This window comes from Metopolophium dirhodum, chromosome 9, assembly GCF_019925205.1.
Source record: "Metopolophium dirhodum isolate CAU chromosome 9, ASM1992520v1, whole genome shotgun sequence".
NCBI classification, from domain to species: Eukaryota; Metazoa; Arthropoda; class Insecta; order Hemiptera; family Aphididae; genus Metopolophium; species Metopolophium dirhodum.
Genome location: NC_083568.1, coordinates 19,632,219 through 19,704,307, shown reverse-complemented (window position 1 = coordinate 19,704,307; position 72,089 = coordinate 19,632,219). Strand labels below are relative to the sequence as shown.

The following is a 72,089-nucleotide window of genomic DNA, read 5'->3' as shown; positions in this document are numbered from 1 at the left end:
ATTTAAAACCATCCATTATACAGTGACCCACTTGTAACCTACTGTACAGCAGAGTGACATCCACTTAGGCACATTTTTTATTTTGAAAGTTTGAAACAATATGAATTGGTGGGTATTTGAGATATTATACCAAATATATTCGAATAATTGATAATTACTAATTAGTATTGGCTGTATATACCCTTACATGTACGTCGGCAAAGCCGCAAATAGGGGGGAGGCTTAGCCCCTCAAACATTTCATGCATTTTGTTTTAAGCTTATTAAATATTATCAAAGTAAGCCCCCCCCCCCAAATCCCAAACGCTACGTCGGAAATAAGACTTTATGTGATGTCCGAAACGTGCGAAAGTGCCTCACCATAATATTATGGTGAGTTCCGAACGCATCCATACATTCTACACTCGCACTTATGATTGTGTATCACCGTATAAGTTTTGTCTAAGTTTATTGTTTTCATAACATCCCCTCCTGGGAATTCCCGACTATGCGTCTGGATTATATTATATACCTGCATTTGTCACACTAACACACTGCTGTGTAATGTGCAGAATTCATGGAAAACATCCACACGCCTATAGGCACAAGGCGACCAAGCCAACCCCGGGCTAAGGGGGTATTAAAAAATAATACGAAATAAACCTATGTTAAAATATTCCTAAAATATTATATTAAAGTATGTACCTAGTTTATTCAACAAATTCTCCCGACTTCAAACCCTACCTAGCTATTTCTTCCTAGTTCCGATATTATTGAGTGATTGGTCGCAAACTCTACCTTATACAATTACCTATTATAATGTGATGACTATTTTAACTATGTAATATTATAATCGATAAAATTCTAGTGATAATAGGTATAAAAAAAATATTTTCTTTATGCTTAACATTCTTTGACTAGTCCCAACTGGACTCTGAGGATGATCCTAAGCCCAAGATCCTCCTAGTAGGTTGCTATAATAGTAGGTTCCTATGTATTACAAATATACAGCCAATGGCCAATGGGTGCGATAGGTAGGTATAGTAAGTACCTGGTTACTAATGTGGTCATATATCTAATTTCACCTAGGCATATACCTATACTTCCTATTATAATATGGAAGGTAAACAAACAAGCCCGGATTAAGACATTTTGAGGCCCATGGGCCTTATTAAGGAAGTTTTAAATGAGGCCTCTGTACGACAAAAAATAATAATGTACCTAACACCTATATATTATTTAATATTAGTACCTGTTATAATAAATAATAAATAATGAATAATGTATTACTTTATTTATAAATTATAATTTACAAGCTTTTTTCCTCGCTAAATGATCATTGATTTTTTTTTAGGTGATTTATTTAGTGTTATAGCCTATAACGAAAAAAGTAAGGGATAAAACTGTGGTAATTTAAATAATGAACAACTGTAGACTTGAATTTTTAACCAAATATTATAATAGCATTTTTTAGATATATGACCATGGGTATTATTACACTTTTATTTTTTAAGCTATTTGTACCACGAACCTATTCCACCATTCGGTAGGTACTTCAGACAAGTAATTTAGTGGTGGTGCCCGGGAGCCGTAGAAGAGTGCATTCGCACCTATATTTTGTAAAGCGCCCTTCAACGAACTCCCGAAAATAAAATGAAAGCGCAAATACTATAAGTCTTAAATTTGACTTTAAATCAGTATTTCGTATTTTGAAATGTTATCATTTTTATTTCCAAATACATTTTTGCTGTAGTCTGACAAATGACCAATTAGGTTAGGTTACCTACTTAACAGTAATAGGTTAATTAATACCTATATTACCAATAGTATAGAGAACAAATAAATAATAATAATAAAAATATTTTTTTTGACATGGGACAAACTACTAACCACGGGAGAACTGAAAGTTCTAATTGTGTAGTTAATATGAATAATCACAAAAATTTATTATTTTCCATTAATATGCCAAAAAGAAAAAGAAAGTCTATAAATTGCTTTCTTATATTCATTTATATTTTAAATCTCATACCTATAAGGCAATAATAATATGAACAGGTGCTTATTACGTGTTTAATATAAGGAAGTACCTACCTAATAATATTACTGTGGCTATAACCTATATCTAGGGATGGTTATGATTTGAATATGGCCTGTAAACATCATAGAACAAATCTGAAATTACGTGACTATGGTTCCTACGCCAGTATATTGCCATTTATCAACTTTAAAGTTTTAAATTAAACACAACAATACTTGTTATAACTACATAATATTATAATACAGTGAAACCTTTTTGTAACAGACAGTCACGTATCCTCTATAAACAGGCTTTAGTATTTTTCAGTCAAACTCCTAAAGGTAGGTCCTACAAAGGTATCTAAGTATTAAATGAAAATATTTTATTTTTATGAAAAATAGCCTATAATAAAAATGATAGGTAGTAGGTACTATTTATTATAAATATACGCAATTAACATCAGGGTTGATATTATAATAGTATATAATCGGTCGTAATCCGTGCCTTGACATATTGTAATCAAAACATAATATTTACTTAAAAAAGAGGCTTACACACATAATCGTTTTTCGTATGTAATGATTTATCATTTATCACTAAACTAATGAATTCAAATTAAACACATCATTTATTTAAAAATATTTTTTTATCCAAAATAAAATGAGTATATTATGTCAAAGGTACATATTTTATACTACAGTAGAACACAGGTAGAAGTTTCGATAACAATTAAATTATTACTTGTGAAGTAGGTATAACTTGCATAAAAAAATAACATTTATTGAAACATTAATTTTAATGTAATACAATTATAGAAATAGATTTTAGATGAGTTATTTATTTGTGAAAACATTAATAATTATGTATTTATGCACGACTGTATGCAATGTTTGTAGAATAAAATGTCTAATTAAAATCATTCTATACATTAAAGGATATTAAAATTTGTCTTGCTAATATAGATGTTTAAAATGGCCACAAGAGATAACATTTTGATTGCAACATTTACAAACCACAGATTTGAACAGCTATTTTTTTCATCTAAATTCATTGACATTATTAGAGTCATTTAATACATAAACATACTATACATAGACCAAAAAATATAAACTCTTCATTTACATTTGAATTCAAACTTATCAAAAGACATTTACAATAATACATTTTCAATAAGTGCATATTGGTTATTCATTTTAAATAATAGTTTTTCATAATGGAAATAAAAATCAATAGGTATAAAAATGAATAATTTATGTAAAAAAAACCTACAAAGAAAATAATTAAATTCATTGGTTGGACACAACGATTCAGTACCTAATCAATCAGATACATATAATATATAATAATTATATAATACAATTTCTTAAATTGAATACCATGCATTTACGTGTGTATATATAGTAAAAATTATGTATGAAATAACTTTACTAATGCCACAGACACAAAATATTAACATGTTGAAAAATAAATGTATAATTAATGTAGATAATTATTTAACAAAAATGTTAGCTTTGTTTTATTGAACATCCTTTACACTGTACACTTAAATCTTTTATACAAATGATGTTAAGTATCCAGTACCATTGAGATCATAATGTTTACCTGAAAAAGATCAAAATAGATTAGATCAATTGAGCTATACCCTAACATCAAATTTTCTGATTAACAACTGTAATAGGTACACTATAATTATTTTTAAAAATATTAAAATTGTACATTATTGTTTCAATTTTCAGTATTACAATAATGGAGTGTATAAATTTAATTTTGTATAATGTATACACTATACTTCAAATAAACGATTAAACTTTACCAACACTAATTAATAAGGAACCGTTTTTATAAACCTGTATGGATAAGAATTTGAAATGAATATGGAATATCTTACTATTATTGCTATTGAAATGTTCGGTACAACATTTTAAAATAACAATCATTGATATTTTAAAATAATTAATTCACAATTAAGTGTTTAATATGTCCAAAATTTTATCTTATTCAAAACAATAGAACAAAAAATAATACAAACTATTATCATACACCAAACACTGAGAGAATAAAAAAAGAATATACAACAATGTATCAGTTAATTTACAAAACTTTATTTATGATGTTTCAAGATGAAAAATTTCAGGAACTGCTGATGATATTATACAACCGAATTTTGTTAAGATAATACATTTTATTATTTAATTATAATGGTCAAATTGTAATGTTAAACACTATACATTTATTAAAACTAATTATATTTGGTATTTACTTTGGAGTTGTAGGTATAACGGGGATGTTGTCACAGTTGTCTTCAATATCCGCCAACATCATACTAAGCCTAAAGTTTGCATCTTGATCACTCACTGAAGTGTTTGAGTCCACCATAACCAAGTCAGAGCTGAATTTAGGTAGTTCTTCCATAAATTTTTTCCTTGATTCTTCTTCTTCTTTATATTCTTTATTTCGGCATTGTATTTCTTTCAAAATTCTACATTCTTCTTTTACCTCAGATAATTTTTTGTTAAATTGGTGTTTAACCTTTTCTATTTCACATTTACCATTTTGCATAAATGCATTCTTATTATTTAATTTCAACTCTAAATCAGCAATACGGGCGTTTGATGCTTCTAACAATGCAGATTTATGATATAACATATTTTGAAGCTCTAATAAAGTAATAACAAAAATATTTATTAATTTGTATTTATTAAAGGATATTGGGCTTGCACCCAAGTTACATATTACATAGCTGCAAAAATAATAACATACATTTATCATAACAGTAAGAAACAATATAATACAATTTTAAGCATAAATAAATTAAAGAATATAATAAGTAAGGAATAACGGATTGTCATTGGCAAGCCTTATTGTATAGGTAATAGCATTTATTATAAATACTATAGATCGCTCAATGATAATAGGTTCATTTTTAAAATAATTGGTTGTGCAGAGAAGAATGGAAGAGTGGAATGATTTTCAAGTTAATTGAGTAGGGACATTTAAGTTTGTAAATACTAAGAGGAAAGGGGAGTCAAAAAAACCTGTAAGGAACTTAATTCAAGGGTGGACCGGGAGCACCCCAATTTACTATTTCAAGAATATGAGTGTTCCAAATACGGTTTCAGGCTTATTTTTTTTTCTAAATTTCTAAACATTATTAATTTAACTTTAAATATCTAGTGGGCATATGAATTTAAATCAAATAAAAATTAAAAATATGATACAAGAACATAAAAAAAAATTAATTGAATGTAGGTATATTGCCAAAAGCATAAAATAAATGATAATTTGTTACATAAAATAAGTTTATACCTAAATAGGTATTAAACAATTAAAAAATGTAATGTTATATTATATTTGTGTTAAAAATAATGAGTATTGTCGTATTGATATTTACTTTGGCATTAACTACAAAGTCACACAGTATACTTTTCTGACATTATATTATTGGTAGTAATATAATTCATGGAGTTTAAAGACAAATAGCTATACAGTTAAACGAAGTAACAAGGTATAAAATATAAAATAGTATCCTCATAAATAATTATATATTGTGGGCTAAGAGCAAACACATTAAACTTACTAAAATCATTTATTAATTATTTCTAAATTTTAATTGACAGCAGAAAGCTAGAATAGATTATCAATATACTATTATGATGATTGTATAAATGGTCTTTTAAATATGAATATGGAGTCTGTAGTCTTTTGTTGTGCCAATGATGGAGTTATTTTATTAAAGCATAAGAATTATAAAATACTTTAAAGCATATGATGCATATCTAAGATTTTTTAACTCATATTATAACGCTTATTGGACTACTTTATAGCGCTATCAAGTCCGAGCTCTGCCTGTGTTTATAAGTAATACATATTTCATGACACATACCGTTTATATTATGTTTGTATGATTCTTGACTCAACATAGCATTGCTGGCATCATATCTAAGAGCATTTACATGAGAAACAACATCGTGCTGTTGAGATTGCATCTCACCTCTCATGACTAGTTCGCGTTGCAAATTTATCACTGTATTTTTTAGTTCTTTACTAATGTTAGCGGTTGCTTGCACAATAGTTAGTTCACTTAAAGTGTTGAACAGCTCTGCTTTAGTCTCAGATAATTGCTAAACAGAAAATAATGAAATCAAGCTTCTATACTCTTTCCAGAATAAGAACGCATTGGGTTCACGCATATGGCAGGGTGTGTGGTGTAAAGGAGAGCGCTCGGTGTGAACTACAATGGTCTGTAGAAGGGGACAGATGCGCAAACTAGACCAGACTTTGTTTCTTGCCAGGTGGCTTGGAGCGTTCTTATTTTAAAAAAGGTATATACATAATCACATTTTATGTGTACACACTTACTTTAGTAACCTCGGCAGTCTTCACTCTCTCCCCATTATAAAGCTGTTCTAATGATAGGCATTTATTTTTAGCTTCTTTGGTTTCCTCTTGATATTTTGAACACTAAATTATAACAATCAATTAATTATTTATTAAAATAATATAAAAAAAATGTTCTAACTTCAGTTTGCCAATGTGATACTCTCTCTTTAAGGTCTTTAACTTGTTTTAATGAGTCTTGCCTCAATTTTTCAAACCCTGAAGTTCCATCCTCAATTTCAACCTGTAATTTTAAAACTTGATCTTTCTGTAATAAAAAAAAATAATCCAGAGTTTACATTATATTTCTTATGTTTTCTGCCAATATTTAACCCTTGACTCACCAGAGCAGAATTGTGTTCATCAACAGCTCGACTACTTCTTGATTTACCTAAAAGTCTACGATTTCGTTCTGCATGAACTTCTCTACGGTTACGTTCAAACTGTAATTGTAATGTTAACAAAGCGATTTGGTCTTGCAATAATTTGACATCATCACTAGATTGTGCTGTATGGCGATGATTAAGAACTATTGCTGATGTGCGCACATATTTTTCAATTAAACATAAAGACTCATCTTCTTGATTATTAAAAATGTTTTGTTGATTTTTACCACCTACAATAAATTAATAAAATAGTTGATAATACATTATAACCAAACTTATTACAATTATTTTAAAACTTACTATTATGTGGATCATTATTATATGCTGGAAATATGCTATAAAACAAATGTTCATAAGGTAAAATATGATCTGTTTGAGTGGAAACCGTCTGTACATTAGTTATATTAATATCATTTTTTGATTTTTTTTTCTGTAAAATAAGCTGTTGTTTATAAGCAATAATTTAGATGATTGATATTAGTTTTAATATGCTTACTGGTAGTGAAGTAACATGGCCATTACTAATATTTATACCATCTCCATGATGATCCTCTTCAGTTTCTTCTTGTAATGGTGAAGTGCCAGAAGAAATACTACTCCCATTGGTTTTTTTAATCTCGGGACATGAATTTGCTCTTCGAACACTAAGTAATGAAAACTCAGGTCCTTTTTTAGGGCTGCTATCAGTACTTTGTCCTAAAGTGAAAATTCCATTTAATATTATACATGTAAACAAATTATATAAATCTATTAAAAATGTAAGGCAAATATGTATTATATTATTTACCAGTAACATTTATAGTTTTCTCTGGAGTACATTGACTATGATAACGTCTTCGTGTTCGAACACTCATTACAAATTCTTTTAATGAAGTAGAATCAGGCATATGTAATCCACCCTCATAAGTTTGACATGGTGACCCATTACTCTGTTGATCACATTCAATGATATCATCGTCTCCAGTCTTTTAAATATTAATAACTTGTTATTACATGTAAATATTTAATAATAGTAAGATAGTATTTAGTGCAGTACTTGTAATATTTCAGGATTATTTGGTAGTTGAATTTGAGCTGCAATAGGTCTTGATTCAGAACGTACATTATTTTCATCTTTAATTGAATCTGTTATCTGAAAAATGAAAATAAAAAACATTCCAAAATTTAAAAAAAATAATTTAAAAAAATCTTAATAATATGTTAAATATTTATTCTTTATAACATTTTTCTGATAGTTTGTCCTAGTTCTACCTGATTACGTTCCATTATCATTCTGTCCACTCTACGAACAAGTGACTGTGATTGGATATCTTCGGTAGGAAAAATAAACCCTTCTTTTTTCAATGGTGAACTAGGCTGAGAATTTGGTGTTGATGAATTACGTCTAGGTAAATTGTCTATACCAAATGAATTCAATGCTCTGACTACAGTCGAGTTTATAGATGGCAACCTCGATTGTTGATATAAAACATCCTTTCAACATTGATTGGAATAAGTCATAATTCACATATTTTTCAATAAAAATGAAGCGATAGTAGAAAACAATTGTTTGAAGATATACAACTACGACATGGAATATAAGATGGATTTTTTGAAGGCTACATATTAATAAAATTGATATCAAAACCAAAACAGCTCTGGTTACCTACTTTATTCCATTTTTACCATGATTTTAATTAAATTTACAACTTTTATCATAAATTAAGTTTTCATGGGTTGTAGGAGCCAAGAATTTAAGAAAATCATTAATGATTATTGTTTATAGATGACTTTAAAAGAGCATAAAATATAAGAGATGAACAATGAATATGAGATTAATAAGTTTTTATTTTAATGATTTAATTTGATGTGATTAATATTTGTAAGGTGGGATTTATAAATATAATAAAGAAAATGTATTACACTCAATTAAATTTTAACCATTTATAAAAATATAGTTTATAGTTCAATATTAGATCAAATTATTTCATAAAAATGAATACATTTATTCTTCATTAGAAATTAATATTATAAACCAAGACATTTTAAATTTAAATTCAATAGTTATTTAGTGTTTTAAGTAGTGAAGGTTAAAAAGGTAAAAAGGTTAACAATTGGACAAAAAAAAAAAATAAGTATTAAAACAGATAAAAAGTATTTTAATTTTAAGCAGATTATTGTTGTTAAAGAATAGCAAACTAACCAATTTTTAAATATACTTTTATGATTATATTAAGAGGATGTCGTACCCGCGTATGTTACTTCAGTCTTACATTCGTACAACGTACCAAATTTTCGTTCATCCGTTTCAATAGTGTGCTGTTAATTATGGTATTAGAATGAACTAACTTATTATCAAACTTAAAGGTAATAACATTATCTGTGTTCGGTCGATAGTTTTTTTTTACGATATTTTAATTTTTTAGTAATTATGAGCATTTTAAAATATTAAGAAATTTTGTTATGTTGTACGTGTGTAAAATGGATTCAACACATGCGGGTATGACGTCCTCTTAAAAACAAGTTATAAAGATTAAAAATGTGTTGTAAAAGAAATTAATAGTTTTATACACAATATTATATAACTCACAAGAAACATATTAATATTGTTAATTTGTAAAAATTTGATTTCACAATAACGGTGTAATGTAAACTATTTTAAAAATTAATTTTACAATGATGAGAAAACTATTGGTATATAATAATATATTCTATATAAATACATTAATTCTAATTTAACACACTCAATATGAGTAACAAATAATTTAAAAAATATTTACCCTGATTGGAGTTGTTTCTGGAGTGGCTTCGATAGCTGCTTCTGGAGGTGAATGTTCATTATGGTTGAACATCAATGGCTTGTAGTAATTCTGAAATATAATAACTTAAGTTATAAGGTTGCTTTTTTATATTTAATAACACGTATAAGTTATTACTTATTAGTTCTTATACATAAATTTTACCTGTATATTTGGAGTTGTAGGAATAGATTTAACAGTATCTTTATCAAATTCACCACAATATAACATTGGACTCCATAACTCTTTATCTCTGACACTATTAACACTAATAATATCTCCAGTTGCTCCAATACTTGATTTTAAAATTTCTAAACATATTTCAGACAGATTGAAAATTGATTGATTTCATAACATATTCATTATAAACAGGCATTATTATAAATTGTTAGATTTGTCATTTGCTAAATAATAATAATTTTATTATTATTCCTAATTACTTTTATTATGGTTCATATTTTAACATAATATGATGACCTAGTGTATTATAATTTATAAGTAGTTGATAATTTTTTGATTATAGTGATTACAGTTTGATTATTTCAGAATTTTAGTAATATAATATTATATTAATTCCAATTGTTTTTTATAGTCCTTATTTAGCATTTATTATAATAATGTATTTTATTACAGTGTAAAATAATCATAAATTAAACAGCAATTGAAAATTACAATGAATTGTTAAATATCATGTTAGATAATTGAAATTATAGATTACCAAGAGCTGATGAAAAATTTGACCCCGCATTTGTCCAAGTTGAAGGATTTTGATAATTTCTATCCCCATTTTCCAATAGAGTATATCTTGTACATTCCATAACAACATCATGTTGCTCCATTTTTTTCCATCTGTAAAATAATATTTTAAACACATCAAAGTAAGAAATAAAAATAGATAACATTTAACTAGTCAATATTTTTTTTTTCTATTATTGATTATGAATTACACTTAATAATGGAATTTGATTTTGAAGAATTTCATAATGATGTGAAGTAATTAAGATACTTAAATTAAAAAATAAAACCAAGTGTAAAATATGTACTATACCTATGAACTGATGTTTCCACATCTTTGCTGCTCACAATTAAACTTGGATGCATACGCATTGTTTCTATCATGGGCTAAATAAAAAAATTAATAATCGTTATACATACAATTAAAATATTTCATAAATATTTCTTACTTTAATTGTATGAGTGAAAACTAAATCAGGTGTACTATATTGTTGCTTTAAATATAACACAAATGAACATGGATACATACTATATAGCTGAACAAATAATACATATAATGATATCTGAAGATGGAATAAATGTATTTCCGGAACTTTGTTTTTTTGAGAAGTATTCCAAGCCGCCAAACGACTGAAGTTTAAAAAATAACTTTTATTATTTACAGAAGTAAGTTAATAAAATAATACATACCTAAATCCTTCAAAAATATCAGGTAGAAATGAAGAAATAAGTGCAGGAATAACAGTCAAAAGTACATTAAGAGCAAGTAAAGCACTAGTAATAGTAATTATTTCATTTTCGGACTGAAAAAAAAATGTATTAACAAATAAAATATATTAAATGTATAATTTAAAATGTGTCGCTTATGAATTTCATCTTAAAACGACTCTGAAATCTATTTTTTGTTCCTTGGTGTATTCAATTGATGAATATTCTACGGTGTTATGGGGCCCGCCACAACGCACAATGCCTCCTAGTTTCCTATCTTTTGCAGGTCATGAACTAGATATTGAACACCCTCAACATGCTTATTCTAATGTCCTACACTACCTTGGTTTAACCCTTTCACAGCTCCAAATGTACTAATACATTCCTGAATTTATAATATTATCATTTGCTGGTAACCATAACATTTTAGGAAACCCTGGATCGAATTATTTTAAACTTAAATAACTAGTCACATATATCGCAAAATTTATATAACATTTTTTTTTTAATATTCAATATTTTACGTTGCATTCACAAGTAGCAGAGCATAAATAATGTAACAGTTAAAAGGTTAAGCACCTTTACTGACAGAAGAGTTAAAATTCAGCAAACTTATAATTTATTATTGGCACTCACTCTTGATCTCTTCTATCACAAGTAAATTTCAAAGTCCTCCACGCTCCTTTCAAAACTTCACTCCCTTTGTAGTCCTGTTCCATGCCACAAACTGCACTCATAACCTTTCAATTGTGCACATGATGTATCTTAGAAACAAACAAATTATAATGGATAATCTCATGAACCCTGTTATGTAATCATTGGTTTTTTTAATTTCTTCAATGTAGAATGTACCTAATATTATTATTGTTATTACTTATATGTATGACCTTGTTATCTTATAATTATATTGTATACTGTACATAATATTATGTCCGTTAGTAAAATAAAATAAATAATTCATACCTTTAAAAGTTTTATTAATTCCTTGAGTAAATTATGGTTTGTAATTTTAATTAACCATGTTGGTTGTCTTTTTACTACGTGACCCAGTAATGTAAGTGCTTGAAGACGATTTGTACTTCGTAAGCCATCAACAAGCCTAAATACATTATACATGAAAATTATATTTATTATTTTATGAATAATTATGATTAATGAAAATATTACCTATCAAAGAGATACTTGTCATGTGGTTCCCTGACAGCCACTAATACTTCAACAGCTCTTTGTGATCCGGTTGACATAAAATAATCATACATTCCATTTAACAGCCATGGTTCTTTTACTGTTTATTTAAATGAATACTGATCTATAATTTGTACTTAAATTGTTTTAGATAAATTCAAATTGTTTACCGATATTAAATTGTTCATGAAATTTGTGTTTTACAACTTCTACTTCTTTAGGAATGTTGGATTCTAATGATGTGAACAGTTCCATTACCTCCATAGCAATCATTTTTCCAACTAAACATTCTATGTTAATTATACTTTATCTGAAATACAATTAAAATCTAAAATTACAAGTTTAACTAATAAGTTTTAAATAATTATGTAAAAACATACTTAAAGCTGTCAACCAACTTAAAGTATAACATTTTCAACTTAGAGTTTCATTTAAACTTATGATTCAACTAGAAATTTATAAAAAAGTAATAACAAAAATATAAATTTAAGAAATACAAGTTATAATTATTCCACGTTATTTACTGCCATCTAATGGCATATTACATTAACTCATTTACATAAATTTATCATTTGTTCTGAAAAATAATATTGTTACAAGTATCAATCCACTACAACATTTTATCAATAATAATTCAGAATAAAATCTAACTTCTTAGTGTGGTTTATATAAAAAGTAATAATAAGTATTATCAAAGTTATTATTATTTAATATAATCTGTGGTAATACTACCAATATGGCAATATACAACTAGGTATATAGTATCTACCATGAATTTCATGTTTTAAAAACAGTCTCATAATAAATAATAGTATAAAAAATCTATCCACTGTACCAAATAATAGTTACATACAGTTATATATTTGTCTACTTGATGATTATCAAATAAATAACAATGATACTAAAAATTATAATAAGGAAATATTTTAGTGATTTTCTGTCTGATTTATAACAGCAGAACGAGACAGAAATCTCCTTGGTCTAGCATTACAACTCACCATATTATTAATTCGAATTCACAGTAGACGTTACGAATATTATGTATATATATATGTATTCTACAAGCAGAACTAGCAGAATAATATGATCGATTCACGGTGTTTTCCTGTGCACCCCGGTTAGGTTAGTGAAGTAAAATTCGCGGATAGATAGTGAGTCTTAGATCGCACTCGTCAAACTTAAAATGGTGAAGATAAAAAATGACAGAAAAACAATGAAATAAGCCTTCATCATTTCTTTTGGCCGCTCGTTCATCGTTGTATACTTTATAATTTGATGCAATTAACTACTAACTAGTACAGCAAGACATACGTGCAAACTACAAGTCTACAAATTAAATACACCTATATATAACATATATTATATTATAACAAAAATAATATCTATAATATAGTATGTTAAATTTAATAATAATTAATAATATATTAAACGGTGATAACGAACACAATGCATCCAACCGAAGTGTCGATCAGATGTTTAGCAGTTTCAAGGTCAGCTGTCGCTGACTGGAGGTAAGGGACGGATCACTTTGTTCCACAATTATTTGTTCCAAATCAACTTATTCCAATGATATTAATCTCCAAATTTTACCTTTGTTCCTACTTACATTTGTTCCAATACCTATTTGTCGAAAGACATTTGTTCCAATGAACATTTTATCCATATAAATTTCTTCCAATTAAAACTTTTCACATTTACATTTGTTCCGATAAACGTTTGTTCCATAATTTATTTGTTCCGCAGGATTTATTATACTGATTATACAAAACATTTGGAACAATTAATGTTTATTGGCACATAATAGTCTTGGACTAAAGAATAATCAGAAAATAAATGCGTGGAAAAACATTATAATTCACCCCATTTAAAAAAGTTTTGAATTCACTTAAGAAACTTGTCAGCAGAATATTTATATCAGTGGCTGAGGGGGGTTTGACTGGATCTTAAAGAGGTGGAGTAGGTTTGGAGGATAGGTTGGAAAGTTGCAACTGCATAAGTTATTGGTTGAGAAGTAAGGTGCATGCAGTGGTTTGATGGGTGACTATCTTGTACATTTTTAGATTTAAGATTATAATTAGTTTTTACAGTTAAATTTTTGTTATTATTTATAGTATTTGGGTTCTTACGACGTTGCAGATTTTTGTAGACTGAGCATCCTTTGTAGCTCGCAGGATGATTTTCTTGGCAAAGAGCACATTTAGGGGGTTCATCACGTGAATTTGGGCAGGAAGATGAATGATGGTCAACACCGCAGCGTACGCAGCGAGGCGAGTACCCACAGTAGGCATTGGTATGTCCGTAATCCTGGCAGTTCGCACATTGAGAGATTGTTATGGGTTTGTAAGGTTCTTCAACAATAATTTTAGTGTGAAATAAAGACGTAAGTTAGGGCACCAAGTTATCAATTTTCAAGTCAATACGAAATATTTAACAAGAGTTACATAACTAAAAAAAAAAAATTGAAGGAGGGTGTTGGCGGCCGCAGGCAAATGCATTTTAGGAAACCAAAAAAAAAATTTTGAATAAATTTAACTGTATGGTTACACATTTTAAAGTACAAACTAAAATGCCCAGATTCTTAAACAAAAAAAACTATTTAAAATATTTAGTTCATTAAACATAAGGATTATTCAAGGGTACCCGATAGTCAATGTTTAAAAAATTTGGCTAGATAATAAATCTTAAAAAAAAATTGAAAGAAGATGTTGGCGCCCGCAGACAAATGCATTTTAGGAAACCTAAAAAAATTTTGAATAAATTTAACTGTATGGTTACACATTACAAAGTACAAACTAAAATGCCCAGAATCTTAAACAGAAAAAACTATTCAAAATATTTAGTACATTAAAGAATGATTATTCATAGGGCACAAAGTTATCAATTTTCAAGTCAATAAAAAATATTCAACTAGAGTTACATAACAAAAAAAAAAATTGAAGGAGGGCGTTGGCACCCGCTGGCAAATGCATTTCAGGAAACCAAAAAAAAATTTTGAATAAATTTAACTGTATGATTACACATTACAAAGAACAAACTAAAATTCCCAGAATCTTAAACAAAAAAAACAATTTAAAATATTTAGTTCATTAAAGATAAGGATTATTCAAGGGTACCCGATAGTCAATGTTTAAAAAATTTGGCTAGAGGATAAATCATAAAAAAAAAATTGAAAAAGGGTGTTGGTGCCCGCAAGCAAATGCATTTAAGGAAACCAAAAAAAAATTTTGAATATTTTTAACTGTATGATTACACATTACAAAGAACAAACTAAAATTCCCAGAATCTTAAACAAAAAAAACAATTTAAAATATTTAGTTCATTAAAGATAAGGATTATTCAAGGGTACCCGATAGTCAATGATTAAAAAATTTGGCTAGAGGTTAAATCATAAAAAAAAATTGAAGGAGGGTGTTGGCGCCCGCAGGCAAATGCTTTTTAGGAAACCAAAAAAAAATTTTGAAAAAGTTTAACTGTAGGAATACACTTTACAAAGTACAAACTAAAATTCCCAGAATCTTAAACAGAAAAAACTATTTAAAATGTTTATTTCATAAAACAAGGATTAGTCAAAAAGGTACCAGATTGTCAATGTTTAAAATATTTGTCGAGAGGTTAAATCATAAAAAAAAATTGAAGGAGGGTGTTGGCGCCCGCAGGCAAATGCATTTTAGGAAACCAAAAAAAAATTTTAAAAGAAACTAACTGTAGGAATATACATTACAAAGTCCAAACTAAAATACCCAGAATTTAAAAAAAAAAAAACTTTTAAAATATTTAGTTCATTCAAGATAAGGATTATTCAAGAGTACCGGATTGTCAAAGTTTAAAAAATTTGGCTAAAGGTAAAATCATAAAAAAAAAATTGAAGGAGGTTGTTGGCGCCTGCAGGCAAATGCATTTTAGAAAACAAAAATAAAATTTGGAACTGTAAGGAATACACATTACAAATTTCAAACGAAAATGCCCAGAATCTTAAACAGGAAAAACTATTTAAAATATTTAGTTCATTTAAGAATGATTATTTACAGGCACCAAGTTCTCAATATTCCCGTCAATACTAAATATTCAAGTAGAGTTACATTACAAAATTACAAAAATATGAAGGAGGGTGTTGGCGGTGGCTTGTTAGTGTTTAAAAAATCTATATAGAAAGTTCTAGATAGGAATTAAATAACAGAAAAAAATTCTCTGAAGACTCACAAATTTGAAAATATTCATATAAAAAATCAAAAAAAAAAATTGAAATGGGAACGCTTTTTAAGAAGCAGATAAATAATTTAAAAAAAATCATTTGGCTCCAAATTGTTAATGTCTTAAAAAAGATATATATAAAAGAATCAAAAAAAGTTAGATTTATAAAAAAAATAAATTAAATGGGGAACGTGAGAGAACCTAGCCAGTCTCTTTTCAAATTATATATTATGTACACAGGTACTCAGCGTACTCCCAGGTATAGCCGGTTAATCTTGAAAAATTTTTATACAAAAAAATCTACTAGAGTTCAATGAAGTGAAAAAAAAATTGTTTGAGAAATCTGGGTGATATAACACTAAACAAAAGAATACGCTGGTAGCTAAATACTGCAATACATATGAACTACAATCCAAAAACTAGGTGTTGTTTACATTATAATAATGCGAACAGTTATTATGATCAGAGGTGTATCACGGTAATATATGTATTAGAAAATGTATAAAAATGAATGTAAAGAAATTAAATGATAAAAGGTCCTGCACGGACTCTACTATGTGATTGTAATTTATAAAGGACATAAAATGTTTAATTTAAAATAATATTGTGTTTGGTGGGTCTACAGTCAATATTAAATTACAAACTATAAAGTCTAAATGCAAATGAAAACATAGTCAGATATCTGTTTTAGTCTTTGTAAATATGTGCGGAAAAAATTAGATTTAGTACAATGTAACAAATGTGGAAAGGAAACCCTGAGAATTCTTTGACAATAGGATATTAAAACACAAAACCATATATTAAATTAAAACTATTGATTTTATACATTTTCTATTTACAAAAACTCATAAGTATTGAAAACCTTATAAAACCCTGATAAAATAATATTTTTTTAAAATTTAAAATACATTTTATAATTTGTTGTGGTAAAAAAATCATTAATTAATGTCGACTGTATTTAAGTTTTTAATAACTATACTGGTATAACTCTTGCTGACAGTCTTTAAGACCGTGTAAAAAACTATGATAATTATTTCACATCTAATTTCCTGCCCTATCCTAACCTAACCTAACCAAATTAATAATATTTAAATATTTTCTTTCATTGTTTTGTTTACAATATCGAATACCTTGATAGTTAGTAGGAAAAGATCATCGCAAAGCTCACGACCGGTGATGGTAGTCGTCTATCATAACCATAGCTTCAACTAACCATAGGTTTACCTAACTAACCTTCTTATGACTTATTAGGACACTTTGAATAAAAAGATCCTGATTTGCAGGTTGCTGAACTTATGTGTTTGATTGTCAAGTTGATCCTTAGATTGTTGACACCTTAATCCATGCTATGGATGAAGCCCATAGATAATAAAGATATGGATAGTCCACGCCTATGTTAAATACATTTGAGGCCGCGTTGAAAAAATTTAACTGTATGATTACACATTACAAAGTACAAACTAAAATCCCCAGAATCTTAAACAGAAAAAACTATTTAAAATATTTATTTCATAAAACAAGGATTAGTCAAAAAGGTACCAGATTGTCAATGTTTAAAATATTTGTCTAGAGGTTAAATCATAAAAAAAAATTGAAAGAGGGTGTTGGCGCCTGCAGGCAAATGCATTTTAGAAAACAAAAATAAAATTTGGAAAAAATTTTACAAAAGAAAAATACATTTCAAAGTTCAAACTAAAATGCCCAGATTCTTAAACAAAAAAAAACTATTTAAAATATTTAGTTCATTAAACATAAGGATTATTCAAGGGTACCCGATAGTCAATGTTTTAAAAATTTGGCTAGAGGATAAATCATAAAAAAAAAATTGAAAGGAGGTGTTGGCGCCCGCAGGCAAATGCATTTAAGGATACCAAAAAGAAATTTAAAAAAAAACTAACTGTAGGAATACACATTACAAAGAACAAACTAAAATCCCCAGAATCTTAAACAGAAAAAACCATTTAAATTATTTAGTTTATTAAAGAATGATTATTCATACAGCACCAAGTTATCAATTTTCAAGTCAATACAAAATATTCAACTAGATTTACTTTACTAAAAAAAAAAATTGAAGGAGGGTGTTGGCGCCCGCGGGCAAATGCATATTAGAAAACAAAAATAAAATTTGGAAAAAATTTTACACAAGAAAAATACATTTCAAAGTTCAAACTAAAATGCCCAGAATATTAAACAGAAAAAACTATTTAAAATATTTATTTCATAAAACAAGGATTAGTCAAAAAGGTACCAGATTGTCAATGTTTAAAATATTTGTCTAGAGGTTAAATCATAAAAAAAAATTGAAGGAGGGTGTTGGCGCCCGCAGGCAAATGCATTTTAGGAAACCAAAAAAAAATTTTGAAAAAATTTCACTGTATGATTACACATTACAAAGTACAAACTAAAATCCCCAGAATCTTAAACAGAAAAAACTATTTAAAATATTTATTTCATAAAACAAGGATTAGTCAAAAAGGTACCAGATTATCAATGTTTAAAATATTTGTCTAGAGGTTAAATCATAAAAAAAAAAGCGTGAGTTGAAAAATATTAAAACACATAGGCACAATTTTTATTTACAAGCATTTAAAGTTCGAATATAGGTAATATATAGTTGTTATATAATTTTTTTGTAAAATTATGGCAATTATAATTTTAAAAAGGTGGATAAGTGGATGTCGCTCTGCTGTACAGTAGGTTACAAGTGGGTCACTGTAATGGATGGTGTTAAATTTGAATTCAATGATATAATATCATTGTATAAGAAAAACGATTCTGAGCGAAAACGGTCAGTCAGCCTATGATTTTACCAAGTATATTTGATGATATTATTGTGAATAAAGTAATTTATATATAACCTATTTACTCGGAGCCTTGTTTTAAATTTTCAATCTTTAGCCATAAAAGTTAAACATTTTATACATTTTTAACCACAAAATAATTAATAAATTATAAATTTGATAAATGTTGTCAAAATTTGAACTTTAAATGCTTATAAAAAAAAATTGTGCCTATGTATTTTTAATATTTTTCAACTGCTATTAGAACGATATATCAGGAGCCTTATATCAAATTTTCACGCTTTTTTACCCAACAAATAAAAATTTATTGATATTTATAGAAAAAAAACTAAAAAAATTGAAAACTGACAATGTCCGTAAACAGCTCAAAAAGAGTCAAAATATTTTCAACATTTTATGGTGTATAGAAAATGCTAATATAAACATTCAGTGAAATTTTCAAATATCTACAGTCATTCGTTTTTTAATTACAATAAAATAAGAAAATTGTTACATGAGAAATCGAGTAAATATCAAATGTTGTATAAATATAAATTTCAGACGCTCATAAAAATTTAATTTAAGTTTCTTCTAGACATTTTTTTTTTGATAAAGGTAGACAAACTTAAGAGTAATCTTATATTACATTTTAAAATCTTAGATTTAAAAAGAAAATTTTTTATGAATTTCTAACTCAAAATAATTTGCAAATTTTCGTGATTTTTCCGTATTTTTTCAAGATTTGAACTTTAAACGTGTATAAAAAAAAACTGTGACTAAGGATTTTAAATTTTTTTCATCTGCCTTTGAAACAATAACCTAGGAGCCTTCTATTAAATTTTCAAGCTTTTTTACCCAACAAATAAAATTTTATTGATATTTATAGAAAAAAAAATTTAAAAAAACTGAAAACTGACAATGTCCGTAAATAGTTCAAAAAAAGTCAAATTATTTTCAAAATTGTATTGTGTATAGAAAATGCAAATATAAACAACCAGTGAAAATTTCATGCATCTACGGTCATTTGTTTTAGAGTTACACCAATAACCAAAATCGATTTTGTTAAAAATCGATTTTGCGTAAAAATTCCCGTTTTTCCTTAATTTTTCTTTTGTTTTTCACATCGCTTTTGAAAACTACTGGGAAATTAAAATTTTGACCTCCCCAATGCACCAACGATATTCACTTTCCCATCGAACAAGATACTGAAGTCGAAAATCGAAGCATACTTATCGTGTACACAGACACAAAAATAAAAAAATAAAAAAAAAATAAAAAAAAAAATAAAAAAAAAAACACACATCATTGTAAAATCAATACATTCATCGTTTCACTCAGAATCTAAAATTGAAGGAGGGTGTTGGCGCCCGCAGGCAAATGCATTTTAGGAAACCAAAAAAAAAATTTTGAAAAAATTTATCTGTATGATTACACATTACAAAGTACAAACTAAAATGCCCAGAATCTTGAACAGAAAAAACTATTTAAAATATTTATTACATAAAACAACGATTAGTCAAAAAGGTACCAGATTGTCAATGTTTTAAATATTATTCTAGAGGTTAAATCATAAAAAAAAATTGAAGGAGGGTGTTGGCGCCCGCAGGCAAATGCATTTTAGGAAACCAAAAAAAAATTTTGAAAAAATTTAACTGTATGATTACACATTACAAAGTACAAACTAAAATCCCCAGAATCTTAAACAGAAAAAACTATTTAAAATATTTATTTCATAAAACAAGGATTAGTCAAAAAGGTACCAGATTATCAATGTTTAAAATATTTGTCTAAAGGTTAAATCATAAAAAAAAATTGAAGGAGGGTGTTGGCGCCCGCATGTAAATGCATTTTAGGAAACCAAAAAAAAAATTTTGAAAAAATTTATCTGTATGATTACACATTACACAGTACAAACTAAAATGCCCAGAATCTTAAACAGAAAAAACTATTTAAAATATTTATTTCATAAAACAAGGATTAGTCAAAAAGGTACCAGATTGTCAATGTTTAAAATATTTGTCTAGAGGTTAAATCATAAAAAAAAATTGAAGGAGGGTGTTGGCGCCCGCAGGCAAATGCATTTTAGGAAACCAAAAAAAAAATTTTGAAAAAATTTATCTGTATGATTACACATTACAAAGTACAAACTAAAATGCCCAGAATCTTAAACAGAAAAAACTATTTAAAATATTTATTTCATAAAACAAGGGTAGTCAAAAAGGTACCAGATTGTCAATGTTTAAAATATTTGTCTAGAGGTTAAATCATAAAAAAAAATTGAAGGAGGGTGTTGGCGCCCGCAGGCAAATGCATTTTAGGAAACCAAAAAAAAAATTTTGAAAAAATTTATCTGTATGATTACACATTACAAAGTACAAACTAACATGCCCAGAATCTTAAACAGAAAAAACTATTTAAAATATTTATTTCATAAAACAAGGATTAGTCAAAAAGGTACCAGATTGTCAATGTTTAAAATATTTGTCTAGAGGTTAAATCATAAAAAAAAATTGAAGGAGGGTGTTGGCGCCCGCAGGCAAATGCATTTTAGGAAACCAAAAAAAAATTTTGAAAAAATTTATCTGTATGATTACACATTACAAAGTACAAACTAAAATGCCCAGAATCTTAAACAGAAAAAACTATTTAAAATATTTATTTCATAAAACAAGGATTAGTCAAAAAGGTACCAGATTATCAATGTTTAAAATATTTGTCTAAAGGTTAAATCATAAAAAAAAATTGAAGGAGGGTGTTGGCGCCCGCAGGCAAATGCATTTTAGAAAACAAAAATAAAATTTGGAAAAAATTTTACAAAAGAAAAATACATTTCAAAGTTTAAACTAAAATGCCCAGATTCTTAAACAAAAAAAACTATTTAAAATATTTAGTTCATTAAACATAAGGATTATTCAAGGGTACCCGATAGTCAATGTTTTAAAAATTTGGCTAGAGGATAAATCATAAAAAAAAAATTGAAAGGAGGTGTTGGCGCCCGCAGGCAAATGCATTTAAGGAAACCAAAAAGAAATTTAAAAAAAAACTAACTGTAGGAATACACATTACAAAGAACAAACTAAAATGCCCAGAATCTTAAACAAAAAAAACCATTTAAAATATTTAGTTTATTAAAGAATGATTATTCATACAGCACCAAGTTATCAATTTTCCAGTCAATACAAAATATTCAACTAGATTTACATTACTAAAAAAAAAAATTGAAGGAGGGTGTTGGCGCCTGCAGGCAAATGCATTTTAGAAAACAAAAAAAAATTTTGAATAAATTTAACTGTATGATTACACATTACAAAGTACAAACTAAAATGCCCAGAATCTTAAACAGGAAAAACTATTCAAAATATTTAGTTCATTAAAAAATGATTATTCATAGGGCGCCAATATAAATTTTTATACAAAAAAATCTACTAGAGTTTAATGAAGTGAAAAAAAAATTGTTTGAGAAATCTGGGTGAAATAACACTAAACAAAAGAATACGTTGGTAGCTAAATACTGCAATACATATGAACTACAATCCAAAAACTAGGTGTTGTTTACATTATAATAATGCGAACAGTTATTATGATCAGAGGTGTATCACGGTAATATATGTATTAGAAAATGTATAAAAATGAATGTAAAGAAATTAAATGATAAAAGGTCCTGCACGGACTCTACTATGTGATTGTAATTTATAAAGGACATAAAATGTTTAATTTAAAATAATATTGTGTTTGGTGGGTCTACAGTCAATATTAAATTACAAACTATAAAGTCTAAATGCAAATGTTTTAGTCTTTGTAAATATGTGCGGAAAAAAATTAGATTTAGTACAATGTAACAAATGTGGAAAGGAAACCCTGAGAATTCTTTGACAATAGGATATTAAAACACAAAACTATATATTAAATTAAAACTATTGATTTTATACATTTTCTATTTACAAAAACTCATAAGTATTGAAAACCTTATAAAACCCTGATAAAATAATATTTTGTTATATTTTAAAATACATTTTATAATTTGTTGTGGTAAAAAAATCATTATTTAATGTTGGCTGTATTTAAGTTTTTAATAACTATACTGGTACAATTCTTGCTGACAGTCTTTAAGACCGTGTTAAAAACTATGATAATTAGTTAACACCTAATTTTCTGCCCTATCCTAACCTAACCTAACCTAACCAAATTAATAATATTTAAATATTTTCCTTCATTGTTTTGTTTACAATATCGAATACCTTGATAGTTAGTAGGAAAAGATCATCGCAAAGCTCACGACCGGTGATGGTAGTCGTCTATCATAACCATAGCTTCAACTAACCAATAGGTTTACCTAACTAACCTTCTTATGACTTATTAGGACACTTTGAATAAAAAGATCCAGGTTGCTGAACTTATGTGTTTGATTGTCAAGTTGATCCTTAGATTGTTGACACCTTAATCCATGTTATGGATGAAGCCCATAGATAATAAAGATATGGATAGTCCACGCCTATGTTAAATACATTTGAGCCGCATTCCCGCGGAAGGCAATTGAGACTCCTTTATATTAATAGTCGATACTCCATTTGGTCTCAATTGTTCCCCTCGAAGATCAGACCGCTGATAAGACTATTATGTCCTATCAATTATGTTATATATTTATTATCTATGATGGAGCCATACCCAGCTCTCTCGTGTAAACAATTTGCAGCACATAAAAGCGATCAACGCGTCTCTGTTAATGATTTATCAGCATCATTGGCGCACATACGGGGGCGCCTGGGGGTGCTTAGCACCCCCAAGTCTTAAATTAGCACCCCCATCTTCTATTGTGCAAAAAATATTATTTAAACTGTAATTTTGCGTTTATAAGAATGAGTTTCCAGTTTGTATTGGTATACACTAACAGGACGTAAATATTTTATACATAAATACAGTAATTGGGTAATTGGGTTTGTGAATTGTGATGTTGGTATGAGTGTATGACGGTATATTCTCTATTTTTAATGCATGTTATCTTATTGGCTGTTTTAACACAAGTTTATTTTTAGTATTATTTTATTACTGGAAATTGGAGTACTGAACAGGATTTTGTTTTTGTATACCGGTGTTATGGTTTATTGATATGAATATAATATTATTAATTGGGGGACGAGGTGGCCGAGCGTTCTAACGCGACCGGGCGGCATTTTTCTCCGTGCAAGTCATGGTGTCCGGAGAACAATTGCCGCCATCCCCCACCCGGGCATGCCAGATACCTACAGGTGCCCAATCAAAAATTCTGCCAAACCCAACACACACGTGTTCCTTCCCCTACCAACACTAACAACCCACAAACAAACCACTACAGCTAATGGCCATAGTTCCGGAGCTTAAGATCAATAAAAAAAAAAAAAAATTCTACCTATTCTATCTATTCTACCTATTAAGTTGTTCAATCGTGTTCTCGAGTCAGTGACAAATGACTACAGTTCTGATATTGACTAATTTTATTTTATTGTTGTTTCCATTTTTCTACATAAATACCAACAATTTATTTGTGCGGTGTAAAGTAGTTTATGTGATTTATATTTAATTTGCGTACGTATATAAAATTACTTCCTTAAATATGTTTAGTATATTTGAATGTAATAAAACAAACAATAAAAACGAAAATAATGAAAGTAGTGAAAATGTGGACGATCCCGACCTATTAATTAGTAAAAATTGTAGTTAATTGATTTAATATTTTGCTGGTATGTATTACTATTTAGGAGAGTGTGGGGGAAAAGCCCCCCACGTGTCACTTTGTGCTAAACAATTTTAGCACTCCCAAGTTTAAGACTGAATGTGCGCCAATGCAATCAGCATCTAACCCCAGCCCACCTTCATATTATTCTCTATGCAAAAAGTAAATTTAAGACAAATTTGTAAATCAATGCACAGTCTCTCTATTGTACCTACTAATATTTGTGATTTCATTAATTTTCAGTATTTTGTATTATTAGATTGGGAAAACATAAGACAATATAATTTACACAAGACTGTGGCTAACACAATCATACTTTGATAAAAGTATATGATATAAGTAGCTTCTATATTTGAATTAATCGTTTTTTTTTCGGGTCATTTATTGGTGGACGGCACTTTAACTACGGTCCCTCAACTTACTGAGGCAACCTTGAGGCATTTCCTTTTAGGAAATTAATTAAATCCTCAAACATATGATATTTATGGACGACACTTGCACCATGGCCCCTCGATATAGTAATGTGGCGACCCGGCACATCTCTTTTAGATAAATGATTAAATACTTATTCAAGTCTTCCAATTTACTAAACATTTATATTTTGTAGATGATTTGAAGAAAAATTTAAAATTGAAGAGAGACTGTGTGAATTAACAACATTTTTGGTATGAAATGTTTATTTGAACACCTGTTATAATGTGTTATATTGAACTTAAGTTAATTTTTTATAATGTACTATAGTAAACATTTGAACATTTATTACAATATACGTATATTATACATAGATTTCAAGTATGATTTTTTTTAGTTTTTTTTTTGAAAGTTACCTACCTACTACAATACAAGACACTTTATTTTTATATTTTGAAGCAATATATGTTTTGGATTATTTAGATCTATATAAACTAAATTTCAGACCCATAGTTTAGTATTTAAAGTTTGTTTGATCAAAGTCTTGGAACCAAATTTTATCGACTCTACTAGAATGTTGTAGTTAAATTAAACTATAATAAGTATGTGGTATAACAGTACCTAACCTTCTATGATAATTTGTTATGAATATAATATTTTAAGTAATAGCTCAAATTTAGCACTTTTACGGTACTTAATACATTTTCCTAATATTTTAACAGAAATTATGGAGCTAAAAATATAGAAATACCTATATTATGTCAGGGTCCATAGTTCATAGTTTTGTTTCATTTATAATAATAATGCTTTTTTAATATAGTTTTTCATAAATTAATATTTATTACAGTTGGCCTTTATGATTTGTTTGAACTATTAGTACGTATTTTTTTTTGGGAGATCCCTATTATTACAACACCGTTACCAATATGCGTTTTTTTTTGGGTTAGTTAATATAATTGCATGTTTTCATGATTTCTTCGTATTTATGCTTATTTTCTTAAAATGTTTTTATATTTTCGGTTCATCCGTTACCTACCTACCAAGTGTGTAAATAAAGAATTTTTTTTGTAAGCCAATTTGAATTATAATTTATTAATTTTAAAAAATGTTAATAAAAACGTTTTCATTCAGTATTTTTTTGAATTTTAAGTGCATACTTTTGAATATTTCAGTGCATATATTTGTCTGTTTTTAGTGCATACATGCAGGCAAATATTTAACACTTTTTCATTACATTAAATTCACAGCCCCTGCTAATTACTTTTACTTCCAATCATAATACCTACCACAGTCAGTGCCGTAAAAACCGGGTGTGTTAAGTGTGTGGAACACACGGGCCCAGGGCCAAAGAAAATTTTTAGGGGCCCACTCAGATCTCTCAAAAATTCGTCTCTGAAAAATGAGACAAGAGTACGAAAAAATAACTGACAACGCAAGAAAATTGTGTGAAACATGGAATATACCATTTAAATTTGATAAAAAGCGTCAACGATTTGCTGTAAGGCATTTTGACGAAGTAGATAGTGATTATCGACTTACAGTAATGGAAGATAATTTTAAGGTAAATGTATTTTACCCAGTAATTGATACAACATTGATGCAACTTAGAGAAAGGTTTAAAGCAGTCATTCTCAAAGTGGGCGATAGCGCCCCCTAATGGGCGTTGAGTTAGGTTTAGGGGGCGATACAAAAAATTATATATATAAATATTATAATTATATTATATTAAAAAAAGTCTCATTTATATATTTATACATATATTAATACAAAATGTAATATAGTAAATCTATATTTATTAAAACAAAACCCTTTTTCAATTTATAAATTTTATATTTTGAATTCATAACTTTTTTAGCATGTTTTAATAAAAATAATTTTAATGTGAATAATTTTAATTATAAATGTTTCGTTTTAATAAAAATACTTTTAAGTATGAAAAAGTATGTGTTTTAATTGCTGTCATCCAAAAAGCTAATTTAAAATGTATGTTAGAACTCAGAAATAAGATATAGCATATTTATATATTATAAATTGTAATATCTATTTTTAAAAGACATAACAAATGCTAAGTTAATTTTTTTTTTTTTTTTTTGGGGGGGGGGGGCGCTAGAAAATTTTTAATTGTCAAAGTGGGCGTTGGATGAAATAAGTTTGAGAACCTATGGTTTAAAGGAATGCAAATGGTTTGTGAAGATTTTAGTATACTTATTCCTCAAACATTAGTAGAAATGTCTGAAGAACTTTTAATAAAATCAGCATATGACTTTACCATTAAATACAAAGATGATATAAGTTCAGATTTTACAAGACAAATTATCTCTTTAAAAGCATATTTATCATCAACTTATCAAGAAAACTCACTTCAAAAAATGACTGTTCAAAATTTAGGAGATATCATTATCAAAGATGACTTAACTTCCATATTTCCAGATGTTTTTACTGGTATAATCAATTTTATGACTATACCAGTAACATCTGCTTCAGCAGAAAGGTCATTCTCAAAGTTAAAACTTATTAAAAACTATTTGCGCAACTCTATAGGTCAAGACCGGTTATCTAACATCGCTATTCTGAACATTGAAAGACTTCAAGCAGAAAATATTAATGTAGACAAAATCATTGAAGACTTTGCAAATTTAAAAGCAAGAAAAAAGAATTTTCTTCGATAGCTTATAATTTAGTTTTGAAAATTTTATACTTTTAACATTTTTAATTAATATTATTATTTTATTCAATTACATTTATGATGTTCAAATTTCAAAATATTTTTTATGACTTACCTACCTAAGAGTTATAATTATATTATTTATTTACCCACATTTATATGTAAAATTATTTAACTTTTATGTTGTTTCTAAACTACAAGTTATACTTATTGTTAAAAAAAAAATGTCTTATTAGGAAAATAAATATGGAGATTTTCAAATAAGTAAATTTTTTAGGAAAAAGGGGCCCAACAGAGTTTTCACACGCGGGCCCAAACAAATCTAGTTACGGCACTGACCACAGTTAATGTTAAATGTCAAATCGTCAACAATCAACTGCTTCTTCAACTTGATAACACTAAGAGGATGACAGATTTTTAGCGCACCATTTATTTCTCTCTCTGACCCAATCATTTTAGTGTTTTCATAATCGTACATTTGGTATGCTACGGGTGGGTCAAAGATGGAAAACAAATAGTGCGCTGACATCCCAACCGGCAACAAGTTTACACGAGTGAGCTGGGTATTGCTCCATCATAGATATGGATAGGACATAATGGTCTTATCAGCGGTCTTCGAGGGGAACAATAAATTGAGGCCAAATAAAGTATACTTATATCGAGTATCGACTACGACTATCAATATAAAGGAGCCTCAATTGCGTTCCCGTCCGGGAACGCGGCCTCAAATGTATTTAACATAAACGTGGACTATCGATATCTTTATTATCTATGGGCTTCATCCATAGCATGGATTAAGGTGTCAACAATCAAAGGATCAACTTAATAATCAAACACTTAAGTTCGGCAACCTGCAACTCAGGATCTTTTTATTCAAAGTGTCCTAATGAGTCATAAGGAGGTTAGTTAGGTAAACCTATGGTTAATTGAAGCCAAAGAGTCAATAGGGCCTTTGCAATTCAAGATCTTTTCCTACGTATTCGGCATTGTTAACATAACTATTCTACCTTTACACTTTTTCTTCCCCCGTCTCTCACAGCTATATACAAGTTCAGCCACTGTCATTCCCCACCTCCATATGATCGGTATTTTGTCTATCCATCTTCCATCTCTTCTTCAGTCTTCTCGTCCATCATTTCTCCCGTAAATTAACTTCTATAGCCACTCTCACTATCTCTTATCATACAGTGACCGAACCACCTAAACCTATTCTCTCTTGTTTTCACTACAATATGTACACTACCTTACCCTTAATTAATTAATTTCTTATTCTATCCTCTTTTGTACCTTAACACCTTACTTATTGTTCTCATATCTGCTACTCTCACTCCGCTTACCTACCCTAACCTTACATTTCTTTTTCATCTTTCCCTTTCATACACCAAACATTCTGAAATCCTGTTGACCCATTTCCTTATCTTCGCCATATCACACACTTCCTAATTCCTATTCACTCAGTCTCTATACCTACAAGTCATCGTACTTGATTATCGGTGAAAATATTTAAATATCATTGAGCGAATTCCCTACTCGAAAGAATTGCTTAAAAAAATATCATACCTCACCAATTTTCTAATTTTGAACACGACTTTATTGATAGCCGGAATAGTGTTATACCAGTATAGTTACAATACAAATAATGAAAATTTTCGGGCAATACATCCCCTGATCAATTAACTATAATAAAAAAAAAACCTACTGAGAAATAAGAAAATACATACCCCGTGACGGAATCAAAATCTGCTACGAAACTTAGTCTTCGAAACACTGAAACGTTCACACATTTCAATCTGCTTATGATATATTATTCCCAGTTTGAAAATGTTCACTGACGAATACCATTTCTGAAATAACACGCGTCTTATGCAGTAAAATGTTCTACAATATTCTAATGACCTATGCGTTACAGTCTACAGATATTATATAAACCTATCAATAAATACCTAATATTAATTTTTATTACACAGAGTTTGTATTTTTAAATGTTGTATTCAAGGATTTATTAGTTTTATTTTTATACCTAACAATAATTACATTTATTCACAAGTCAGTTATCAACTAGAACTCGACTACGAGTAAGACAGCGTTTGCATGGCGTATAATTTATTATTATTATACATTGCGCCTTTGGTAGGTAGAAGTAAACGTATAATATGATTCTACGTTACCGGGTTAACAGATTTTCCGTGACAATAAATATTTAATTCAAGTAAAAAGTAAATTTAAGCCTATAATAATATGAAAACAAACTTAGGCATAAACATCGACTTTCAGTGATACCTATAACTGTACTACAACACACGCTATCGCCGAAGACACAGCCATCTTCATCCGTCTACATCTCGCTCCATCTCCATCTCTCTCTACATCTCGCTAATTGAAACTTATCTAGTATACAATACTAGTATCTTTATGATCTGTAATATATTCTGGTGTTCGATGAAAAAGATTGAAATAAGATAAAAATACATATTTTTTTGGTTTGGAATATGAAAGCTGTGAGATGATCGATATGAATTTTGTGAGAAATCTAGAGGTACTAGAAAACTGAGACGAGTGTGTTGAATGAAATAAATTAAAAAATTGATTAACACAACAATCGCTTAAAAATTAATTTAATTCAAATAATGAGATGAACCTTATTAGATCATTTAAATTTTCCAGAACAAGCCCCCAGTTGTTGGTCGCAAGCCAATTTTAACCATATACTAGACCACAAGTTTATAGACATTCTATAATGCATTCTGCTGCCGGTGGCCCTAGACACTGTTGGGGAAATTATATTTCTTTAGTAATTAAATTACGATACGAATTTATAAGTTACGTAGGTACTTGTCCAATACTCGACTACCAGAATTTAAATTAAAGAATGTGATATACCTAGGTAACATATCGATCGATTCTAAAACAGAAACTTAACCTAGGTACAAATAATATCACAATATCAAATAGTGAAATGTGAAAATTTGAAGAAAATTTCCTATAGGTATATCCCGTAAAACCCCCAAAATAAAACGTACGTTTGAGGTGTTCTCTTAAAACCCAAATATTTAATGCCCGTATCCCGTATGCATAGAAAATGTATGTTTCACATTTAACGAAAACTAAAACTATCGTGACGGAACTGAATTACGAAGAACGTATAAAACAAAAATAATCGTCACCAAGTGATAGGTATAATCTGCTATGTACTTACAAATCATATTAAATAACATTAATCATTATGTATTTTCTTATTTTGCTAGGTAGGTATAAAAACCTACCTTCCTACTTATAAAAGCATTACCTAATCATTGATTTAAAATTTTAAAAATTATTCTACTATAACAATAAATTAACAGTTGTAGGCAAAGTATTATAATTTAAGGTATTTTAATAATATCCTAATTTTTATACACCTATAACAACTGGATTTTAAAAACTACTCTACGTCTAGCGGGTATATAAGTTTGTCTGACAATAAATATTTACATTAGGTCTACCGCGTCAACAGAGTAATAGGACAAAACTTACGTAATTATTTATTCTTCCGGCGAAACGCGGTGCCTTTGAGTGTATAATATTGTCTAGTGTCAGAGCTGTGCGTCTCCGTCAAGGAAAATGCAGCGCACGTCTTCATATATCCGATCCAAAAGTTCAGTCTGGAAGTATTGAGATTAATGACATTTATAAAAATAGGCACCGAGCTTAATAACCAGAATGGAACGAAATATGTGAGTACGTATTGGAATCGCTGTTCGTCTCAAACGATTGTCATTTGCCATAGATTATTTATAATTATAACCTAACCGTCACAATCATAGAAAATATATATATGGTCCTAACCGATGGATGATGGATATTTTTGCATTATCTTCAAAAAAACATTTATTTGTTTCTACTAGACGCAAATGCGGCAAATTGAATTCAAATTTATAATATAGATAACGGTTTTTTTACTTGGTAACCATTTATTTATTACTTGGTTTATAAACAAATTCTAATTGATATAAAATAGTAATTATATAAAAATATTATAATTGATCCCAATATTTAAAAATAATGTTTCAAATAAAATAATAAAAAAAATTTAAGAAATACCTATTAATTAATATGTATTACCTAAATAACAAAATAACTAAATAAATTCGTGTTTTTTTTTAAACATTTTCACGCCCCCCCCCCCCCTTACGAAATTGTGTCACTCCTCCTTAGAGTGGTGCGCCCCTTAGGTTAAGAGCCATTGAAATAGTGCATGTTAAAAAATCAGCCATATCCCCCCCCCCCACCCCTTGACAAAATCATTTGACTCATTTTGCTACTTTATGAATTAAGAACGATACATTGAACGTACAAAACTGTACTTACCTACATAATAGTTATCAACCTATTAACCCATCAATAATGTTATATTTTTTTTATTGTGTACACTAATCGATTGGTATATACAAAATAACGTTAAATTATAAATAGGACGTGGATTTAAATGCATTAAAAATAAGAAAAATGCCTTAAAAATACGATTTAATGCACTTATATTACAAAGCTTAATAAAATGCCCAGAAAAATTAAAAGTCCCATTTAAACGAATATAAAATAGAATTTAGATAGGTAGTGTATTTGTTATATTTTAAATTTCATTATAACACATCAGTCAATCAGATACTATTTAATACTAAAAAAAAAAAACTTCGACATAGTAATTCCATATTGGCAAGTGTTGTTTTCTATAACCGAAGACTGAAGTTATAGTATCGAACATAATAGGTAGATATGTAATAAAATAGAAATATAAGAAAAAAAAAATTACCTTTATTTAATTGTATTTAATTTTATTTTTTTGAAGGAATTTTTGCTAAGTTTTTATAAAATTGACTTCAACCCATATAAATGTTCTAATTTCATTTTTAAATTCGTTGATAATAATGAAACGAATTCTTTGCTTGGAAAGCAATGTTTTAGAAAATTCAGAAAATGCAGTTTACATTTAAATCCGCGGCCTAAATATAAATAATAATTTCTGATGCATTGATGCATTGATGCTGAAGAGTGAGGGGGTGGACAATCAGCTGAACCGAAATCGAACTTCTTAAACACTTAATATAAACAATTTTTCACACACGCGTCATGGTATGAAAATAAAAAATATTTATAATTCATATATTTATACCGATTTTCTACCGATTTATACCGATCTTCTATATTAATAATAATTATAAATATATAGCAATAACAAATCATTTTTGAGTAGCGGCCCACCGGGAAAGTTCCCAGTATTCCGCCAGCCCAGTCCGCCCCTGGTTCATATTGTAACCAAAAAATCCAAAAAATCTATTTTAAACACAGTTACTTTTGACAGATATTATAAGTTAAAATTTGGACGAAATTATATATTAAAACCAAGAATAACTCTGAGAATAACGATTTTAGTTGTTTTGTTGTGATTTAAAAATAGTAGGTATTCGCGGATTTATGAAACTTTTAGAGTATTATAATTTATATACACGATGACACTTTCAAATGTAATTTTTTGGGCAAAAATGACTTTAACCTACTATTGTAGGTACTAATGCCTAAAAATAAAATAAATTACTTTAATTTCAATATTGTTTATACGTTAACAATGTCTTTACTCAGAATCATTTTTCGTTTGTTCGTTTTGTATTTTAATAATTTATACATGGATATATTATTATTACTAATAATTATAGTAGGTGTGTTTGTATTATTTCATTAATTTATTTAATACTATACCAATGAATTATATATTAATTAATAATTTTTGAAACATTGAGTTCGAAAAAATAAAAATAAATGTGATTTTAATTAGAGTCTAGTAGTGTACCTACCTATATGTAAAAAATAAATAAATATAATAATGTTGAACTTTTAGGGACATAATAGGTAACACATTCGTGTGTGTAGTATTACACTATTTATATAGGTATATTTATATGCCTATACGAGTATATGAGTAAGTATATTATTCATAAGTGCGCACACGTCAGGATAGGCAGTTGACCATTCCGTGAATATTACTTTTATGTGTACATGGTTATACGTCCCTGATCCCTATGATATAGAATATCGATATTAGGTGAACAATAGAAGTTAAGTATGTAACACTAAATTAATAGTTACCTATAACTTATAACGTTGTATTTGGAAAAAAAATTACCAGTTATTAATTAAAATTGTTATATGTATAAATTAAACCAAAATATTTATATATTTATATTAAGTACCCTGTATAGGTATGCACCTATTAATTATAATTATTCTACAAAAAGGGACTGGAAAAACGACGACGACGTTTATATCTCGCGTATTTTATACATTTCTAGTCCGGAACTAAAATATGCGCCTATACAACACTTGGATAGCACATTTTTCGTGACATTAAATATTTGTTTTAAGTCTTAAAAGTAAATTTAAGCCCCAAAAGAATATACAAACAAACTTACTTTAATTATCGACTCCTTCGGCGGAATCCGTGACGTGTGTGAACTGCGATGCCCATGAGGAAACGCTCCAGAATACAGCCAGAACTTAGAATATTGTGATTTATGAAAAATAAAATTATACGAAACGCAGTAAGTTTTTTGCTCATATCTTCTTTGCTTATTGAAATTTTAGAATTTTTAATCGACTGTGTCTTCTGCAACGACTTTGAGATTTGCCATAGATTAAATAAATAAATGATAGATATTATATTAGGTATCTACGTAAATATGATGAATCCACGGATATAATATAATGCAACTTTTTATATCAAAGAGTTCTGTGTTAAGGACCAATTTGTTCATTGAAATTTGATAAGACAATAAACCAAAATAGTTTATAATTTTGAATTTGAATTATAATAATATGATATAGGTATTATTAAAATTATTATTTTCGTTTATCAATTTAATTATTGATTGAGGTGGTGAATAGATATCAGAAGCACAAGAATATTATTATTGGATGTGATCGTTGGATTTTGAAAAAAATTTAAAATTACAAATATTAAGAATGTATCTTATGACTTATCAGTTATAACATATTATATTTCTATAAATTAAACCAAAACGTAGGTATATGTCTATTCCAAGTACCTACCTATTAATTATAATTATTCTACGATCGGGGACTGGAAAAACGACGGCGGCGCGGCGTTTGTATTATTCAATCTCGCGTATTTTATACAATTCGAGCTAGGAACTAAAATATTATGCGTCTACGACACTTGGATAGTACATTTTTCGTGACATTAAATATTTATTTTATGTCTAAAAAGTAAATTTAATCGCCAAAAGCATAAAAAACAAACTTACTTAAAAATCGACTCTTTCGGCGGAGTCCGTGACGTGTGTATACCTACTTCGACGACGATGCGGAAACGCTTCAGATAGGTACAGATCTGAAAATATTGTGATTTATGAAAAATAAAACCATACGACACGCAGTATGTTTTTTATTCATGTCTGCTTTGCTTATTGAAATTTTAGAATTTTTAATCGACTGTGTCTTCTGCAACGACTTTGACTATTGCCATAGAATTTAAATGATAGATATTATAATACTACGTCAATATGATTAATCCACAGATATAATAATAATATAATGCGAAATTTTATGTCAAAAAGTTCCGTATGTTTAGTAACAATTTTTTCATTGAAATTTGATATCATAATAACCAAAATAGTTTACAATTTTTAATTTAAATTATAATACTATAAAATATTACTTGTTTCAATTATTATTTTCATTTATATTAATTTGATTATTGATTAAGAGATGTTACATAGATATTAGAACGACAAGCATATTTTTTTTATGAATCATTTAATAAAAATGTGGTTATAAATAAAAATGATTACTGTTTTTTTAGAATTAACAAAAAGGTACACAGTAAATACATCAAATGTACAGTACCGACTATAATATCAACTAGATTTGTAAAAGCCAAGTCTAACATTTTCTCCGAATACTACCGAGCACAAAATTAATAATTATTATTTTATGTTATTTTTCATTGTATGGAGTACAGTTTAGATTTTAGATCTTTAGCGGACCGATGAATGTATTGATTTTACAGCGATGTGTGTTTTTTAATTTGTAATTTAATTATTTTTGTCTATGTACACGATAAGTTGTAAATATAATGTTTTGGTATTCATATAATATAATATCTATTATACTCATAACTCAGTACCTATGTATTCATATGTTTACTTTTAAATTCATTGTATTTAATAAATAATAATACACGAAACAGTGTTTTCTAATTATAATTTATTGTTGGTATTAAGTACCTACGCCATAATAGGAAACTAAAATCTTTTTTCCCGATTAAAATAACCAATTTAGTCAAAATTTTATTGTGGTAAGGTGTAGTCACCATAATACATGTTATACAAATGTATTTTTAGTATTATTAGACTGCTGTAAGATCAATAATTGAAGAGAATCCTTGTATTAAATGTATAGGATTATTTATCAAAAATAGTCATTTTATAGTAGGTAGTAGGTACCTACATAGGTAATACATAATACAGTCCATCAAAAAATATTTACAATGAATGTTAATAGTTAAAATATCCACTATTTGTATTTATTTGTTAATAATAATTTAGACTTTAATATTAGCAGTTTAATTATTCTTAATTTAATTTACAATTGTACTTTTGGCATTTATCCTCTAGTGGCCTCTGAATAATCATCTAATGATGAATTTAATAGTAATTACATTTATTGGATGAGAAATAAGAATAAACTGCATTTTCCGCCTCATATTATTTTATATTTTATTTTATGTTTTTAATTTTTACAATTTTGCTCTGGTGACCTTAGACATAGTGTAATAAAATTGATACCAGTGACATCTAATTGTTTAATTAAATTATTTACAAAATGTCAATCATAAAAGATTTATGAAATTTATACATCCGCATAATATTAGTATGAACTATGAATATTTATTAATTTTATGAGCTATATAAAATGTACAACGGTTCATCAAAAAAAACGATTCAACGTCTAGAAAAGAGTACGTTTCAAGACTGTGCATCTTGATAACAACCAATTTATATTAAAGTGTATTACTATATTATATTATAATTTATAATCAAAAATAATAGTAAGTATTTATAGTAAAATATATAATTGCAAAATATTTGATACCTAGGCATATCTAGGATATAAACTACCTACACTAAAGTAGGTGTAAAATGTAAATACTAATAAAACATATGAGGTGTATAATGTATAAAAAATATAATGATTAATAGTATTATATTGTTTTAAATACTTCACGCAAACCTAAGGTGTTACTCGACGTAGGTATAGTATATTATGCAATAAAGGTACGTATTAAACTTATCGCGGGGAAATTAAGACGGCCTTTGCTGCACTGTTCGGACTCGCGTATTTTATAAAATATGCTTTTGGGCGTTCTAAACTACGTCACACAGTTAACAGATTGTCCGTGGTAATAAATATTTTAATTGAAGTCTAAAAAGTAAATGTAAGCCCCCAAAATAATATCAAAAGAAACTTACGCGTAAGCACTAAACATCGACTCTTCCAGTGAAAACAGCATGCGTGCAGCGCGCGTCATCATCTCCGATCCAAAATTTCAATATGGAAGTAGGTATTAAGATGAATGAATAATAACGACATTTGTGAAAACAGCTTAATAACCAGAATGAAAGAAAATACGAAATATGCAAGTACATATTGGAATCGATGTTCGTCTCAGACGATTGCCATTCTCCATATATTATAAATAATTATAACCTAACCGATGGTCGATGGACGATTTCGCATTCTTTTTAAAAACTACAGAAGCATTTATTTTGTTCAACTCGACGCAAGTGCGGGAAATTGAAAAATTCAAATGTATAATAACTAATAAGTAACGATTTATTACGAAAAGATACCTAAATTGTATTTAACTTATGGACTCAAGAAGTTTCAAATCCCACCAGGGACTAGTTTACACGCTTTTCATAAGCAATAATCAAAAAAATATTGAGTGTCGCATGATATAGTTTTTCAATGATATAATATTTTATTCAAGCAATTTTATAATTTAAAAAATATACATTGCAGATAAAGTAAATTATAATATACTCACAAGTACATACTATATTAATTATGATATGTGTAGTTAAACATGTATACAAACATACATACACATACAAAATACACATATATATATTATTATTATTATTATATAAATTGTACCTTTGTATTGTTCATAAAAAACATCCACTCAAATATTAAATTGTTATTTGCATTACGTCTAAACACATTACATTTACATATTAGGTATTATAAGTACCTACTGGAGTATTATTATAATATATATAGCAATATACGATACATGTGATTAATAATAAGGTTACATTATTGTATTTACTTTTTAATTTCGATATATAATTTTGAAGTTATTAATTTTAACAACAGTATGTTTACAGAATAACATAATTTGAGAAACTATCAGAAAATGATATAATATATTTGTATTAATGAAGTACATAGGTAAATACTTAAATTATTATTAATGCAATAATATTAAATTATTTGGTAAAAAAAAAGACAATAAAATATTTATAAAAACAACTTACATGATAAATGTATGAAAAACAAAAATAGAAATAGGTATATATATTATTATTTGTTTGTTTTAACTTATAAGTAAATAATAGTTGTATGCTTTAAAATAATAGCTATGTTTATTATATTATTTTATTATATTATATTATTAAATGTTTATTATTAATAATTTTCAACAGCAAAACATCATAATATGATCAGTCTCAATTTTTAAGTACATTTAATATATTCAGATAAGACAAATATGATTGATAATTAAATAATAAAAAAAAATTATATACATATCAAATAAATGTATGAAATAATAAAATATTGTCTTATGAAAAATAAAACAATTATCACAAAATATAATTTTATTTATGTAAGTTAATGTACAACAAAATTATAAACAAAAATTATAATATACTAAAATCAAAATGATATGGAATAGAAATAACAAATATTGAAAAATTTGATACTTCTAGAGTGGTCTATGTGAAAAAAAAAACAGAAATTTAAAACATCATATAAATCACAATGTTATATCTAGTCAGCAAATGAAAATTAACTTTATGTGAAAGTAATTTACATTTTAATATACTGGCATGTTCTTGAATATAATTTATTTTATTATGATCTATGTGAATCAGCCAAATATTAACTGTGTTAAAAATTATTTCATTATTTGGAATGATAACTTGGAAAACAATAATTCCACCACATAAGATTTAATGATAATTTTCAGTCCTTACATTACTACAATTAAAAATATCTATAAATAGATTAATTAAATAAATACATCACATAAGATAATTATAATTCGTACATCTTAGTTTCATAAACGTACACACAACAGCAATTATATAACTCAATTTATTTAACATGAAAATATTCTGTTGAACTAACAAAATTCATGACAGTTCAAATCCAGTATTTGATGAAATTGCATACCTAAGTTTGTCTCTAAGAATACTTTTTTTCTGATAGTTTGGAAGCTTGAGCAAGTTGAAACACGTAGACGCTGAAGGGAGTCTAAGATTTGGGTCTTTTTTACGAATAGTGAAGAATCCTCGAATAACACTAACTATAAAAAAGAAAAAAAAATTAAATTATGAATAGAACAAACATTACTTTTAAGTAGATGTATTGTGTTTACCAAGTGTGTTTGCGCCGGGAACGATACAATAATTGAGCGTGTTGCCCGGTCGCTAGAAATAATTCGCACTCACACCGACCGACCTGTGTACGTGTGTATGTCTGTATAGCGACTCAATAGAGGTGGACGGGGTCGCCGAGCAAAACTAGAGAGTGCCAGTGTGTGGTGGGTGTGTAGATGTATATGTATGTAGTGTGTGTGTTTAAAACTAATAGTAGATAATAAATTAATGGTAACACGATTGTTGGTAACTAAGGTTGCACGAGTTGCTGTATATTTTATTAAAATAATAATAGCATCAAAAATAACGAAAGGTATAAAAACATATTTAATAATATTATACCTAGCTCTTCTGGCGCAACAGAATAATAATATATATATATATATATATATATCCTTACGACCAATACGTAGAATATAAAAATAATAATATTACAGCAACATAACTGTGTAAAATATAATAATAAATGGCTCTTCTGGCCTAATAGAATAGATACAATATAATAGTATTAATAATATATAATAAATAACTCACAGTTTGTCGGTGATCTGCTGGCCAGCCGATACCTATAATAACTATAATAATGATGGATACAAATATAATAAATAATAATAACAAACAGCACGCACAATGAGTCGAAACAATAATATTATAATCTCAACAATAACGCCGGCGATTTGCGCCACGACTATCACAATAATAACGATGGCGATTAGCGCCTTACAAATAAAAATATAGTGGCGATTTGCGCACATACAATAGTAAAAAGAATTTTGGCTATTTGAGCCTTAAAACATTTACAAAAAATATAAATTTACGGCGATTAGCGCACATACCGATTCCGCACACACTTGTTAACGGACCGGTAGACTGGACGACCCTGTTAAAATGATTGCGCAGCCGGTGCGGCGGCGGCGGTAATTAACTTATAATCTACATAATGTTATATAATAATTCACAATCACACAATTAATACAAAAATAAAAACAATTATATGTGACGGTGTGTGTGTGTGTGTGTGTGTGTGTGTGTGTCGGTCGTTGCGGTGTTCCTACGGCTCATCTACCGTCGTGGCGGCGACATCCACCCCCCGTTGAAAATCATCTTTTTCAACAACTGGTGTATCTTCTAGCACAGGTAACCTACATAATTTAACCACAGGCCTTTTTAATTCAGTACCGTTCGATGTGCGAACTGTTACTACACGTACCACCTCGTCCTTCCCTGGGTGCACAGTTGTTATAATGCCTAGTTTCCATTTGCTGGGCGGAGTGCAGTCCTCCTTAATTATAACTACATCTCCTACTCGCAAAGTTACCTTTCTTGCTAACCATCTTCCTCGTACCTGAAGTTGTGGTAAATATTCTTTATACCAACGATTCCAGAAGTCTTTCATCAATGCTTGCACATACTTCCAGCGGCGTAAATGTTCTATCGGACCACTATCTGTGTTCGGCTCTGGGAGCAATTGTAATGCCCCCCCTACTAAGAAATGGCCTGGAGTCGGAGCTTCTGGCTCTGAAGGATCGCTATTTATTGGAGTTATTGGCCTTGAATTTACGCAGCTTTCTATTTGACATAATAACGTGTTTAGCTCTTCCAAATTAAGACGGCTGTCCTTTAATATACGATTCAAATGGTATTTGGTGCTCTTAACAGCGCTCTCCCTCTTGTTGTTACGGAGCGGGCCATGACTCTTCCTCTCAAAGGCCAGTACCGCTGCCTTACACTTGCTAATAGTTGTTTTGGACCACAGTGTAGAAGCCTTTTGTGCGTATCTTCAAAAATTAATCTAGTTACCTTGTGATCTGATGGCAAAATCATTGGGTGCCTTTGTTCTTCAGTCAATTTTGCGTGGTTTAGTCTGCCTCCCACTAAGATCAAATTGTCGTCTCGAAGTAGTGGGTACAAAGACTTCAGTTTGCTGCTGCGTGAGACTTCTTTTCCTGCTTTCAATGCATGAAGCTCCTCTCTGAACTTGTCCAGCTGTGCTCGCTTAACTAATCCATTTTCAGCCCTTCTTAAATCTGCTACATCAAGATAATTTGATAATGCACCGGCGTTTTTCGATCTTCTGAACTCAATGAACTTTAATAACCAGGCAGCTGCTCGAACTAACTTATGCCAGACTGAGAAATAATTCAGTAGGTCTCTCGTGGGCTCCACTGCGATCAATGCTAGACGAATAGGTTTTTTTTCGGGCAGCGACTCTTCATTTGTCAATAAAATGGACGCTCTTAACCAATCGCCTGAATCCTCGGACAACCAATTTGGACCTTGCCACCACTGTTCACAATATTGCAATTGCTTTGGAGTCAACCCTCTTGATAGAGCATCTGCCGGGTTCTCGTCAGTTTTAACGTGCCTCCACTGTTTAGGGTTTGTGATCTCGAGAATTTGATCAACACGGTTTGCTACGTATGTTTTTAGCCTACATGTTTCACTGTTGAGCCATCCGATGACGACCATCGAATCTGTCCATAAGTAAATACTGCTGCTTTCTAACTCCCATGCTTCAGCTGTCTTTTTGGCCAATTGGGCAAGGGTGAGCGCTCCACATAGCTCTAGTCGTGGTATCGTAGATCCCTTTAATGGAGCGACCCGTGTTTTTGAACATAATAATCTAGCTGTCCAATTTCCTATTTGATTCTTACATCGCACATAAATTGCCGCTCCGAAGGCCTCTTCGGAAGCGTCGCAAAAACCATACAATTGCACCTCATAACTAAGACTTGGTATACATTTTCATGGAATAGGAATACGGCTCAGCTCGTCAAGGCCCTTGTAGAAACAGTCCCATCTTCTTGTTGGATCTGCATCTAGAGGTTTGTCCCAATCGATTTTTAATTGCCACAATTGTTGTAAAAATATCTTCCCTCGCACTAACACTGGAGCTAAGAAACCGAGTGGATCGAATATCTTGTTGAGATCGGATAGTAACATCCTTTTTGTTACTTTAATTCTTGTGGTGTTGTTTTCGACCGTGAAATGAAATTCGTCCAGTTCTGGCTTCCAACTTAATCCTAAAGACTTAACTACATCGTCTGCATTAATTTGTAATGCAAAAAGTGGATCAGTGTTTGAATTTCCGATATGCTTCAGAACACTACGCGAATTTGAGCACCATTTTCGCAGAGGCAATTTTGCTGAATCAAGGATCATATTAATTTGTTGCTGCAGCTGACATCACTCTTCAGTTGTATCGGCGCCAGTCTTTAAGTCGTCCATATAGAAGTCGCGTTGTATGATTCTTGAAACCTTTGGATGACTTTCTCTTGCACCTTCCGCTAACGATATTAAACAATTGGTGGCCATGAATGATGCTGCTGTCGTCCCGTAGGTCACAGTGGTGAGGCGATAGATTTGTAGCGCTTCATCTGGTTGCGACCGCCAAAATATTCTCTGAAAATCTTGATCCTCCGAAGCTACATTTATTTGCCTAAACATTTTTTCTATATCTGCTGTTATAACAAAGTGATATCTGCGAAATCTTACCAAAATTGAAAACAGGTCCTCTTGGACTGTCGGCCCACACATAAGAACATCATTCAGCGATATTTTCGAAGAGCTCTTAGCCGATGCGTCAAAAACGACTCGCAGTTTCGTTGTGAGGCTTGACAACTTAATTATTGGATAGTGGGGAAGATAGAAAACATATTCAGGTGGATTTAAATCTTGACACACCTTTTTCATGTGGCCCATTTTCAAATATTCCTCCATGAACTTTATATATTGCATCTTCAGTTCTTCATCCTTCTGAAGCCTTCGCTCAACACTCAGGAATCTAGTGGTGGCCATTTCTAGCGTGCTTCCAAGTTTACATTTTTCAGGTTTCAATGGAAGTCGTAGCACAAACCGGCCCGTCTCGTCTCGATTCGCGGTTTCCTCAAAATGCTTTAGAGGTCTCTGCTCTTCAATGCATTTCTTATTGGACTTGGATGATGCTCCGTATGCCTCAAGCTCATCCTTACATAGATTTCTAAATTTGTCCTCACATGCTTGTTCAATAGAGCATGCAGCTAAAAGCGAGGTAGTGCCAATTTCTCCTGTTACTACCCAACCAAACTTTGAATCTTGCAAGCAGACACCTCTAGCTGGCAACCGAACTCTTTTTGGCTCGAATAGATCGAAGAATGTTCCACCGCCGATGAGTAGGTCAACCTTTCCCGAAACGTCAAAGAAGGGACCAGCCAGCTCCGGTCTCAGGTCTTCTGGTATGTCCCATCCGCTTGCTGGTTTTGGACAATTAGGTAAGCCATCAACCACTACTGGCAATACATGACAAACCAAATCTACTTCAAACTGTTTTACACGAGATGTTACTATACAGATGTTAATAACTATAATAATGATGGATACAAATATAATAAATAATAATAACAAACGGCACGCACAATGAGTCGAAACAATAATATTATAATCTCAACAATAACACCGGCGATTTGCGCCACGACAATAACAATAATAACAATGGTGATTTGCGCCACGACTATCACAATAATAACGATGGCGATTAGCGCCTTACAAATAAAAATATAGTGGCGATTTGTGCACATACAATAGTAAAAAGAATTTTGGCTATTTGAGCCTTAAAACATTTACAAAAAATATAAATTTACGGCGATTAGCGCACTAGGTAGACTGGACGACCCTGTTAAAATGATTGCGCAGCCGGTGCGGCGGCGACGGTAATTAACTTATAATCTACATAATGTTATATAATAATTCACAATCACACAATTCATACAAAAATAAAAACAATTATATGCGACGGTGTGTGTGTGTGTGTGTGTGTGTGTCGGTCGTTGCTGTGTGCCTATGGCTCATCTACCGTCGTGGCGGCGACAAAGTGTGTCACCAAAATCTTCATCGTCTGCTACTTGAACACATCTTATGGAAAATGGTGGTTCCAAGTATGCAAATCCAAATAAAGGTGGTTTTGAACAACTTGTTACAAACTGTAATTTGGCTATTTGAGCCTTAAAACATTTACAAAAAAAAACTAAAAAACTAAAAAAGAGTCAAAATATTTTGTAAATTTTATGGTGTATAGAAAATGCTAATATAAACATTCAGTCAAAATCTCATGTCCCTACGGTCATTTGTTTTAGAGTTACACCAAAAACCAAAATCTATTTTCTCGAAAACAGTTTTTGCGTAAAAATTCCCGTTTTTCCTTAATTTTTCTTTTGTTTTTCACGTCGCTTGTGAAAACTACTGGGAAATTTTTACTTTTGACCCCCCAAAGTACCAACTAGATTCACTTTCCTATCAGAAAAAATACGATTGAAGAAAATCCAAGCACTTTTACTGTCCTAAAAGGTGATGACAGACACAAAAATAAAAAAAAAAATAAAAAAAAAACACACATCATTGTAAAATCAAAACATTGATCGCTTCGCTAAGAATCTAAAATTGAAGGAGGGTGTTGGCGCTCGCAGGCAAATGCATTTAAGGAAACCAAAAAAAAATTTTGAAAAAAAATAACTGTAGGAATACACATAACAAAGTACAAACTAAAATGACCAGAATCTTAAACAGAAAAAACTATTTAAAATATTTATTTCATAAAACAAGGATTAGTCGAAAAGATACCAGATTGTCAACTTTTAAAAAATTTAGCTAGAGGTTAAATCATAAAAAAAAATTTGAAAGAAGGTGTTGGCGCCCGCAGAAAATGCATTTAAGGAAACCAAAAAAAAATTTTGAATAAATTTGACTGTATGATTACACATTACAAAGTATACACTAAAATGCCCAGAATCTTAAACAGAAAAAACTATTCAAAATATTTAGTTCATTAAAGAATGGTTATTCATAGGGCACCAAGTTAACAATTTTCAAGTCAATACAAAATATTCAACTAGATTTACATTACTAAAAAAAAAAATTGAAGGAGGGTGTTGGCGCCCGCGGGCAAATGCATTTTAGAAAACAAAAATAAAATTTGGAAAAAATTTTACACAAGAAAAATACATTTCAAAGTTCAAACTAAAATGCCTAGATTCTTAAACAAAAAAACCATTTAAAATATTTAGTTTATTAAAGAATGATTATTCATACGGCACCAAGTTATCAATTTTCAAGCCAATACAAAATATTCAACTAGATTTACATTACTAAAAAAAAAAATTGAAGGAGGGTGTTGGCGCCCGCGGGCAAATGCATTTTAGAAAACAAAAATAAAATTTGGAAAAAATTTTACACAAGAAAAATACATTTCAAAGTTCAAACTCAAATGCCCAGAATATTAAACAGAAAAAACTATTTAAAATATTTATTTCATAAAACAAGGATTAGTCAAAAAGGTACCAGATTGTCAATGTTTAAAATATTTGTCTAGAGGTTAAATCATAAAAAAAAATTGAAGGAGGGTGTTGGCGCCCGCAGGCAAATGCATTTTAGGAAACCAAATAAAAATTTTGAAAAAAATTAACTGTATGATTACACATAACAAAGTACAAACTAAAATGACCAGAATCTTAAACAGAAAAAACTATTTAAAATATTTATTTCATAACACAAGGATTAGACAAAAAGGTACCAGATTGTCAATGTTTAAAATATTTGTCTAGAGGTTAAATCATAAAAAAAAATTGAAGGAGGGTGTTGGCGCCCACAGGCAAATGCATTTTAGAAAACAATAACCAAGTTATCAATTTTCAAGTCATTACAAAATATTCAACTAGAGTTACATAACTAAAAAAAAGAAAATTGAAGGAGGGTGTTGGCGCCCGCAGGCAAATGCATTTTAGAAAACAAAAATAAAATTTGGAAAAAATTTTACACAAGAAAAATACATTTCACAGTTCAATTTAAAATGCCCAGAATATTAAACAGAAAAAACTATTTAAAATATTTATTTCATAAAACAAGGATTAGACAAAAAGGTACCAGATTGTCAATGTTTAAAAAATTTGTCTAGAGGTTAAATCATAAAAAAAAATTGAAGGAGTGTGGTGGCGTCCGCAGGCAAATGCATTTTAGGAAACCAAATAAAAATTTTGAAAAAATTTAACTGTATGATTACACATAACAAAGTACAAACTAAAATGACCAGAATCTTAAACAGAAAAAACTATTTAAAATATTTATTTCATAAAACAAGTATTAGTCAAAAAGGTACCAGATTGTCAACGTTTAAAATACTTGTCTAGAGGTTAAATCATAAAAAAATATTGAAGGAGGGTGTTGGCGCCCGCAGGCAAATGCATTATAGGAAACAAAATAAAAATTTTGAAAAAATTTAACTGTATGATTACACATAACAAAGTACAAACTAAAATGCCCAGAATCTTAAACAGGAAAAACTATTTAAAATATTTATTTCATAAAACAAGGATTAGTCAAAAAGGTACCAGATTGTCAACGTTTAAAATATTTGTCTAGAGGTTAAATTATAAAAAAAAATTGAAGGAGGGTGTTAGCGCCCGCTGGCAAATTCATTTTAGGAAACAAAAAAAAATTTTGAAAAAATTTAACTGTATGATTACACATTACAAAGTACAAACTAAAATCCCCAGAATCTTAAACAGAAAAAACTATTTAAAATATTTATTTCATAAAACAAGGATTAGTCAAAAAGGTACCAGATTGTCAATGTTTAAAATATTTGTCTAGGGTTAAATCATAAAAAAAAATTGAAGGAGGGTGTTGGCGCCCGCAGGCAAATGCATTTTAGAAAAAGAAAATAAAATTTGGAAAAAATTTTACACAAGAAAAATACATTTCAAAGTTCAAACTCAAATGCCCAGAATATTAAACAGAAAAAACTATTTAAAATATTTATTTCATAAAACAAGGGTTAGTCAAAAAGGTACCAGATTGTCAATGTTTAAAATATTTGTCTAGAGGTTAAATCATAAAAAAAAATTGAAGGAGGGTGTTGGCGCCCGCAGTCAAATGCATTTTAGGAAACCAAATAAAAATTTTGAAAAAATTTAACTGTATGATTACACATAACAAAGTACAAACTAAAATGACCAGAATCTTAAACAGAAAAAACTATTTAAAATATTTATTTCATAACACAAGTATTAGCCAAAAAGGTACCAGATTGTCAACGTTTAAAATATTTGTCTAGAGGTTAAATCATAAAAAAAAATTGAAGGAGGGTGTTGGCGCCCGCAGGCAAATGCATTTTAGGAAACAAAATAAAAATTTTGAAAAAATTTAACTGTATGATTACACATAACAAAGTACAAACTAAAATGCCCAGAATATTAAACAGAAAAAACTATTTAAAATATTTATTTCATAAAACAAGGGTTAGTCAAAAAGGTACCAGATTGTCAATGTTTAAAATATTTGTCTAGAGGTTAAATCATAAAAAAAAATTGAAGGAGGGTGTTGGCGCCCGCAGTCAAATGCATTTTAGGAAACCAAATAAAAATTTTGAAAAAATTTAACTGTATGATTACACATAACAAAGTACAAACTAAAATGACCAGAATCTTAAACAGAAAAAACTATTTAAAATATTTATTTCATAACACAAGTATTAGCCAAAAAGGTACCAGATTGTCAACGTTTAAAATATTTGTCTAGAGGTTAAATCATAAAAAAAAATTGAAGGAGGGTGTTGGCGCCCGCAGGCAAATGCATTTTAGGAAACAAAATAAAAATTTTGAAAAAATTTAATTGTATGATTACACATTACAAAGTACAAACTAAAATGCCCAGAATCTTAAACAGAAAAAACTATTCAAAATATTTAGTTCATTAAAGAATGATTATTCATAGGGCACCAAGTTATCAATTTTCAAGTCATTACAAAATATTCAACTAGAGTTACATAACTAAAAAAAAGAAAATTGAAGGAGGGTGTTGGCGCCCGCAGGCTAATGCATTTTAGAAAACAAAAATAAAATTTGGAAAAAATTTTACACAAGAAAAATACATTACAAAGTACAAACTAAAATCCCCAGAATCTTAAACAGAAAAAACTATTTAAAATATTTATTTCATAAAACAAGGATTAGTCAAAAAGGTACCAGATTGTCAACGTTTAAAATATTTGTCTAGAGGTTAAATCATAAAAAAAAATTGAAGGAGGGTGTTGGCGCCCGCAGGTAAATGCATTTTAGGAAACCAAAAAATATTTTGAAAAAATTTAACTGTATGATTACACATTACAAAGTACAAACTAAAATGCCCAGAATCTTAAACAGAAAAAACTATTCAAAATATTTAGTTCATTAAAGAATGATTATTCATAGGGCACCAAGTTATCAATTTTCAAGTCATTACAAAATATTCAACTAGAGTTACAACACTAAAAAAAAGAAAATTGAAGGAGGGTGTTGGCGCCCGCAGGCAAATGCATTTTAGAAAACAAAAATAAAATTTGGAAAAAATTTTACACAAGAAAAATACATTACAAAGTACAAACTAAAATCCCCAGAATCTTAAACAGAAAAAAACTATATAAAATATTTATTTCATAAAACAAGGATTAGTCAAAAAGGTACCAGATTGTCAATGTTTAAAATATTTGTCTAGAGGTTAAATCATAAAAAAAAATTGAAGGAGGGTGTTGGCGCCCGCAGGCAAATGCATTTTAGGAAACAAAATAAAAATTTTGAAAAAATTTAACTGTATGATTACACATAACAAAGTACAAACTAAAATGCCCAGAATCTTAAACAGGAAAAACTATTTAAAATATTTATTTCATAAAACAAGGATTAGTCAAAAAGGTACCAGATTGTCAACGTTTAAAATATTTGTCTAGAGGTTAAATTATAAAAAAAAATTGAAGGAGGGTGTTAGCGCCCGCTGGCATATTCATTTTAGGAAACAAAAAAAAATTTTGAAAAAATTTAACTGTATGATTACACATTACAAAGTACAAACTAAAATCCCCAGAATCTTAAACAGAAAAAACTATTTAAAATATTTATTTCATAAAACAAGGATTAGTCAAAAAGGTACCAGATTGTCAATGTTTAAAATATTTGTCTAGGGTTAAATCATAAAAAAAAATTGAAGGAGGGTGTTGGCGCCCGCAGGCAAATGCATTTTAGAAAAAGAAAATAAAATTTGGAAAAAATTTTACACAAGAAAAATACATTTCAAAGTTCAAACTCAAATGCACAGAATATTAAACAGAAAAAACTATTTAAAATATTTATTTCATAAAACAAGGGTTAGTCAAAAAGGTACCAGATTGTCAATGTTTAAAATATTTGTCTAGAGGTTAAATCATAAAAAAAAATTGAAGGAGGGTGTTGGCGCCCGCAGTCAAATGCATTTTAGGAAACCAAATAAAAATTTTGAAAAAATTTAACTGTATGATTACACATAACAAAGTACAAACTAAAATGACCAGAATCTTAAACAGAAAAAACTATTTAAAATATTTATTTCATAACACAAGTATTAGCCAAAAAGGTACCAGATTGTCAACGTTTAAAATATTTGTCTAGAGGTTAAATCATAAAAAAAAATTGAAGGAGGGTGTTGGCGCCCGCAGGCAAATGCATTTTAGGAAACAAAATAAAAATTTTGAAAAAATTTAACTGTATGATTACACATAACAAAGTACAAACTAAAATGCCCAGAATATTAAACAGAAAAAACTATTTAAAATATTTATTTCATAAAACAAGGGTTAGTCAAAAAGGTACCAGATTGTCAATGTTTAAAATATTTGTCTAGAGGTTAAATCATAAAAAAAAATTGAAGGAGGGTGTTGGCGCCCGCAGTCAAATGCATTTTAGGAAACCAAATAAAAATTTTGAAAAAATTTAACTGTATGATTACACATAACAAAGTACAAACTAAAATGACCAGAATCTTAAACAGAAAAAACTATTTAAAATATTTATTTCATAACACAAGTATTAGCCAAAAAGGTACCAGATTGTCAACGTTTAAAATATTTGTCTAGAGGTTAAATCATAAAAAAAAATTGAAGGAGGGTGTTGGCGCCCGCAGGCAAATGCATTTTAGGAAACAAAATAAAAATTTTGAAAAAATTTAACTGTATGATTACACATAACAAAGTACAAACTAAAATGCCCAGAATCTTAAACAGGAAAAACTATTTAAAATATTTATTTCATAAAACAAGGATTAGTCAAAAAGGTACCAGATTGTCAATGTTTAAAATATTTGTCTAGAGGTTAAATCATAAAAAAAAATTGAAGGAGGGTGTTGGCGCCCGCAGGCAAATGCATTTTAGGAAACAAAATAAAAATTTTGAAAAAATTTAACTGTATGATTACACATAACAAAGTACAAACTAAAATGCCCAGAATCTTAAACAGGAAAAACTATTTAAAATATTTATTTCATAAAACAAGTATTAGTCAAAAAGGTACCAGATTATCAATGTTTAAAATATTTGTCTAGAGGTTAAATTATAAAAAAAAAATTGAAGGAGGGTGTTAGCGCCTGCTGGCAAATTCATTTTAGGAAACAAAAATAAAATTTGGAAAAAATTTTACACAAGAAAAATACATTACAAAGTACAAACTAAAATCCCCAGAATCTTAAACAGAAAAAACTATTTAAAATATTTATTTCATAAAACAAGGATTAGTCAAAAAGGTACCAGATTGTCAATGTTTAAAATATTTGTCTAGAGGTTAAATCATAAAAAAAAATTGAAGGAGGGTGTTGGCGCCCGCAGGCAAATGCATTTTAGAAAACAAAAATAAAATTTGGAAAAAATTTTACAGAAGAAAAATACATTTCAAAGTTCAAACTAAAATGCCCAGATTCTCAAACAAAAAAAATTATTTAAAATATTTAGTTCATTAAACATAAGGATTATTCAAGGGTAACCGATAGTCAATGTTTTAAAAATTTGGCTAGAGGATAAATCATAAAAAAAAAATTGAAAGAAGGTGTTGGCACCCGCAGGCAAATGCGTTTTAGGAAACCAAAAAAAAATTTTGAAAAAATTTAATTGTATGATTACACATTACAAAGTACAAACTAAAATGCCCAGAATCTTAAACAGAAAAAATTATTCAAAATATTTAGTTCATTAAAGAATGATTATTCATAGGGCACCAAGTTATCAATTTTCAAGTCATTACAAAATATTCAACTAGAGTTACATAACTAAAAAAAAGAAAATTGAAGGAGGGTGTTGGCGCCCGCAGGCTAATGCATTTTAGAAAACAAAAATAAAATTTGGAAAAAATTTTACACAAGAAAAATACATTACAAAGTACAAACTAAAATCCCCAGAATCTTAAACAGAAAAAACTATTTAAAATATTTATTTCATAAAACAAGGATTAGTCAAAAAGGTACCAGATTGTCAACGTTTAAAATATTTGTCTAGAGGTTAAATCATAAAAAAAAATTGAAGGAGGGTGTTGGCGCCCGCAGGTAAATGCATTTTAGGAAACCAAAAAATATTTTGAAAAAATTTAACTGTATGATTACACATTACAAAGTACAAACTAAAATGCCCAGAATCTTAAACAGAAAAAACTATTCAAAATATTTAGTTCATTAAAGAATGATTATTCATAGGGCACCAAGTTATCAATTTTCAAGTCATTACAAAATATTCAACTAGAGTTACAACACTAAAAAAAAGAAAATTGAAGGAGGGTGTTGGCGCCCGCAGGCAAATGCATTTTAGAAAACAAAAATAAAATTTGGAAAAAATTTTACACAAGAAAAATACATTACAAAGTACAAACTAAAATCCCCAGAATCTTAAACAGAAAAAAACTATATAAAATATTTATTTCATAAAACAAGGATTAGTCAAAAAGGTACCAGATTGTCAATGTTTAAAATATTTGTCTAGAGGTTAAATCATAAAAAAAAATTGAAGGAGGGTGTTGGCGCCCGCAGGCAAATGCATTTTAGGAAACAAAATAAAAATTTTGAAAAAATTTAACTGTATGATTACACATAACAAAGTACAAACTAAAATGCCCAGAATCTTAAACAGGAAAAACTATTTAAAATATTTATTTCATAAAACAAGGATTAGTCAAAAAGGTACCAGATTGTCAACGTTTAAAATATTTGTCTAGAGGTTAAATTATAAAAAAAAATTGAAGGAGGGTGTTAGCGCCCGCTGGCAAATTCATTTTAGGAAACAAAAAAAAATTTTGAAAAAATTTAACTGTATGATTACACATTACAAAGTACAAACTAAAATCCTCAGAATCTTAAACAGAAAAAACTATTTAAAATATTTATTTCATAAAACAAGGATTAGTTAAAAAGGTACCAGATTGTCAATGTTTAAAATATTTGTCTAGGGTTAAATCATAAAAAAAAATTGAAGGAGGGTGTTGGCGCCCGCAGGCAAATGCATTTTAGAAAAAGAAAATAAAATTTGGAAAAAATTTTACACAAGAAAAATACATTTCAAAGTTCAAACTCAAATGCCCAGAATATTAAACAGAAAAAACTATTTAAAATATTTATTTCATAAAACAAGGGTTAGTCAAAAAGGTACCAGATTGTCAATGTTTAAAATATTTGTCTAGAGGTTAAATCATAAAAAAAAATTGAAGGAGGGTGTTGGCGCCCGCAGTCAAATGCATTTTAGGAAACCAAATAAAAATTTTGAAAAAATTTAACTGTATGATTACACATAACAAAGTACAAACTAAAATGACCAGAATCTTAAACAGAAAAAACTATTTAAAATATTTATTTCATAACACAAGTATTAGCCAAAAAGGTACCAGATTGTCAACGTTTAAAATATTTGTCTAGAGGTTAAATCATAAAAAAAAATTGAAGGAGGGTGTTGGCGCCCGCAGGCAAATGCATTTTAGGAAACAAAATAAAAATTTTGAAAAAATTTAACTGTATGATTACACATAACAAAGTACTAACTAAAATGCCCAGAATCTTAAACAGGAAAAACTATTTAAAATATTTATTTCATAAAACAAGTATTAGTCAAAAAGGTACCAGATTATCAATGTTTAAAATATTTGTCTAGAGGTTAAATTATAAAAAAAAAATTGAAGGAGGGTGTTAGCGCCTGCTGGCAAATTCATTTTAGGAAACAAAAAAAAAATTTTGAAAAAATTTAACTGTATGATTACACATTACAAAGTACAAACTAAAATGCCCAGAATATTAAACAGAAAAAACTATTTAAAATATTTATTTCATAAAACAAGGATTAGACAAAAAGGTACCAGATTGTCAATGTTTAAAATATTTGTCTAGAGGTTAAATCATAAAAAAAAATTGAAGGAGGGTGTTAGCGCCCGCTGGCAAATTCATTTTAGGAAACAAAAAAAAATTTTGAAAAAATTTAACTGTATGATTACACATTACAAAGTACAAACTAAAATCCCCAGAATCTTAAACAGAAAAAACTATTTAAAATATTTATTTCATAAAACAAGGATTAGTCAAAAAGGTACCAGATTGTCAATGTTTAAAATATTTGTCTATAGGTTAAATCATAAAAAAAAATTGAAGGAGGGTGTTGGCGCCCGCAGGCAAATGCATTTTAGAAAACAAAAATAAAATTTGGAAAAAATTTTACAGAAGAAAAATACATTTCAAAGTTCAAACTAAAATGCCCAGATTCTTAAACAAAAAAAATTATTTAAAATATTTATTTCATAAAACAAGGATTAGTCAAAAAGGTACCAGATTGTCAATGTTTAAAATATTTGTCTAGAGGTTAAATCATAAAAAAAAATTGAAGGAGGGTGTTGGCGCCCGCAGGCAAATGCATTTTAGGAAACAAAATAAAAATTTTGAAAAAATTTAACTGTATGATTACACATAACAAAGTACAAACTAAAATGACCAGAATCTTAAACAGAAAAAACTATTTAAAATATTTATTTCATAACACAAGTATTAGCCAAAAAGGTACCAGATTGTCAACGTTTAAAATATTTGTCTAGAGGTTAAATCATAAAAAAAAATTGAATGAGGGTGTTGGCGCCCGCAGGCAAATGCATTTTAGGAAACAAAATAAAAATTTTGAAAAAATTTAACTGTATGATTACACATAATAAAGTACAAAATAAAATGCCCAGAATCTTAAACAGGAAAAACTATTGTAAATATTTATTTCATAAAACAAGGATTAGTCAAAAAGGTACCAGATTGTCAATGTTTAAAATATTTGTCTAGAGGTTAAATCATAAAAAAAAATTGAAGGAGGGTGTTGGCGCCCGCAGGCAAATGCATTTTAGAAAACAAAAATAAAATTTGGAAAAAATTTTACAGAAGAAAAATACATTTCAAAGTTCAAACTAAAATGCCCAGAATCTTAAACAAAAAAAATTATTTAAAATATTTAGTTCATTAAACATAAGGATTATTCAAGGGTAACCGATAGTCAATGTTTTAAAAATTTGGCTAGAGGATAAATCATAAAAAAAAAATTGAAAGAAGGTGTTGGCGCCCGCAGGCAAATACGTTTTAGGAAACCAAAAAAAAATTTTGAAAAAATTTAACTGTATGATTACACATTACAAAGTACAAACTAAAATCCCCAGAATCTTAAACAGAAAAAAACTATATAAAATATTTATTTCATAAAACAAGGATTAGTCAAAAAGTTACCAGATTGTCAATGTTTAAAATATTTGTCTAGAGGTTAAATCATAAAAAAAAATTGAAGGAGGGTGTTGGCGCCCGCAGGCAAATGCATTTTAGAAAACAAAAATAAAATTTGGAAAAAATTTTACACAAGAAAAATACATTACAAAGTACAAACTAAAATCCCCAGAATCTTAAACAGAAAAAACTATTTAAAATATTTATTTCATAAAACAAGGATTAGTCAAAAAGGTACCAGATTGTCAATGTTTAAAATATTTGGCTAGAGGATAAATCATAAAAAAAAAATTGAAAGAAGGTGTTGGCACCCGCAGGCAAATGCGTTTTAGGAAACCAAAAAAAAATTTTGAAAAAATTTAATTGTATGATTACACATTACAAAGTACAAACTAAAATGCCCAGAATCTTAAACAGAAAAAACTATTCAAAATATTTAGTTCATTAAAGAATGATTATTCATAGGGCACCAAGTTATCAATTTTCAAGTCATTACAAAATATTCAACTAGAGTTACATAACTAAAAAAAAGAAAATTGAAGGAGGGTGTTGGCGCCCGCAGGCTAATGCATTTTAGAAAACAAAAATAAAATTTGGAAAAAATTTTACACAAGAAAAATACATTACAAAGTACAAACTAAAATCCCCAGAATCTTAAACAGAAAAAACTATTTAAAATATTTATTTCATAAAACAAGGATTAGTCAAAAAGGTACCAGATTGTCAACGTTTAAAATATTTGTCTAGAGGTTAAATCATAAAAAAAAATTGAAGGAGGGTGTTGGCGCCCGCAGGTAAATGCATTTTAGGAAACCAAAAAATATTTTGAAAAAATTTAACTGTATGATTACACATTACAAAGTACAAACTAAAATGCCCAGAATCTTAAACAGAAAAAACTATTCAAAATATTTAGTTCATTAAAGAATGATTATTCATAGGGCACCAAGTTATCAATTTTCAAGTCATTACAAAATATTCAACTAGAGTTACAACACTAAAAAAAAGAAAATTGAAGGAGGGTGTTGGCGCCCGCAGGCAAATGCATTTTAGAAAACAAAAATAAAATTTGGAAAAAATTTTACACAAGAAAAATACATTACAAAGTACAAACTAAAATCCCCAGAATCTTAAACAGAAAAAAACTATATAAAATATTTATTTCATAAAACAAGGATTAGTCAAAAAGGTACCAGATTGTCAATGTTTAAAATATTTGTCTAGAGGTTAAATCATAAAAAAAAATTGAAGGAGGGTGTTGGCGCCCGCAGGCAAATGCATTTTAGGAAACCAAAAAAAAAATTTTCAAAAAATTTATCTGTATGATTACACATTACAAAGTACAAACTAAAATCCCCAGAATCTTAAACAGAAAAAACTATTTAAAAATTTATTTTATAAAACAAGGATTAGTCAAAAAGGTACCAGATTGTCAATGTTTAAAATATTTGTCTAGAGGTTAAATCATAAAAAAAAATTGAAGGAGGGTGTTGGCGCCCGCAGGCAAATGCATTTTAGGAAACCAAAAATAAATTTTGAAAAAATTTTACTGTAGGCATACACATTACAAAGTACAAACTAAATTGCCCAGAATCTTAAACAGAAAAAACTATTCAAAATATTTAATTAATTAAAGAATGATTATTCATAGGGCACCAAGTTATCAATTTTCAAGTCAATTCAAAATATTCAACTAGATTTACATAACTAAAAAAAAAAAATTGAAAGAGGGTGTTGGCGCCCGCAGGCAAATGCATTTTAGAAAACAAAAATAAAATTTGGAAAAAATTTTACAAAAGAAAAATACATTTCAAAGTTCAAACTAAAATGCCCAAAATATTAAACAAAAAAAACTATTTAAAATATTTAGTTAATTAATGATGGATTATTCAGAGAGCACCAGGTTATCAATGTTTAAAAAGTATGAAAAACTACTTGAGTTGAATTAACAAATAAAAAAGTAAAAAAAAATCATATGGCCCCAGGTTGTAAATGTTTTAAAAAAAGATATATATATATATATAAAAAATAAGTTAAATATATAAAAAAAAATGAATTGAATGGGGAACGTGAGAGAACCTAGCCAGTCTCTTTTCAAATTATATATTATGTACACAGGTACTCAGCGTACTCCCAGGTATAGCCGGTTAATCTTGAAAAATTTTTATACAAAAAAATCTACTAGAGTTCAATGAAGTGAAAAAAAAATTGTTTGAGAAATCTGGGTGATATAACACTAAACAAAAGAATACGCTGGTAGCTAAATACTGCAATACATATGAACTACAATCCAAAAACTAGGTGTTGTTTACATTATAATAATGCGAACAGTTATTATGATCAGAGGTGTATCACGGTAATATATGTATTAGAAAATGTATAAAAATGAATGTAAAGAAATTAAATGATAAAAGGTCCTGCACGGACTCTACTATGTGATTGTAATTTATAAAGGACATAAAATGTTTAATTTAAAATAATATTGTGTTTGGTGGGTCTACAGTCAATATTAAATTACAAACTATAAAGTCTAAATGCAAATAAAAACATGGTCATATATCTGTTTTAGTCTTTGTAAATATGTGCGGAAAAAATTAGATTTAGTACAATGTAACAAATGTGGAAAGGAAACCCTAAGAATTCTTTGACAATAGGATATTAAAACACAAAACTATATATTAAATTAAAACTATTGATTTTATACATTTTCTATTTACAAAAACTCATAAGTATTGAAAACCTTATAAAACCCTGATAAAATAATATTTTGTTATATTTTAAAATACATTTTATAATTTGTTGTGGTAAAAAAAATCATTATTTATTGTTGGCTGTATTTAAGTTTTTAATAACTATACTGGTACAACTCTTGCTGACAGTTTTTAAGACCGTGTTAAAAACTATGATAATTAGTTAACATCTAATTTCCTGCCCTATCCTAACCTAACCTAACCTAACCAAATTAATAATATTTAAATATTTTCTTTCATTGTTTTGTTTACAATATCGAATACCTTGATAGTTAGTAGGAAAAGATCATCGCAAAGCTCACGACCGGTGATGGTAGTCGTCTATCATAACCATAGCTTCAACTAACCAATAGGTTTACCTAACTAACCTTCTTATGACTTATTAGGACACTTTGAATAAAAAGATCCTGATTTGCAGGTTGCTGAACTTATGTGTTTGATTGTCAAGTTGATCCTTAGATTGTTGACACCTTAATCCATGCTATGGATGAAGCCCATAGATAATAAAGATATGGATAGTCCACGCCTATGTTAAATACATTTGAGCCGCGTTCCCGCGGAAGGCAATTGAGACTCCTTTATATTAATAGTCGATACTCCATTTGGTCTCAATTGTTCCCCTCGAAGATCAGACCGCTGATAAGACTATTATGTCCTATCAATTATGTTATATATTTATTATCTATGATGGAGCCATACCCAGCTCTCTCGTGTAAACAATTTGCAGCACATAAAAGCGATCAACGCGTCTCTGTTAATGATTTATCAGCATCATTGGCGCACATACGGGGGTGCCTGGGGGTGCTTAGCACCCCCAAGTCTTAAATTAGCACCCCCATCTTCTATTGTGCAAAAAATATTATTTAAACTGTAATTTTGCGTTTATAAGAATGAGTTTCCAGTTTGTATTGGTATACACTAACAGGACGTAAATATTTTATACATAAATACAGTAATTGGGTAATTGGGTTTGTGAATTGTGATGTTGGTATGAGTGTATGACGGTATATTCTCTATTTTTAATGCATGTTATCTTATTGGCTGTTTTAACACAAGTTTATTTTTAGTAATATTTTATTACTGGAAATTGGAGTACTGAACAGGATTTTGTTTTTGTATACCGGTGTTATGGTTTATTGATATGAATATAATATTATTAATTGGGGGACGAGGTGGCCGAGCGTTCTAACGCGACCGGGCGGCATTTTTCTCCGTGCAAGTCATGGTGTCCGGAGAACAATTGCCGCCATCCCCCACCCGGGCATGCCAGATACCTACAGGTGCCCAATCAAAAATTCTGCCAAACCCAACACACACGTGTTCCTTCCCCTACCAACACTAACAACCCACAAACAAACCACTACAGCTAATGGCCATAGTTCCGGAGCTTAAGATCAATAAAAAAAAAAAAAAATATTATTAATTAATATTATTTAGTTTGATAAATGATAATATTATAGGCATTTTCAACCGTCTATTCTTAGTAGTAGTGTAGTAGGTACTATGAATCAAAGATAGTCTATTCTACCTATTAAGTTGTTCAATCGTGTTCTCGAGTCAGTGACAAATGACTACATTTCTGATATTGACTAATTTTATTTTATTGTTGTTTCCATTTTTCTACATAAATACCAACAATTTATTTGTGCGGTGTAAAGTAGTTTATGTGATTTATATTTAATTTGCGTACGTATATAAAATTACTTCCTTAAATATGTTTAGTATATTTGAATGTAATAAAACAAACAATAAAAACGAAAATAATGAGAGTAGTGAAAATGTGGACGATCCCGACCTATTAATTAGTAAAAATTGTAGTTAATTGATTTAATATTTTGCTGGTATGTATTACTATTTAGGGGAGTGTGGGGGAAAAGCCCCCCACGTGTCACTTTGTGCTAAACAATTTTAGCACTCCCAAGTTTAAGACTGAATGTGCGCCTATGCAATCAGCATCTAACCCCAGCCCACCTTCATATTATTCTCTATGCAAAAAGTAAATTTAAGACAAATTTGTAAATCAATGCACAGTCTCTCTATTGTACCTACTAATATTTGTGATTTCATTAATTTTCAGTATTTTGTATTATTAGATTGGGAAAACATAAGACAATATAATTTACACAAGACTGTGGCTAACACAATCAAACTTTGATAAAAGTATATGATATAAGTAGCTTCTATATTTGAATTAATCGTTTGTTTTTTCGGGTCATTTATTGGTGGACGGCACTTTAACTACGGTCCCTCAACTTACTGAGGCAACCTTGAGGCATTTCCTTTTAGGAAATTAATTAAATCCTCAAACATATGATATTTATGGACGACACTTGCACCATGGCCCCTCGATATAGTAATGTGGCGACCCGGCACATCTCTTTTAGATAAATGATTAAATACTTATTCAAGTCTTCCAATTTACTAAACATTTATATTTTGTAGATGATTTGAAGAAAAATTTAAAATTGAAGAGAGACTGTGTGAATTAACAACATTTTTGGTATGAAATGTTTATTTGAACACCTGTTATAATGTGTTATATTGAACTTAAGTTAATTTTTTATAATGTACTATAGTAAACATTTGAACATTTATTACAATATACGTATATTATACATAGATTTCAAGTATGATTTTTTTTAGTTTTTTTTTTGAAAGTTACCTACCCACCTACTACAATACAAGACACATTATTTTTATATTTTGAAGCAATATATGTTTTAAATTATTTAGATCTATATAAACTAAATTTCAGACCCATAGTTTAGTATTTTAAGTTTGTATGATCAAAGTCGTGGAACCAAATTTTATCAGACTCTACTAGAATGTTGTAGTTACATTAATAATAATAATAATAATTCATTTATAATAATAATGCTTTTTAATATACTTTTTCATAAATTAATATTTATTACAGTTGGCCTTTATGATTTGTTTGAACTATTAGTACGTATTTTTTTTTGGGAGATCCCTATTATTACAACACCGTTACCAATATGCGTTTTTTTTTTGGTTAGTTAATATAATTGCATGTTTTCATGAATTCTTCGTATTTATGCTTACCTACCTACCACAGTCAGTGCCGTAAAAACCGGGTGTGTTAAGTGTGTGGAACACACGGGCCCAGGGCCAAAGAAAATTTTTAGGGGCCCACTCAGATCTCTCAAAAATTCGTCTCTGAAAAATGAGACAAGAGTACGAAAAAATAACTGACAACGCAAGAAAATTGTGTGAAACATGGAATATACCATTTAAATTTGATAAAAAGCGTCAACGATTTGCTGTAAGGCATTTTGACGAAGTAGATAGTGATTATCGACTTACAGTAATGGAAGATAATTTTAAGGTAAATGTATTTTACCCAGTAATTGATACAACATTGATGCAACTTAGAGAAAGGTTTCAAGCAGTCATTCTCAAAGTGGGCGATAGCGCCCCCTAATGGGCGTTGAGTTAGGTTTAGGGGGCGATACAAAAAATTATATATATAAATATTATAATTATATTATATTAAAAAAAGTCTCATTTATATATTTATACATATATTAATACAAAATGTAATATAGTAAATCTATATTTATTAAAACAAAATCCTTTTTCAATTTATAAATTTCATATTTTGAATTCATAACTTTTTTAGCATGATTTTAATAAAAATAATTTTAATGTGAATAATTTTAATTATAAATGTTTCGTTTTAATAAAAATACTTTTAAGTATGAAAAAGTATGCGTTTTAATTGCTGTCATCCAAAAAGCTAATTTAAAATGTATGTTAGAACTCAGAAATTAGATATAGCATATTTATATATTATAAATTGTAATATCTATTTTTAAAAGACATAACAAATGCTAAGTTAATTTTATTTTTTTTGGGGGGCTAGAAAATTTTTAATTGTCAAAGTGGGCGTTGGATGAAATAAGTTTGAGAACCTATGGTTTAAAGGAATGCAAATGGTTTGTGAAGATTTTAGTATACTTATTCCTCAAACATTAGTAGAAATGTCTGAAGAACTTTTAATAAAATCAGCGTATGACTTTACCATTAAATACAAAGATGATATAAGTTCAGATTTTACAAGACAAATTATCTCTTTAAAAGCATATTTATCATCAACTTATCAAGAAAACTCACTTCAAAAAATGACTGTTCAAAATTTAGGAGATATCATTATCAAAGATGACTTAACTTCCATATTTCCAGATGTTTTTACTGGTATAATCAATTTTATGACTATACCAGTAACATCTGCTTCAGCAGAAAGGTCATTCTCAAAGTTAAAACTTATTAAAAACTATTTGCGCAACTCTATAGGTCAAGACCGGTTATCTAACATCGCTATTCTGAACATTGAAAGACTTCAAGCAGAAAATATTAATGTAGACAAAATCATTGAAGACTTTGCAAATTTAAAAGCAAGAAAAAAGAATTTTCTTCGATAGCTTATAATTTAGTTTTGAAAATTTTATACTTTTAACATTTTTAATTAATATTATTATTTTATTCAATTACATTTATGATGTTCAAATTTCAAAATATTTTTTATGACTTACCTACCTAAGAGTTATAATTATATTATTTATTTACCCACATTTATATGTAAAATTATTTAACTTTTATGTTGTTTCTAAACTACAAGTTATACTTATTGTTAAAAAAAAATGTCTTATTAGGAAAATAAATATGGAGATTTTCAAATAAGTAAATTTTTTAGGAAAAAGGGGCCCAACAGAGTTTTCACACGCGGGCCCAAACAAATCTAGTTACGGCACTGACCACAGTTAATGTTAAATGTCAAATTGTCAACAATCAACTGCTTCTTCAACTTGATAACACTAAGAGGATGACAGATTTTTAGCGCACCATTTATTTCTCTCTCTGACCCAATCATTTTAGTGTTTTCATAATCGTACATTTGGTATGCTAAGGGTGGGTCAAAGATGGAAAACAAATAGTGCGCTGACATCCCAACCGGCAACAAGTTTACACGAGTGAGCTGGGTATGGCTCCATCATAGATATGGATAGGACATAATGGTCTTATCAGCGGTCTTCGAGGGGAACAATAAATTGAGGCCAAATAAAGTATACTTATATCGAGTATCGACTACGACTATCAATATAAAGGAGCCTCAATTGCGTTCCCGTCCGGGAACGCGGCCTCAAATGTATTTAACATAAACGTGGACTATCGATATCTTTATTATCTATGGGCTTCATCCATAGCATGGATTAAGGTGTCAACAATCAAAGGATCAACTTAATAATCAAACACTTAAGTTCGGCAACCTGCAACTCAGGATCTTTTTATTCAAAGTGTCCTAATGAGTCATAAGGAGGTTAGTTAGGTAAACCTATGGTTAATTGAAGCCAAAGAGTCAATAGGGCCTTTGCAATTCAAGATCTTTTCCTACGTATTCGGCATTGTTAACATAACTATTCTACCTTTACACTTTTTCTTCCCCCGTCTCTCACAGCTATATACAAGTTCAGCCACTGTCATTCCCCACCTCCATATGATCGGTATTTTGTCTATCCATCTTCCATCTCTTCTTCAGTCTTCTCGTCCATCATTTCTCCCGTAAATTAACTTCTATAGCCACTCTCACTATCTCTTATCATACAGTGACCGAACCACCTAAACCTATTCTCTCTTGTTTTCACTACAATATGTACACTACCTTACCCTTAATTAATTAATTTCTTATTCTATCCTCTTTTGTACCTTAACACCTTACTTATTATTCTCATATCTGCTACTCTCACTCCGCTTACCTACCCTAACCTTACATTTCTTTTTCATCTTTCCCTTTCATACACCAAACATTCTGAAATCCTGTTGACCCATTTCCTTATCTTCGCCATATCACACACTTCCTAATTCCTATTCACTCAGTCTCTATACCTACAAGTCATCGTACTTGATTATCGGTGAAAATATTTAAATATCATTGAGCGAATTCCCTACTCGAAAGAATTGCTTAAAAAAATATCATACCTCACCAATTTTCTAATTTTGAACACGACTTTATTGATAGCCCGAATAGTGTTATACCAGTATAGTTACAATACAAATATTGAAAATTTTCGGGCAATACATCCCCTGATCAATTAACTATAATAAAAAAACCTACTGAGAAATAAGAAAATACATACCCCGTGACGGAATCAAAATCTGCTACGAAACTTAGTCTTCGAAACACTGAAACGTTCACACATTTCAATCTGCTTATGATATATTATTCCCAGTTTGAAAATGTTCACTGACGAATACCATTTCTGAAATAACACGCGTCTTATGCAGTAAAATGTTCTACAATATTCTAATGACCTATGCGTTACAGTCTACAGATATTATATAAACCTACCAATAAATACCTAATATTAATTTTTATTACACAGAGTTTGTATTTTTAAATGTTGTATTCAAGGATTTATTAGTTTTATTTTTATACCTAACAATAATTACATTTATTCACAAGTCAGTTATTAACTAGAACTCGACTACGAGTAAGACAGCGTTTGCATGGCGTATAATTTATTATTATTATACATTGCGCCTTTGGTAGGTAGAAGTAAACGTATAATATGATTCTACGTTACCGGGTTAACATATTTTCCGTGACAATAAATATTTAATTCAAGTCTAAAAAGTAAATTTAAGCCTATAATAATATGAAAACAAACTTAGGCATAAACATCGACTTTCAGTGATACCTAACTGTACTACAGCACACGCTATCGCCGAAGACACAGCCATCTTCATCCGTCTACATCTCGCTCCATCTCCATCTCTCTCTACATCTCGCTAATTGAAACTTATCTAGTATACAATACTAGTATCTTTATGATCTGTAATATATTCTGGTGTTCGATGAAAAAGATTGAAATAAGATAAAAATACATATTTTTTTGGTTTTGAATATGAAAGCTGTGAGTTGATCGATATGAATTTTGTGAGAAATCTAGAGGTACTAGAAAACTGAGACGAGTGTGTTGAATGAAATAAATTAAAAAATTGATTAACACAACAATCGCTTAAAAATTAATTTAATTCAAATAATGAGATGAACCTTATTAGATCATTTAAATTTTCCAGAACAAGCCCCCAGTTGTTGGTCGCAAGCCAATTTTAACCATATACTAGACCACAAGTTTATAGACATTCTATAATGCATTCTGCTGCCGGTGGCCCTAGACACTGTTGGGGAAATTATATTTCTTTAGTAATTAAATTACGATACGAATTTATAAGTTACGTAGGTACTTGTCCAATACTCGACTACCAGAATTTAAATTAAAGAATGTGATATACCTAGGTAACATATCGATCGATTCTAAAACAGAAACTTAACCTAGGTACAAATAATATCACAATATCAAATAGTGAAATGTGAAAATTTGAAGAAAATTTCCTATAGGTATATCCCGTAAAACCCCCAAAATAAAACGTACGTTTGAGGTGTTCTCTTAAAACCCAAATATTTAATGCCCGTATCCCGTATGCATAGAAAATGTATGTTTCACATTTAACGAAAACTAAAACTATCGTGACGGAACTGAATTACGAAGAACGTATAAAACAAAAATAATCGTCACCAAGTGATAGGTATAATCTGCTATGTACTTACAAATCATATTAAATAACATTAATCATTATGTATTTTCTTATTTTGCTAGGTAGGTATAAAAACCTACCTTCCTACTTATAAAAGCATTACCTAATCATTGATTTAAAATTTTAAAAATTATTCTACTATAAACAATAAATTAACAGTTGTAGGCAAAGTATTATAATTTAAGGTATTTTAATAATATCCTAATTTTATACACCTATAACAACTGGATTTTAAAAACTACTCTACGTCTAGCGGGTATATAAGTTTGTCTGACAATAAATATTTACTTTAGGTCTACCGCGTCAACAGAGTAATAGGACAAAACTTACGTAATTATTTATTCTTCCGGCGAAACGCGGTGCCTTTGAGTGTATAATATTGTCTAGTGTCAGAGCTGTGCGTCTCCGTCAAGGAAAATGCAGCGCACGTCTTCATATATCCGATCCAAAAGTTCAGTCTGGAAGTATTGAGATTAATGACATTTATAAAAATAGGCACCGAGCTTAATAACCAGAATGGAACGAAATATGTGAGTACGTATTGGAATCGCTGTTCGTCTCAAACGATTGTCATTTGCCATAGATTATTTATAATTATAACCTAACCGTCACAATCATAGAAAATATATATATGGTCCTAACCGATGGATGATGGATATTTTTGCATTATCTTCAAAAAAACATTTATTTGTTTCTACTAGACGCAAATGCGGCAAATTGAATTCAAATTTATAATATAGATAACGGTTTTTTTACTTGGTAACCATTTATTTATTACTTGGTTTATAAACAAATTCTAATTGATATAAAATAGTAATTATATAAAAATATTATAATTGATCCCAATATTTAAAAATAATGTTTCAAATAAAATAATAAAAAAAATTTAAGAAATACCTATTAATTAATATGTATTACCTAAATAACAAAATAACTAAATAAATTCGTGTTTTTTTTTAAACATTTTCACGCCCCCCCCCCCCCTTACGAAATTGTGTCACTCCTCCTTAGAGTGGTGCGCCCCTTAGGTTAAGAGCCATTGAAATAGTGCATGTTAAAAAATCAGCCATATCCTCCCCCCCCCCCTTGACAAAATCATTTGACTCAATTTGCTACTTTATGAATTAAGAACGATACATTGAACGTACAAAACTGTACTTACCTACATAATAGTTATCAACCTATTAACCCATCAATAATATTATATTTTTTATTGTGTACACTAATCGATTGGTATATACAAAATAACGTTAAATTATAAATAGGACGTGGATTTAAATGCATTAAAAATAAGAAAAATGCCTTAAAAATACGATTTAATGCACTTATATTACAAAGCTTAATAAAATGCCCAGAAAAATTAAAAGTCCCATTTAAACGAATATAAAATAGAATTTAGATAGGTAGTGTATTTGTTATATTTTAAATTTCATTATAACACATCAGTCAATCAGATACTATTTAATACTAAAAAAAAAAAAAACTTCGACATAGTAATTCCATATTGGCAAGTGTTGTTTTCTATAACTGAAGACTGAAGTTATAGTATCGAACATAATAGGTAGATATGTAATAAAATAGAAATATAAGAAAAAAAAAATTACCTTTATTTAATTGTATTTAATTTTATTTTTTTGAAGGAATTTTTGCTAAGTTTTTATAAAATTGACTTCAACCCATATAAATGTTCTAATTTCATTTTTAAATTCGTTGATAATAATGAAACGAATTCTTTGCTTGGAAAGCAATGTTTTAGAAAATTCAGAAAATGCAGTTTACATTTAAATCCGCGGCCTAAATATAAATAATAATTTCTGATGCATTGATGCATTGATGCTGAAGAGTGAGGGGGTGGACAATCAGCTGAACCGAAATCTAACTTCTTAAACACTTAATATAAACAATTTTTCACACACGCGTCATGGTATGAAAATAAAAAATATTTATAATTCATATATTTATACCGATTTTCTACCGATTTATACCGATCTTCTATATTAATAATAATTATAAATATATAGCAATAACAAATCATTTTTGAGTAGCGGCCCACCGGGAAAGTTCCCAGTATTCCGCCGACCCGGTCCGCCCCTGGTTCATATTGTAACCAAAAAATCCAAAAAATCTATTTTAAACACAGTTACTTTTGACAGATATTGTAAGTTAAAATTTGGACGAAATTATATATTAAAACCAAGAATAACTCTGAGAATAACGATTTTAGTTATTTTGTTGTGATTTAAAAATAGTAGGTATTCGCGGATTTATGAAACTTTTAGAGTATTATAATTTATATACACGATGACACTTTCAAATGTAATTTTTTGGGCAAAAATGACTTTAACCTACTATTGTAGGTACTAATGCCTAAAAATAAAATAAATTACTTTAATTTCAATATTGTTTATACGTTAACAATGTCTTTACTCAGAATCATTTTTCGTTTGTTCGTTTTGTATTTTAATAATTTATACATGGATATATTATTATTACTAATAATTATAGTAGGTGTGTTTGTATTATTTCATTAATTTATTTAATACTATACCAATGAATTATATATTAATTAATAATTTTTGAAACATTGAGTTCGAAAAAATAAAAATAAATGTGATTTTAATTAGAGTCTAGTAGTGTACCTACCTATATGTAAAAAATAAATAAATATAATAATGTTGAACTTTTAGGGACATAATAGGTAACACATTCGTGTGTGTAGTATTACACTATTTATATAGGTATATTTATATGCCTATACGTGTATATGAGTAAGTATATTATTCATAAGTGCGCACACGTCAGGATAGGCAGTTGACCATTCCGTGAATATTACTTTTATGTGTACATGGTTATACGTTCCTGATCCCTATGATATAGAATATCGATATTAGGTGAACAATAGAAGTTAAGTATGTAACACTAAATTAATAGTTACCTATAACTTATAACGTTGTATTTGGAAAAAAAATTACCAGTTATTAATTAAAATTGTTATATGTATAAATTAAACCAAAATATTTATATATTTATATTAAGTACCCTGTATAGGTATGCACCTATTAATTATAATTATTCTACAAAAAGGGACTGGAAAAACGACGACGACGTTTATATCTCGCGTATTTTATACATTTCTAGTCCGGAACTAAAATATGCGCCTATACAACACTTGGATAGCACATTTTTCGTGACATTAAATATTTGTTTTAAGTCTTAAAAGTAAATTTAAGCCCCAAAAGAATATACAAACAAACTTACTTTAATTATCGACTCCTTCGGCGGAATCCGTGACGTGTGTGAACTGCGATGCCCATGAGGAAACGCTCCAGAATACAGCCAGAACTTAGAATATTGTGATTTATGAAAAATAAAATTATACGAAACGCAGTAAGTTTTTTGCTCATATCTTCTTTGCTTATTGAAATTTTAGAATTTTTAATCGACTGTGTCTTCTGCAACGACTTTGAGATTTGCCATAGATTAAATAAATAAATGATAGATATTATATTAGGTATCTACGTAAATATGATGAATCCACGGATATAATATAATGCAACTTTTTATATCAAAGAGTTCTGTGTTAAGGACCAATTTGTTCATTGAAATTTGATAAGACAATAAACCAAAATAGTTTATAATTTTGAATTTGAATTATAATAATATGATATAGGTATTATTAAAATTATTATTTTCGTTTATCAATTTAATTATTGATTGAGGTGGTGAATAGATATCAGAAGCACAAGAATATTATTATTGGATGTGATCGTTGGATTTTGAAAAAAATTTAAAATTACAAATATTAAGAATGTATCTTATGACTTATCAGTTATAACATATTATATTTCTATAAATTAAACCAAAACGTAGGTATATGTCTATTCCAAGTACCTACCTATTAATTATAATTATTCTACGATCGGGGACTGGAAAAACGACGGCGGCGCGGCGTTTGTATTATTCAATCTCGCGTATTTTATACAATTCGAGCTAGGAACTAAAATATTATGCGTCTACGACACTTGGATAGTACATTTTTCGTGACATTAAATATTTATTTTATGTCTAAAAAGTAAATTTAATCGCCAAAAGCATAAAAAACAAACTTACTTAAAAATCGACTCTTTCGGCGGAGTCCGTGACGTGTGTATACCTACTTCGACGACGATGCGGAAACGCTTCAGATAGGTACAGATCTGAAAATATTGTGATTTATGAAAAATAAAACCATACGACACGCAGTATGTTTTTTATTCATGTCTGCTTTGCTTATTGAAATTTTAGAATTTTTAATCGACTGTGTCTTCTGCAACGACTTTGACTATTGCCATAGAATTTAAATGATAGATATTATAATACTACGTCAATATGATTAATCCACAGATATAATAATAATATAATGCGAAATTTTATGTCAAAAAGTTCCGTATGTTTAGTAACAATTTTTTCATTGAAATTTGATATCATAATAACCAAAATAGTTTACAATTTTTAATTTAAATTATAATACTATAAAATATTACTTGTTTCAATTATTATTTTCATTTATATTAATTTGATTATTGATTAAGAGATGTTACATAGATATTAGAACGACAAGCATATTTTTTTTATGAATCATTTAATAAAAATGTGGTTATAAATAAAAATGATTACTGTTTTTTTAGAATTAACAAAAAGGTACACAGTAAATACATCAAATGTACAGTACCGACTATAATATCAACTAGATTTGTAAAAGCCAAGTCTAACATTTTCTCCGAATACTACCGAGCACAAAATTAATAATTATTATTTTATGTTATTTTTCATTGTATGGAGTACAGTTTAGATTTTAGATCTTTAGCGGACCGATGAATGTATTGATTTTACAGCGATGTGTGTTTTTTAATTTGTAATTTAATTATTTTTGTCTATGTACACGATAAGTTGTAAATATAATGTTTTGGTATTCATATAATATAATATCTATTATACTCATAACTCAGTACCTATGTATTCATATGTTTACTTTTAAATTCATTGTATTTAATAAATAATAATACACGAAACAGTGTTTTCTAATTATAATTTATTGTTGGTATTAAGTACCTACGCCATAATAGGAAACTAAAATCTTTTTTCCCGATTAAAATAACCAATTTAGTCAAAATTTTATTGTGGTAAGGTGTAGTCACCATAATACATGTTATACAAATGTATTTTTAGTATTATTAGACTGCTGTAAGATCAATAATTGAAGAGAATCCTTGTATTAAATGTATAGGATTATTTATCAAAAATAGTCATTTTATAGTAGGTAGTAGGTACCTACATAGGTAATACATAATACAGTCCATCAAAAAATATTTACAATGAATGTTAATAGTTAAAATATCCACTATTTGTATTTATTTGTTAATAATAATTTAGACTTTAATATTAGCAGTTTAATTATTCTTAATTTAATTTACATTTGTACTTTTTGCATTTATCCTCTAGTGGCCTCTGAATAATCATCTAATGATGAATTTAATAGTAATTACATTTATTGGATGAGAAATAAGAATAAACTGCATTTTCCGCCTCATATTATTTTATATTTTATTTTATGTTTTTAATTTTTACAATTTTGCTCTGGTGACCTTAGACATAGTGTAATAAAATTGATACCAGTGACATCTAATTGTTTAATTAAATTATTTACAAAATGTCAATCATAAAAGATTTATGAAATTTATACATCCGCATAATATTAGTATGAACTATGAATATTTATTAATTTTATGAGCTATATAAAATGTACAACGGTTCATCAAAAAAACGATTCAACGTCTAGAAAAGAGTACGTTTCAAGACTGTGCATCTTGATAACAACCAATTTATATTAAAGTGTATTACTATATTATATTATAATTTATAATCAAAAATAATAGTAAGTATTTATAGTAAAATATATAATTGCAAAATATTTGATACCTAGGCATATCTAGGATATAAACTACCTACACTAAAGTAGGTGTAAAATGTAAATACTAATAAAACATATGAGGTGTATAATGTATAAAAAATATAATGATTAATAGTATTATATTGTTTTAAATACTTCACGCAAACCTAAGGTGTTACTCGACGTAGGTATAGTATATTATGCAATAAAGGTACGTATTAAACTTATCGCGGGGAAATTAAGACGGCCTTTGCTGCACTGTTCGGACTCGCGTATTTTATAAAATATGCTTTTGGGCGTTCTAAACTACGTCACACAGTTAACAGATTGTCCGTGGTAATAAATATTTTAATTGAAGTCTAAAAAGTAAATGTAAGCCCCCAAAATAATATCAAAAGAAACTTACGCGTAAGCACTAAACATCGACTCTTCCAGTGAAAACAGCATGCGTGCAGCGCGCGTCATCATCTCCGATCCAAAATTTCAATATGGAAGTAGGTATTAAGATGAATGAATAATAACGACATTTGTGAAAACAGCTTAATAACCAGAATGAAAGAAAATACGAAATATGCAAGTACATATTGGAATCGATGTTCGTCTCAGACGATTGCCATTCTCCATATATTATAAA

The 72,089-nt window shown here is 28.8% G+C and overlaps 2 protein-coding genes across 7 annotated transcripts; both read right to left on the bottom strand.

Moving 5' to 3' along the window:
- Positions 1-3,450: 3,450 nt before the first annotated feature.
- On the bottom strand, positions 3,451-13,530 carry LOC132952228 (hamartin). Of its 6 annotated transcripts, none has more exons than XM_061024447.1 (21): positions 13,162-13,529; positions 12,334-12,473; positions 12,146-12,263; positions 11,942-12,077; positions 10,961-11,073; positions 10,720-10,900; positions 10,584-10,657; positions 10,254-10,384; positions 9,701-9,846; positions 9,518-9,607; positions 8,010-8,231; positions 7,795-7,890; positions 7,546-7,723; positions 7,255-7,454; positions 7,059-7,200; positions 6,717-6,988; positions 6,515-6,640; positions 6,355-6,456; positions 5,879-6,116; positions 4,256-4,652; positions 3,451-3,597 (listed from the first exon to the last, which is right to left on the bottom strand). In XM_061024447.1, exons 2-21 carry the CDS (start codon positions 12,434-12,436, stop codon positions 3,594-3,596), a joined length of 3,069 nt encoding a protein of 1,022 aa, XP_060880430.1. In that variant the 5' UTR covers positions 12,437-12,473; positions 13,162-13,529; the 3' UTR covers positions 3,451-3,593. The 6 variants fall into 6 exon arrangements, with proteins under 6 accessions (XP_060880430.1, XP_060880433.1, XP_060880431.1 ...); XM_061024450.1 differs by having other exon boundaries at positions 7,059-7,188; positions 13,162-13,528; XM_061024448.1 differs by lacking the exon at positions 13,162-13,529 and adding an exon at positions 12,544-12,567.
- Positions 13,531-42,823: 29,293 nt separating this feature from the next.
- On the bottom strand, positions 42,824-59,114 carry LOC132953024 (uncharacterized). The gene is made up of 3 exons (XM_061025574.1): positions 59,100-59,114; positions 44,469-44,616; positions 42,824-43,959 (listed from the first exon to the last, which is right to left on the bottom strand). Exons 1-3 carry the CDS (start codon positions 59,112-59,114, stop codon positions 42,824-42,826), a joined length of 1,299 nt encoding a protein of 432 aa, XP_060881557.1.
- Positions 59,115-72,089: the final 12,975 nt, after the last annotated feature.

Bases quoted from the DNA above. Each gene is read 5' to 3' on its own strand.
- LOC132952228 (XM_061024449.1), bottom strand. From the start codon at position 12,436: ATGATTGCTATGGAGGTAATGGAACTGTTCACATCATTAGAATCCAAC. The intron at 10,658-10,719 runs GTAAGAAATATT...TTTTTTATTTAG, and splicing joins TTTTCACTCATACAATTAAA to CCCATGATAGAAACAATGCG. The intron at 8,232-9,517 runs GTAAATATTTTT...CAATGTTGAAAG, and splicing joins CAGAAACAACTCCAATCAGG to GATGTTTTATATCAACAATC.
- LOC132953024 (XM_061025574.1), bottom strand. The intron at 43,960-44,468 runs GTAGATGAGCCA...ACATCTGTATAG, and splicing joins ACTTTGTCGCCGCCACGACG to TAACATCTCGTGTAAAACAG.